This window comes from Aegilops tauschii, chromosome 3, assembly GCF_002575655.3.
Source record: "Aegilops tauschii subsp. strangulata cultivar AL8/78 chromosome 3, Aet v6.0, whole genome shotgun sequence".
In the NCBI taxonomy this organism is placed as follows: domain Eukaryota; kingdom Viridiplantae; phylum Streptophyta; class Magnoliopsida; order Poales; family Poaceae; genus Aegilops; species Aegilops tauschii.
In genome coordinates, this window is record NC_053037.3 from 425,112,568 (window position 1) to 425,184,230 (window position 71,663).

At 45.9% G+C, this 71,663-nt stretch overlaps 3 protein-coding genes across 4 annotated transcripts; 1 reads left to right on the forward strand and 2 right to left on the reverse strand.

Moving 5' to 3' along the window:
• The first annotated feature begins 17,514 nt into the window (after positions 1-17,514).
• Positions 17,515-21,404, forward strand: LOC109753733 (probable indole-3-acetic acid-amido synthetase GH3.2). The gene is made up of 3 exons (XM_020312656.4): positions 17,515-18,091; positions 18,263-18,364; positions 19,665-21,404. The coding sequence occupies exons 1-3, from the start codon at positions 17,742-17,744 to the stop codon at positions 21,046-21,048; spliced, it is 1,836 nt and encodes a 611-aa protein (XP_020168245.1). The 5' UTR covers positions 17,515-17,741; the 3' UTR covers positions 21,049-21,404.
• A 701-nt stretch (positions 21,405-22,105) lies between these two features.
• On the reverse strand, positions 22,106-29,282 carry LOC109753725 (uncharacterized). Of its 2 annotated transcripts, XM_073510737.1 has the most exons (9): positions 27,791-29,282; positions 27,535-27,582; positions 26,161-26,359; positions 25,814-26,051; positions 25,554-25,744; positions 24,320-24,555; positions 23,449-23,692; positions 23,249-23,356; positions 22,106-22,408 (listed from the first exon to the last, which is right to left on the reverse strand). In XM_073510737.1, exons 1-9 carry the CDS (start codon positions 29,245-29,247, stop codon positions 22,343-22,345), a joined length of 2,787 nt encoding a protein of 928 aa, XP_073366838.1. In that variant the 5' UTR covers positions 29,248-29,282; the 3' UTR covers positions 22,106-22,342. The 2 variants fall into 2 exon arrangements, with proteins under 2 accessions (XP_073366838.1, XP_045090864.1); XM_045234929.2 differs by lacking the exons at positions 27,535-27,582; positions 27,791-29,282 and adding an exon at positions 26,587-26,663 and having other exon boundaries at positions 26,161-26,465.
• A 19,539-nt stretch (positions 29,283-48,821) lies between these two features.
• LOC109753741 (uncharacterized) lies at positions 48,822-52,372 on the reverse strand. Its single transcript, XM_020312664.3, has 9 exons — positions 52,046-52,372; positions 51,852-51,927; positions 51,058-51,097; positions 50,834-50,892; positions 50,590-50,627; positions 49,940-50,003; positions 49,809-49,862; positions 49,222-49,323; positions 48,822-49,146 (listed from the first exon to the last, which is right to left on the reverse strand). The coding sequence occupies exons 1-9, from the start codon at positions 52,258-52,260 to the stop codon at positions 49,084-49,086; spliced, it is 711 nt and encodes a 236-aa protein (XP_020168253.1). The 5' UTR covers positions 52,261-52,372; the 3' UTR covers positions 48,822-49,083.
• Between the last annotated feature and the right edge of the window lie 19,291 nt (positions 52,373-71,663).

The window sequence follows — 71,663 nt, forward strand, 5'->3', positions numbered from 1 at the left end:
ACCCCTAGCCGCCGGTACCCACCGCTCCTCCCCTCCTCCCCTCGTCGCCAGAGTAAGTTGTTGGGCTAAGCCCGGGTGGCCGACGGTGGTTACGAGGGATCACCTCCCTCTTGTGGTGGTTGGGTGGCATGGTCCCCTATCTGACCCACTACGGCTGCTCCCGTAGGAGGCATATTACGGTAGCTTGGAGCTGATGGGTGTGTGCGGCGACGCTGATGTGGAGCCATTGAGGGTTGGGTGGTGATGTGCGGAACCTCTGTGTGTGAGTCGTTCTCCGGCCAGATCCGATTGGATGTGGTGCTATCACTAGTAGGAAAAGGGTCTTTTACCCCGGTTCATAAGGGCCTTTAGTCCTGGTTCAGGAACCGGGACTAAAGGGTCGTTACTAATGCCCTAGCCCTTTAGTCCCGGTTCTTACACGAACCGGGACTAAAGGCCGTCCACGTGGCCGGTGCGGGGAGCCCAGGCAGGAGGGCCTTTGGTCCTGGTTGGTGCCACCAACCGGGACCAATAGGCATCCACGCGTCAGCACCTGGCAGGAGCTGAGGTTTTTGTTTTTTTGAAAGGGGGTGGTTTTGGCGTTTTGGGGGGTTAATTTAGGTGTTTCATATATTGTATTAGCTAGCTAATTAATAGAGAGAAATGTCCTCTCTTATCTCCGTGCTTGGTCGACGCTACGTACTATATACGTATGGAGAGGAGTAGACACGCTAGCTAGTAATCAAATGAAGGAAACAGAAGATCGTCATGAACATATGCATACAGAGAGAAGTGATATCGACCACCTCTCCTTCTCCGAGATATTGGTCGAACAACAAGTTCTCGTATATCTATCCGACACTACCGGCTACATATATACAATAATTATCTCTTACAATACAATCTCCTAATTATATTGTAGGAACACAGGGTCCACATAGTATTCTCCGTTTTCAGCGATCACGTGGTCAAGGAAGAATGCCGCCAATTCCTCTTGAATTCCTAGCATACGATCTTCTGCTAGGAGTTGATCCCGCTTCCGAAAAATCTAATTTGAAGAAGGGGGTCAATACATATATATATATATGAATAAATGAAACTCAACACAAATGATGGTAATAAAATAAAATTGTGAATATTATTGCTTATGCACTTCATATTGTTCTTCAGTGGAGCCCCGCTCACAGGTATGGTAGCGGATGGACTCGCAAACGTAGTATCCACAGTAATTATTCCCGGGTTGCTGCCACAACGACTTTACAAGAAATAGAGGTCAATCAAACTGATAAGCAAGCATGCTAAATGGTATTGATCAAACTAGCGCTTGAATCACTAGGAGATGCGCGGAACATGCTACTATAGTACTTACTTTCGGGTGTCTAAATTGCAGCTGGTTCGGCAGTCCCGGGGCTTTTGAGGTGAATTTTCTCCAAACCCTGCCAGACAAAGAAAACAATTACTTGATATCAGGAAATGAACAAAGTTGCTGATATGGTGGATAATGATCGATTTAACTTACTTCTGGAGCATTTGAGTCATGTTCGCATAGTCCTGGGGATCTTTTCGTCTCGAGTCTAAGACGGTTACTACTCCCGGCTCAAGCTTAATCTCTAGGAGAATATAGTGGAAGCTGCGCCTGCATGCATAAGTCATCAATTACATTACCATAACCTGGACTAATAAGGGAAACCGAATATGCAGAAGACAGTAACACTCACTTGAAGTTGTAAGGAAAGAGTATTATATCTTTGTTTTGATTTAATACCAACGATTGTAGCAAGTTGGCCTCGGCTTCTTTGGGATGTTTTTCAACCGTATATGCATCTATGAGATTTGTGTTGATGAACCCAATATCACCGATTTGTCTTTTCTTCAATTCGGCGATCTTCAATCTGCATAATATAGTGAGGATAAGTATAAATGCATGCAATGAAAGAGCTGACCTATATAGAGAGACTTAATGACAGAAGTAGTACTACTTACAGACAGTAGCAAGTGATCGTTGTTTTATCGAGGGACTTTAGATTGTAAAACTGGAAGAAATCCTCAAATGGAACATTCAGCAGTTCAATTCCAACGAGGTCATGCTCCGGTTTAACTCTCAGCGTCAAAGTACTCATCCCATCAGACTCTCTGCAGGTTTTCATGTACCAATCATGTAGTCTTCGCATCATCGTGCTTAGAGATCTGACATCTTTGACGAGAGGCTTCCCGTAATGGTATTTGTGGTTGTCCACCTCCATGATTTCATAATGTACATTGTCGGGCAGGTAATCTCCAAGATTGCTATAACCGGGCACCATACCCGGATCATTAGCGACGATGTCTTTTGACACCTTGAGCGGGGGGCACGATTGGTTCGCTTGTTCGCCGAGCTGGGCAATTTTTTCCCAGCTCGTCGTTCTTTCATCCTTTTATCACTGACAGTACTTCCCGACCGCTCCGCTTCGGCATATGCCTTTCCAAGAACGCGCTCATAGTTGCCTCTTGGCGGAGACTTTGGTGGTTTTGTCAGGGCAGCCAGAGTGCGCTTTGCTTTCACCGGATCTACCTTCTCCTCCGGAGGTGGATGTTTCTTTGCTTTGACCCCTTCAAAGAAGTTCTTCACTTCGGCTCGCACGATCTTCGCGTTCTCCTCCTCGGTCCTCTCATACGGTAACTTCTCTGGAGTCTTCAGAGAAGGACCGAATCTGTATTGCCTCCCGCCTCTGGCAGCTGTACTGCTAGACGCCGGCAGAGCAGACGGAGCGGGTGCGGCTGTCTTCTTTCCTTGCTTACGAGGCGGAGGAGAAGGACTACGACGCGCCGGAGCAGCCGCAGCGGCGGCGGGTCTCTTCCGCCCTTGCTGACGAGGCGGAGAAGGAGGAGGCTGGCTGCTCTGGCGCGCCGGCGCTGGCGGAGGAGGAGGCGGAGTGCCACCACGCGCCGGAGAAGGAGGCTGAGTGCCCTGATCACTCGCCGGAGGAGGAGGCAGAGTGCCCTTACTCGTCGGAGCCGTCCAGTTCGGAAGCTTGATGAGCTCCTTCCGCCATAGGCATGGAGTCTTCAGAGCTAAACCCAGCCGAGTCTCCCCTTCACCGGTAGGGTGGTCAAGCTGGAGGTCCTCAAACCCCTCCGTTATTTCATCCACCATCACCCTAGCATATCCTTCTGGAATCGGCCGGCAGTGGTAGGTTGCGCCGGGTTCAGTAGGTAAAACAGAGCCAACAGCCGCCTTGACTTTCAAATTCTGCCATTCCGCCATAAGGTGGCAATGTTGAGACTCCATGATAGCATCCACGGGGTAGCTAGGAGTAGCCGCATGCTCCAGCTGAGGCAGCTCAGTGGAAGCCACGCTGCTTCTACGCTGAGATGGCGGTGTAGCTTCGGGGGCAGTTTCGGCATCTCTATTGTCGTCTCGTTCCTCTAGCACTTGAACCCTTTCGTGCAGACGCTGAATTTGGATCTGCTCTACTTTTTTCCTCCTCTCCTGGGTTTTGTAACCGCCCGCGTCCGGAAAACCAGCCTTCCACGGAACGGAGCCTGGCGTGCCTCGTGTCCGTCCAGGGTGCTCAGGATTCCCGAGGGCCATTGTGAGCTCGTCGTTCTCTCTGTCTGGAACGAACGTCCCTTGCTGCGCTGCATCGATATAGTGCTTAAGCTTCTTGACGGGTATTGCAAGTTGCTCGTCCGTCCAACGACACCTCCCTGATACAGGGTCCAAGGTTCCGCCAGCCCCGAAGAACCAAGTCCGGCAACGGTCTGGCCAGTTCATTGTCTCTGGTTCGATCCCTTTATCAAGCAGATCCCTCTCAGACTTGGCCCACTTAGGCCAGGCTTTGAGGTAGCCACCTGACCCCGTGCGATGGTGAAGCTTCTTCTTCACAGCATTCTGCTTGTTTGTCGCTGACATCTTCTTACTCTTTTCCGATGTCTTGTGGGCCACAAATGCGGGCCAGTGATCTCTGATCTTCTCATACCGGCCGACGAATTCTGGTGTCTCTTCTTTGTCGACAAAAGTTTTCAGCTCATTCTTCCACCTCCTGAATAGGTCTGCCATCTTCTTAAGAGCATGAGACTTGATTAATTGCTCTATAACTGGCTTCTCCGGATCCTCCTCTGGCGGTAGGGTGAAATTTGCCTTCAGCTCAGTCCAAAGATCATCTTTCTGCATATCAATGACATAAGACACCTCAGGGTCTTCCTTCTTAGGCTTATACCATTGGTGGATGCTGATCGGGATCTTGTCCCTAACTAGAACCCCGCACTGAGCAGCAAAAGCATCCTTTGTCCGGAGGGGTTCAATCGGTTGGCCATCGCGCGCGATTGTTGTGATCTCGAGCCTTTCATCCGAGCGCAACTTTCTCTTCGGGCCTCGTCTCTTTACCGCAGTTGTGCTCGATCTGGAGGGCTAGAAAAAAGAAGAAAGACGAGTGTTAATTAATATGTGTACATACCAAAACAATGAATGCATCAATTAGCTAGTCAGCACAGGTTTAACTAATATATTTACCTGGCCGGACTCTGTTCGGTCACCAGAGCCGTCACCATGGGCTCCTTCTTGCACCAGCATTGGGTCACCGGAGACATCATAATCATGTCTTTCCTCCTCCACTCTTCGATCACCGCAGCCTGCTTCTTCACCCTGTTCTTCCAGACCATCATTCTCGTTAAGATACGACAAGATATCACCTCCGGCTAAGATTATGTCCCCCAACACATCTTCTGCTTGCTCATCTCGTCCGTGCTCCATTGTTTCTGCAAATATTACAACATGGCAATTATTACACAAACATGACAGCAGGTGGATATATTAGTGCAAACGTAGACCTAGCTTATTCCGGGTTTGGGTGGCCTAGGTGTTGGGGAACGTAGTAATTTCAAAAAATTCCTACGCACACGCAAGATCATGGTGATGCATAGCAACGAGAGGGGAGAGTGTTGTCCACGTACCCTCGTAGACCGACAGCGGAAGCGTTATCACAACGTGGTTGATGTAGTCGTACGTCTTCACGATCCGACTGATCAAGTACCGAACGTACGGCACCTCCGAGTTCTACACATGTTCAGCTCGATGACGTCCCTCGAACTCCGATCCAGCCGAGTGTTGAGGGAGAGTTTCGTCAGCACGACGGCGTGGTGACGATGATGATGTTCCACCGACGCAGGGCTTCGCCTAAGCTCCGCAACGGTATTATCGAGGTGTAATATGGTGGAGGGGGGCACCGCACACGGCTAAGAGATCTCAAGGATCAATTGTTGTGTCTCTGGGGTGCCCCCCTGCCCCCGTATATAAAGGAGCAAGGGGGAGGCAGCCGGCCAAGGGGAGAGGCGCGCCATAGGGGGGAGTCCTACTCCCACCGGGAGTAGGACTCCTCCTTTCCTTGTGGGAGTAGGAGAAGGGAAGGGGGAAGGAGAAAGAAGGAAGGGTGCGCCCCCCTTCCCTAGTCCAATTCGGACCAGACCATGGGGAGGGGTGCGGCCACCTTTTGAGGCCTTTCTCTCCTTTCCCGTATGGCCAATTAAGGCCCAATACGAATTCCCGTAACTCTCCGGTACTCCGAAAAATACCCGAATCACTCGGAACCTTTCCGAAGTCCGAATATAGTCGTCCAATATATCGATCTTTACGTCTCGACCATTTCGAGACTCCTCGTCATATCCCCGATCTCATCCGGAACTCCGAACTCCTTCGGTACATCAAAACTCAATAAAACTGTCATCGTAACGTTAAGCGTGCGGACCCTACGGGTTCGAGAACCATGTAGACATGACCGAGACACGTCTCCGGTCAATAACCAATAGCGGGACCTGGATGCCCATATTGGCTCCCACATATTGTACGAAGATCTTTATCGGTCAGACCGCATAACAACATACGTTGTTCCCTTTGTCACCGGTATGTTACTTGCCCGAGATTTGATCGTCGGTATCTCGATACCTAGTTCAATCTCGTTACCGGCAAGTCTCTTTACTCGTTCCGTAACACGTCATCCCGCAACTAACTCATTAGTCACAATGCTTGCAAGGCTTATAGTGATGTGCATTACCGAGTGGGCCCAGAGATACCTCTCCGACAATTGGAGTGACAAATCCTAATCTCGAAATACGCCAACCCAACAAGTACCTTTGGAGACACCTGTGGAGCACCTTTATAATCACCCATTTACGTTGTGACGTTTGGTAGCACACAAAGTGTTCCTCCGGTAAACGGGAGTTGCATAATCTCATAGTCATAGGAACACGTATAAGTCATGAAGAAAGCAATAGCAACATACTAAACAATCGAGTGCTAAGCTAACGGAATGGGTCAAGTCAATCACGTCATTCTCCTAATGAGGTGATCTCGTTAATCAAATGACAACTCATGTCTATGGCTAGGAAACATAACCATCTTTGATTAACGAGCTAGTCAAGTAGAGGCATACTAGTGACACTCTGTTTGTCTATGTATTCACACATGTATTATGTTTCCGGTTAATACAATTCTAGCATGAATAATAAACATTTATCATGATATAAGGAAATATATAATACTTTATTATTGACTCTAGGGCATATTTCCTTCACTAGGCAACGCTTCAAGGGTAGGGGCGCGGCGGGAGGGGGTAGGAGACCGACATCGTTTTTTTCTAGGATTTGGGTGTCCTCGAGAGTTTTGGTCGAGCGAGAGGGCCGGGGGGGTGCTCCCGTGGTATAAGTTATCACGGTTGAGAGGGGGTATACATATCGACCGACCATCATGTCGAAGTTATCTGGGAGGGAGTTATATATATCGACAACGACGACATACATACACGGGAAAATAATGTTATCGGGGAGGGGGTATATATCGACCCCCCCCCACGTGTTGAAGTTATCGGGAGGGGGTTTTATATCGACAACGACGACATACATACACGGGAAAATAATGTTATCGAGGAGGGGGTATATCGACCCCCCCTCGTGTTGAAGTTATCGGGAGGGGGTAATATCGACAACGACAACATACATACACGGGAAAATAATGTTATCGGGGAGGGGGTATATCAACCCCCCCCCCCATGTGTTGAAGTTATCAGGAGGGGGTTATATCGACAACGACGATATATATACACGGGAAAATAATGTTATCGGGGAGGGGGTATATCGACCCCTCCCCCTCGTGTTGAAGTTATCGGGAGGGGTATATATCGACGACGACAGACCCGATAAAACATAAGAAAACGAAGAAGAAATAAAAAGAGGAGAGAAGAAGAAAGGAATAGAGGAGAGGATTGAAGAAAAAAAAGAAGAAAAAAAAGAAGAAAAAAAAGAGGAGAAGAAGAAAGGAATAGAGGAGAAGAAGAAAAAATAGAAAATATTCTATTTTTTCTTCTTCTCCTCTATTCCTTTCTTCTTCTCCTCTTCTTTTTCTTCTTTTTTCCTCTTCTTATTTATATCTCCTCTTCTTCCTCTCCTCTTCTTCTTTCTTTCCTCTTCTTATTTTCTTCTTTCCTATCCTTCTTTTTCTTCTTCTTCCCTTCCTAGCTAGATATATAAAACTTTTCTAAAATTGTAACTTTTGCATATATAAAACTTTTCCATGTGGATCATCATTTCTCATATATATCGAATATATATCCATTGTCATATATAAAAACTTTCTATATATGAACAAAAAACTTTCTATGAACAAAAAAACATTTTTGACATATATATTCATACATTTTGAACATCTACATACATACAAATTTTTTTTTGTTCACATATACATTATAGCCACATACACATATACATCACATATGAACAAAAAAATTAAACTAATAAAAATAAAAAAACAGAGCCGGGGCGGCGGCTCTCACACCGGGGGCGGCTAGGACGATGGCGACGGCGGGGGCGGGGCGGCGAGGGCGCCGGCGCGCGGGGCTGGGACGGGGCGGGGGTGGCGAGGGCGCCGGCGAGCACGCGCGGGCCGGGCAGGGGGGCTCGGGGCGCCGAGGCGGCGCGCGCGAGCAGCGGAGCACGAGGCGGGGCGGCGCGTGGGGGCAGGGCGACGGCGACGAGCACCGGGCGGCGACCCGTCGAGGCAAGGGCGCGGGGCGGCGATGAGGAGCGGGCGGCGACGGCGAGCACGGGCAGCCTGGCGGCGTCGGGGGCAACTGGCGAGGTATGTCGAAAATTTCCTAAGTGTGGACTTATATAGCAAAGACTTTAGTCCCGGTTCGTGGCACCAACCGGGACTAAAGGTGGGCATTAGTCCCGGTTGATGCCACCAACCGGGACCAAAGGCCTCTTTTCAGCAGCCGAAAGGGCGGGAAGCGGCGGCCTTTGGTCCCGGTTGGTGGCACCAACCGGGACTAAAGGGGGGGCATTGGTCCCGGTTGGTGCCACCAACCGGGACCAAAGGCCTTGCGCTGCCCGCGGCCAAAAGTTTAGTCCCACCTCGCTAGTTGAGAGGGGCTCGGAGTGGTTTATAAGCCCCACTGCAGCTGCCCTCTCGAGCTCCTTTCAAATGCAGGCTTACGGGCCTAATGTCATACTATGCTGTCTGTTGGCCTATTGGGCCTTTTGCGGGCCTGAATCCTGGCCCAGGTTGGGTTTCTAGTCGTATTCAGGCCGTGGTGGCCCAATAGGTGGCAGTTTTTTAAAAAAATTCCAGTTTTTTGGTTCTGTTTTTTGCATTATTTATTTTCTTTTTTTTTGCTTTATTTTTTAAATCTTTTTGCTTTTAGGTCAGCAAAATTATAAACTGTCTGTTAGTGCCATTAGTTTTAGAAAACATATAAACTTTCTATTAGTGCCATTAGTTCTTTATGAAAATTCTTTTTGCTGTATTTAGTTTTTTTGGTTTTTTTGCTATATTTATTTTGTTTTGTTTCTACTTACAACAAAAAACTTATTTGTTTTATTTTATTTTGTTTCTAATTACTTATTTATTTTACTTTATGATAATTCTTTCTGCTATTAAAGTTTCTATCAAAAAAAGTTCTTTATGAAAATTCTTTTTGCTTTTAATGATTAAAAATAAAAAAGAGGCGCAATGCGCGTTGATTTGCTTCAAGCCTTTCGGAATAGTGTAGACTGCACTGCACATAGCTCGATGCAGTCTACCTTATTCCTCAAGGCTTGAAGCTAAGCAACGTGAGCATTGCGCCTCTTCTTCATCGTCTCTGCACTCAGGGCTTATAAACCGCTCCTAGTGCCTCTCAGCTAGCGAGGTGGGACTAAAAAACTGCTTAGCTAGTAAGAAACTCTAGTACCGGTTCGCGCCACGAACAGGTACTAAAGGTGCTCGTGGGGCCACAGCCTCATTAGTACCGGTTCGTGGCACCAACAGGGACCAAAGGGTGGAATTGGTCCCGGTTCGTGCCACCAACCGGGACCAATGGCCTTGCACAGCGGCGTGGTGGTGAGTTTAGTCCCACCTCGCTAGCTAAGAGAGAGCCGCACCTGTTTATAAGGTGCGGTGCGCCTGAGCTGTCGAGCACCTCTCTAAAGCAGGCTTACGGGCCTAACCTCTCTGCACTCAGGGCTTATAAAGCATTTCAAATGAACTCTGAAAAGGTTGAAAGTTGGCATGGTATCATCATTTCATCCACATAGCATGTGCAAGAAAGTTGAGAGGGTTACGGCAAAAACTAGATGCACTTCTTGTACAACGGACAATGGTATCATACTCGTCTATTACAAAGTTGGCATGGTATCATCATAATAGTTGCGGGAGAAAGTCTTCACTTTTTCTTCGCTTGTGTCATTTGCTTATTGCGCCGTAACCATGGATAATCTTCATCGTTTATCAGGATGCTTGGGTCAGCCTTGACTTTGAAGGGAGGAATTTCATGAAACTTTTCATAATCTTCAGACATGTTTGTCTTGCCCTCCACTCCCACAATGTCCCTTTTTCCTGAAAGAACTATGTGCCGCTTTGGCTCATCGTATGATATATTCACTTCCTTATCTTTTCTTTTCCTCGGTCTGGTAGACATGTCCTTCACATAGATAACCTGTGCCACATCATTGGCTAGGACGAACGGTTCGTTAGTGTACCCAAGATTGTTCAGATCCACTGTTGTCATTCCGTACTGTGGGTCTACCTGTACCCCGCCTCCTGACAGATTGACCCATTTGCACTTAAACAAAGGGACCTTAAAATCATGTCCGTAGTCAAGTTCCCATATGTCCATTATGTAACCATAATATGTGTCCTTTCCCCTCTCGGTTGCTGCATCAAAGCGGACACCGCTGTTTTGGTTGGTGCTCTTTTGATCTTGGGCGATTGTGTAAAATGTATTCCCATTTATCTCGTATCCTTTGTAAGTCAATACAGTCGAAGATGGTCCCCTGGACAACGAGTACAACTCATCACAAACAGTGGTGTCACCTCTGAGACGTGTTTCCAACCAACTGCTGAAAGTCCTGATGTGTTCACATGTAATCCAGTCGTCACACTGCTCCGGGTGTTTGGAGCGCAGACTGTTCTTGTGTTCATCGACATACGGGGTCACCAAGGTAGAGTTCGGTAGAACTGTGTAGTGTGCTTCAGACCAAGAATATCCGTCCCTGCATATTATTGAGTTCCCACCTCCAAGCGTGCCTTTTCCAGTCAGTCTCCCCTCATACCGCGATTTAGGGAGACCTATCTTCTTAAGGCCAGGAATGAAGTCAACACAAAACCCAATGACATCCTCTGTTTGATGGCCCATGGAGATGCTTCCTTCTGGCCTAGCGCGGTTATGGACATATTTCGTTAGGACTCCAATGAACCTCTCAAAGGGGAACATATTGTGTAGAAATACGGGCCCCAGAATGACAATCTCGTCGACTAGATGAACTAGGACGTGCGTCATGATATTGAAGAAGGATGGTGGGAACACCAGCTCGAAACTGACAAGACATTGCGCCACATCACTCCTTAGCCTTGGTATGATTTCTGGATCGATCACCTTCTGAGAGATTGCATTGAGGAATGCACATAGCTTCACAATGGCTAATCGGACGTTTTCCGGTAGAAGCCCCCTCAATGCAACCGGAAGCAGTTGCGTCATAATCACGTGGCAGTCATGAGACTTTAGGTTCTGGAACTTTTTCTCTGGCATATTTATTATTCCCTTTATATTCGACGAGAAGCCAGTCGGGACCTTCATACTGAGCAGGCATTCAAAGAAGATTTCTTTCTCCTCTTTCGTAAGAGCGTAGCTGGCAGGACCTTCATACTGCTTCGGAGGCATGCCGTCTTTTTCGTGCAAACGTTGCAAGTCCTCCCATGCCTCAGGTGTATCTTTTGTCTTCCCATACACGCCCAAGAAGCCTAGCAGGTTCACGCAAAGGTTCTTCGTCACGTGCATCACGTCGATTGAAGAGCGGACCTCTAGCTCTTTCCAGTAGGGTAGGTCCCAAAATATAGATTTCTTCTTCCACATGGGTGCGTGTCCCTCAACGTCATTCGGAACAGCTAGTCCGCCGAGACCCTTTCCAAAGATTACGTGTAAATCATTGACCATAGCAAGTACGTGATCACCGGTACGCATGGCGGGCTTCTTCCGGTGATCTGCCTCGCCTTTGAAAGGCTTGCCTTTCTTTCGACATTGATGGTTGGTCGGAAGAAATCGACGATGGCCCAGGTACACATTCTTCCTGCTTTTGTCCAGGTATATACTTTCAGTGTCATCTAAACAGTGCGTGCATGCGTGGTATCCCTTGTTTGTCTGTCCTGAAAGGTTACTGAGAGCGGGCCAATCGTTGATGGTTACAAACAGCAACGCGTGTAGGTTAAATTCCTCCTGTTTGTGGTCATCCCACGTACGTACACCGTTTCCATTCCACAGATGTAAAAGTTCTTCAACTAATGGCCTTAGGTACACATCAATGTCGTTGCCGGGTTGCTTAGGGCCTTGGATGAGAACTGGCATCATAATGAACTTCCGCTTCATGCACATCCAAGGAGGAAGGTTATACATACATAGAGTCACGGGCCAGGTGCTGTGATTGCTGCTCTGCTCCCCGAAAGGATTAATGCCATCCGCGCTTAAACCAAACCATACGTTCCTTGGGTCAGCTGCAAACTCAGCCCAGTACGTTCTCTCGATTTTTCTCCACTGCGACCCGTCAGCGGGTGCTCTCAACTTCCCGTCTTTCTTACGGTCCTCACTGTGCCATCGCATCAACTTGGCATGCTCTTCATTTCTGAACAGACGTTTCAACCGTGGTATTATAGGAGCATACCACATCACCTTCGCAGGAACCCTCTTCCTGGGGGGCTCGCCATCAACATCACCAGGGTCATCTCGTCTGATCTTATACCGCAATGCACCGCATACCGGGCATGCGTTCAGATCCTTGTACGCACCGCGGTAGAGGATGCAGTCATTAGGGCATGCATGTATCTTCTGCACCTCCAATCCTAGAGGGCATACGACCTTCTTTGCTGCGTATGTACTGTCGGGCAATTCGTTATCCTTTGGAAGCTTCTTCTTCAATATTTTCAATAGCTTCTCAAATCCTTTGTCAGGCACAGCATTCTCTGCCTTCCACTGCAGCAATTCCAGTACGGTACCGAGCTTTGTGTTGCCATCTTCGCAATTGGGGTACAACCCTTTTTTGTGATCCTCTAACATGCGATCGAACTTCAGCTTCTCCTTTTGACTTTCGCATTGCGTCCTTGCATCGACAATGACCCGGCGGAGATCATCATCATCGGGCACTGGTTCCTCTTGATCTTCAGCAGCTTCCCCCCTTGCAGCATCATTGGGCACATCGTCTGGTTCCTCTTGATCTTCAGCAGCTTCCCCCGTTGCAGCATCACCGTATTCAGGGGCACATAGTTGTCATCGTCCTCTTCTTCTTCGCCGTCTTCCATCATAACCCCCATTTCTCCGTGCCTCGTCCAAACATTATAGTGTGGCATGAAACCCTTGTAAAGCAGGTGGGCGTGAAGGATTTTCCGGTCAGAGTAAGACTTCGTATTCCCACATGTAGGGCATGGACAACACATAAAACCATTCTGCTTGTTTGCCTCAGCCACTTCGAGAAAATCATGCACGCCCTTAATGTACTCGGAGGTGTGTCTGTCACCGTACATCCATTGCCGGTTCATCTGCGTGCATTATATATAATTAAGTGTGTCAAAAACCATTACAGAACATCATGAATAGATAATTAAGTGACCAAATTAATAGAAGCTCATCATCACATTAGAACCAAAGTACATACATAGTTCTCATCTAACAACATATATATAGCTCTCCAGAGCATCTAATTAATTAAACCATACATTGAAACTATGTAAAACATTTCAATGCGAAAACAAATGCGATCATAATCGCAACCAAGGTAACAATTGATCCAACGGCATAATGATACCAAGCCTCGGTATGAATGGCATATTTTCTAATCTTTCTAATCTTCAAGCGCATTGCATCCATCTTGATCTTGTGATCATCGACGACATCCGCAACATGCAACTCCAATATCATCTTCTCCTCCTCAATTTTTTTTATTTTTTCCTTCAAGTAATTGTTTTCTTCTTCAACTAAATTTAACCTCTCGACAATAGGGTCGGTTAGAATTTCCGGTTCAACCACCTCCTAGATAAATAAAATCTATGTCACGCTGGTCGGTATATTTGTCATAAACAATAAATGAATCAAATAGTTATAAAAAGATAATATATACCACATCCGAATCATAGACAGGACGAGGGCCGACGGGGGCGGATACCAAAACCATCGCACTATGTAATAAGAAGGAATAAAATAGTAAGAAAATTAGACAAGTATCTATCTAAAGTAAGAATTTTTTTCTTTCAAAAAGAAGATAAGAACAAGAGGCTCACCATGGTGGTGCCGGCGACGAGATCGGCGCGGGTGGTCGACGGCGGTGAAGACGAGAATGGGACGTGACGGGCCGCTAAACCTAGACAAATCTCGAGGAAAATGGAGCTTTGAGGTCGAGCTTCGAGAGGACAAAGCTTAACTAGTGTGGCTCGGTCATTTCATCGAACACCTCATGTGCATAGGAGGTGAGCTAGAGCACCACAAAGCCCTCCCCTCGCCGGCCAGAGAAAAACAGAGCACTGGAGTGCTCTGGTCGCGGGCGAGGGGTATATATAGGCACCTCATTGGTCCCGGTTCGTGGCATGAACCGGTACTAAATCCGGGCCTTCTGTCCCGGTTCATGCCAAGAACCGGGACAAATGGTTGTGGGCCAGGAGCGAGGACCATTAGTCCCGATTCATGGCTCGAACCGGGACAAATGGTTCCATACGAACCGGGACCAATGCCCACGAGGCCCCGGCCGGCCCCCTGGGCTCACGAACCGGGACGAATGCCCCCATGGGTCCCGGTTCGTGACTGAACCGGGGCTAATGTGAAAACTGCCCTGTGACCTATGCCCTGTTTTCTACTAGTGTATGGGCCAGTGTGCATCGGCCTCTCTATTGGATGTGGACCGCGACGTCAGGGCGTTGGCCTTACGCGTGTGTGGTGGCCGGCCGGCGGCGCTACGGTCCTGGACTTAGTGGTGGTGATCCAGATCAGATCGACTGGACGGTGGTGATTGCAAATTGTATTATTGTGAGTTCCTACGGGTCCACGGTGGTGGTGGTTATCGAAAGGTCTTTGGGAGGGTTCATCTCCCTTCATCCAGTGGTTGACTTCGACGATGAGATATGAATTATGGACGATGGCTTGATGTAAAGGGATGGTTGTGCAGTGACGGCGGTCACATTGCATGTAGCTGCTGGGGTCGCGGAAAAGTGGTGGTAACAACACATGAGTGAATTTAATGGTGGTGCTACTCGAGCACCCGATCTCGAGCTCGATCTGGGGTGGAAGTCTAGGTTGGAACCGAGTGGTTATACCTGACAATGGCGATGTTTTTCTTACATTGTTACCTTGTTGAAGGCATTGGTCGGATATGCTCGGACTGATTTTTCAGGGTGAAAACCAAAATCCTGGCCTTATGGTTGGATTCGATGGCGGCGGCGCTTGAGTTTTGCTCCCTTCTAAAGGTGTTGTTGTTGAAGAACCTCATCGTCCATGTGGTGTTAAAAGATGGTTGGTGCGGATAAGGTCATTGTTGGCAGATCTGATCGCTTTGGAGCTATTTTCTATTTTCCAAGCCTATGCATAGCTTTGATCTTATATGACTTTGCTAGTTGTCAGCGTGTATGTGAGTTGGTGTTGACTGTGTGCATGCTAGCAATGCAGAGGCCGGGTGTGTGCCCGTTGTGTTATGTATCTTATTGATGTTTTATTTTGAGCCAATAAAATCCCCCTTTGTCAATAAAAAGGTCATTAATTCTATACATGGATAGAAGTGTGGGATATCTTAAGTTGCCTCAAAACAATTTTGGTGTAAGCCAAATTTGATAGAATATGAAAGGAGAAAGAGGAAGCAGCGTCGAGGCTGAGACGGGGGCGACTCGGGTAATTGTGGTGTGCTCGACGAGACCATGCTTGGTGACGGAGGCGAGAAAATAGGCTAACTCTTATCACTACTCTAGGCTAACTCTTATCACTACTCTGATTATATATCTACCTCGCCAGAGGCGAGGATGATGTGGCGAGCGGAGACGTCACAACGAGACCTACTAGGTAGGCGGCTGGTCGAGATGAAGAGGGGGAGGAGGAGGCCGGAAGAAAGAAGACAACACTCAAGTGTTGATTGAAATCAATGGTTGGAAAATCAAATTTAAAAAATATTAAAGGGGAGTTGGGGATGTTACCTTCTGTGTGGCCCACCCTCTCCCTCAATCCACTTTAATAGTTTATTAAAGACTAGCACAAATGTCTGTGCATTGCAACGGGAGACATTGTTACATGTCTCATATGTCCACTTATTTCCGTCTGTCCACTCCATTGTCCTTCTTCTCTCTCTGGGAGAGCTCCTCTAGGACCCAGACAACGAGGTTCTTCGCATTCATCAATGCAGTCTTTCGTCCACCTCTGTCTAATTACGCACCACTTACTGAATCCAAATATGCACAACGTGCAACCTCCTTTAATTATGCAGCAAGCCGTTTAATTATGCACCACTTAATTAGCCCACATAGGGCGGAATATTCAATTCTTCCTTTAGTGGGACTCATTCTTTTCTTCTCACGTCATTATCCTCATCCCCAGCTTATTGATTCTCAAGCCGACTTATTGAGTCGACCTATAACAAGTAACTCCAAGACGTATGTAAATTGATGGTTTTTGTTCTAAGGGGTGAGGGGATACTATTTTTAGTGCTAACAGGAAGAGCCGACTTATTGAATTGGCATTATGTAATTGCAATCGACCTACTCAGAGCGTAGTTTACAAAGAAGACGCTAATTTATTTATTTTCCTGCATCCCAATTGAAGGAAAAAATATGGAGCGGGCCCCTTGACCCACATCATGTGAGAAAATAATTTTATATGATGAACGGATCAAAAATTCTAAGAAATGCATCTTGTTTTATTAGTAAAAAATAGGCATAGATAGATGTATCCCTAACTAAGGTATAGGTAGATATATAGATATAAATAGGACCATGATAAGTGTCACACGTGTGACACGAACAATGGCACTCCCAACGTTTTTTATGGTAAGTTTAGTGACGTGAGGATGGCAACTTTCTTTTCGGATGGCAAGTTGCAGTTTTTTTTTAGTTTGTTTTTTCTTTACGGATAGCAACTTCAGTTTTAAAAAACGTCAGGGCCGGATTGCTTCGTGCACTTGTATGGCACTTATCATTTGAGTATAAATATAGATAACCGAAAATAAAAAGATGTGCTCTAATTATTGCACATCTAAGTGACTCAATCAAACTATAAAGAAAAAATAATGAAAATGCTTGCATGAATCTTCATGTAAAATCAATGGCATAGGATTTAGATGTGTAATACTTGGGGCACACCTAGATGTGCTTTAGAAAAATTGATATAGGTATAGTAGACATAGAGGTATATATATCTCCAAGGTACGGAGTCAATCTAAGAAGTGTGGCGCCACGTCCTCATCAAGACTGAAAAGTCTAGGAACAGATTTCCTCTCTTCTCTAGCAAAGAAAGAAAAGACAGAAAATATGCGAAACGCAAGAGATAGATTGAGATGCTGGAAATTCTATTAAAAAAGATTAAGATGCTGGAAAACGTCACTCGTAAAGACCGTCCGTTGCATCCCCAAATGGCTCGATCGGTCCACCCAAAGACAAGAAAGCGCCCGTCTCTCCTTTGCGGTCTCTGCCCACCCGCTCTTAGCTCAACTCGTTCTCATCGGACCGATCCATGGCGCGTCGACACCTATGCCCGGGCAGCAAAACCCCTGCCGCATTTTTCTATCCTATCGCCGCGTTAGTTTAATCGGAACGGTCGGGTAAATGAGCGATCCAGGCAGTAATCCAAAGGTAACCCAAAGGCAGCGAGACCAGGGCGACAAGCGGAACCATCCAAACAGAGTTGAGCCAGGCTTTGGTGTCTTCCAGCGCCGGGTCGTCAGTGGCAATGGCCCCTGCCGGTCTCGCCGGCCGCGAGTCGCGTCGGGGGGCCCGCCGCCGTCCGACGTGGCCGACCGCGCGGCCCCACGTGCCCCCGCCGGGCTCGGCCAGGGACCTCCGCGTGGGCCACGCCTGCCCCCCGCGACGTCTGCATGGCTTCATCCCCTTCTCCGGCGCGCCGGCTCCCCTATATAAACCCCTCCAGCCTCCCGTAACCAACCGCCTCCTCACACACACTCCGCGAACCAAGCCTTCCAGCCAGAGCAACAAGCCGGCAAGAAACACCCACCGATATCCGCCCAGCAGCAGCAACAGAGCTCGGGCGACTCCCTTCCTTCCTTGCTCGCTAGCTCTGCGCGCCATGGCTCCGGCGACGGCGGACGCGGCGGGGGCGGCGGTGGGGGGTCGGGTGAAGACGGCGCTGGGGGTGGCGGCGTGCGAGCGGGACGCGGAGAAGCTGGAGCTGATCGAGCAGCTGACCAAGGGGTTCGACGACGAGCAGCAGAGGGTGCTGGCGGCGATCCTGGCGCGCAACAACGGCGCCGAGTACCTCCGCCGGCACGGCATGGAGGGCTGCACCGACCGGGACGCCTTCAAGGCCCGCGTCCCCGTGGTGACCTACGAGGACCTCCGGCCGGAGATCGAGCGCATCGCCAACGGCGACCGCTCCAACATCATCTCCTCCCACCCCATCTCCGAGTTCTTGACCAGGCCGGTACCACGCACCTCTCCCCCTCCTCCCTGCCCTTTGCGTGCTCTAGCCAGCCAGCCAGCACCGAGTACTCATTTAATTTCTCCTTGCTGGGTGAATGAATGAGTGGGCTAGCTAGCTGTTTCATATCATAGTGGGCGGTAAATTGACGTTTTACTTAATTAATGCAGCTCGGGGACGTCAGCCGGGGAGAGGAAGCTAATGCCGACGATCGAGGATGAGCTGGACAGGAGGCAGATGCTCTACAGCCTCCTCATGCCCGTCATGAACCTGTGCGTGCTAGCTCTCTTCTTCTTACTGTCATCCAGTTACTTAATTATTTTTGCTTTTGTTTTCTTCCTCGCCTTAATTTGGTTGATTGCACCGACGACTGGATTTAATGCTCGTTCGATCGACTGCTCGATCGATCTGCATCCAAATTAAGACTTATTAGAGATGCTAACCAAATCCTACTATATTATCTTAGTTATCACATCACCTAATAAGTTTGTATATATTGCTGGGATGGGGTTCAGTTAAGCTACATACGTATGTCTCTTGCTAGTTGCTAGGCTTGGCAATCAATCATGAAATGGTCTGTTACACATGCTAAAAATAACGGAACAGAACAAACATGATGGAGCTAGCCAGCAGTCATGCGTTTGTGGCCTCCTTCCCTCCTGACCTCAGCCGGGCTTGGCTAGGAAATGCGGCAACTGCTGCCTGCTGGGTCGAGGTCGCTCGCTAACTAATCATTCATCCACACGGGGCCTAAAATAATGTGTTTGTATCTTAGACGCCAGTGATGCCTTGGGCGATCCTTCTACTTTTTAGGCGCCAAGATTCCTCCCCCTAGCCTCTATTTGTAAACCTCCAACGGCCGGGCCGGCTAGCTTCCTAGAATAACATTGTGGCGTTTCAAAGTCTATCGCATGATGCCTACGTGCGCACGCACGTAACCGGCCGGGACGTTGGAGTGACAAGGCGACAAGTGCCATATCTTCCATGTCCCGCCAGAATAAGCCACTGCAGCACATTCGGAGAGCGGACAGGACCCAACCAACTTGCAAATATATACATGTAATGTAAACACACACACACACACACACACACACACAGAGAGAGAGAGAGAGAGAGAGAGAGAGAGAGAGAGAGAGATTGTGAGATATGCGCGCGCAGACTGCATGGGCAAAAAACAAATCCGTTTGCTTCCGTCTGCAGCGCTCCAACATTGTTGTATATTTATGCACGGCGAAAAGAACGGTGCAACAACTGCGCACTGTGTGTATTGATCAGTTGGTCAAATGCTCCATTTCTTCATATATATATACGGGTCGTGTTAACATCAACCGATCGATCGATCGTCACGCCGATGTATATATGAATATGAGGGTCCTTTCCGGATCAATGATTAGCACTAGCCAGCTAGCTAGCTAGCTAGCTAGGCGTGCACCAAATTCAAACTGGGGTACAAAACACTTTCTAGCTTGATCAAAAAATTTGGGGTAAAATTAATGCAAAAAAAAGGAACATGATGGAGGAAGCATGGCATGCATGAGTGACTGATTGGACGAGAACGTGGCATGCATGCAGGTTCGTCCCGGGGCTGGACAAGGGCAAGGGGCTCTACTTCCTCTTCATCAAGTCGGAGACCAAGACGCCCGGCGGGCTGCCGGCGAGGCCGGTGCTGACCAGCTACTACAAGAGCGACCACTTCAAGTACCGCCCGTTCGACGCGTACCAGGTGTACACCAGCCCCACGGCGGCCATCCTCTGCACCGACTCCTTCCAGTCCATGTACTCGCAGATGCTGTGCGGCCTGCTGGTGCGCACCGAGGTGCTCCGCGTGGGCGCCGTCTTCGCGTCCGGCCTGCTCCGCGCCATCCGCTTCCTGCAGCTCCACTGGAAGGAGCTGGCCCGCGACATCGAGACCGGCACGCTGAGCGCCAAGGTGGCGGAGCCGTCCATCCGCGCCGCCGTGGCCGAGGTCCTGGAGCCCAACCCGGAGCTGGCGGCGTTCGTGGCGGCGGAGTGCGGCAAGGACAACTGGGAGGGGATCATCACCAGGATGTGGCCCAACACCAGGTACCTGGACGTGATCGTGACGGGGGCCATGGCGCAGTACATCCCCACGCTCAAGTTCTACAGCGGGGGGCTCCCCATGGCGTGCACCATGTACGCCTCCTCCGAGTGCTACTTCGGGCTCAACCTCCGCCCCATGTGCGACCCGTCGGAGGTCTCCTACACCATCATGCCCAACATGGGCTACTTCGAGCTGATGCCGCACGACCCGGAGACGCCGGCGGCGGCGGTGTCCAGGGACGACCCGCCGCCGCGGCTCGTGGACCTGGCCGACGCGGAGGTGGGGAAGGAGTACGAGCTGGTGATCACGACGTACGCGGGGCTGTGCCGGTACCGCGTGGGGGACATCCTGCAGGTCACCGCGTTCCACAACGCGGCGCCGCAGTTCAGGTTCGTGCGGCGCAAGAACGTGCTGCTCAGCATCGACTCGGACAAGACGGACGAGGCGGAGCTGCAGGCGGCGGTGGAGCGGGCGGCCAGGCTGCTGGCGCCCTACGGGGCGAGCATCGTGGAGTACACGAGCGAGGCGGACGCGACGACCATCCCGGGGCACTACGTGGTGTACTGGGAGCTGATGCTCAAGGGCTGCCGCGAGGCGCTGTGGCCGGAGGCGGCGGTGTTCGAGCGGTGCTGCCTGGAGATGGAGGAGGCGCTCAACTCGGTGTACCGGCAGGGGCGGAACGGCGACGCCATCGGGCCGCTGGAGATCAGGGTGGTGCGGGGCGGCACCTTCGAGGAGGTGATGGACTACGCCATCTCCCGGGGCGCCTCCATCAACCAGTACAAGGCGCCCCGCTGCGTCTCCTTCGGACCCATCATCGAGCTGCTCAACTCCAGGGTGCTCTCCAAGCACTTCAGCCCCGCCTGCCCCAAGTACGGACCGCCAAAGAAGTGACCACCAACCGTTTGATCCATCGGTCGACGGATTATGGCGTCGATCGGTCCGTCCATGCCATGATTCAGCTAGCATACATACACTACTGCTGCTGCTACTAGTCGATGTGTCTACTAAAATAATGCTATGTACTACCTGTTTGTTTGTTGTGTCCTGTGTGACAATTCCTAGCTACTTTTAATTGCTGTTGGCTGGCTCGTCGTCCGGTACTTATTAGATTGTGCTAGTAGTTACATGATGCAACTATCTGTAGTGTCATTTCTTATGTGGAGTCAAGTCAAGTGGCGTGTGTTTGTAATGCTAAGTTGGAAACGTCATTCTTGGCCTAATGCATAATAGACCGGCCTTGTCGGGTATCCATCCATCTCACCTTTCTTTGTTGACGTACGTATTCATTACATACTCCATATGTTTTCTTCTCTCTGGTTTTGTTAGAGGGAGCGACGGTGTTCATCTCCAGTGGAGCATCGTCAGACTACATACATACCCCTCAACAATATTCAGTTACTCCTCTTCTTTCAGGCATCCACAGTGATTACATTACATGCATGTCTGTCTGTTGTTGACTATGCATGTCTATGTTAATGTAACCCATTCCGGTATGGTAGACTTAATTGGATACTATGCTAATGTTACATCACTCCTAGTATATTTTTACAATATGATTCCTTTGGTTAAAGAAATAAGCATAGGGTCACTAATCTAGTACTGAGTGGCCCTACATACTAGTACGTCCCACTCCCAACTTCAGACAGAACTTCTAACTCCTTGTGGTTGCTCTCAATTATGAAATAATAGAACTCTAAACTTGTCTCAACCTACTATAAGTTGCATACAGAAGACAAGTAAGAGAGTGGGACACCGTGATTGTAATGTAACTTCTCACATATTGACCGAGATTTTTTCCTCCCCATGTACACTTGACATTTTGCACATCTGAAGTTGAGAACGCATTTCCCAAGGGCTAGAAGAGCAGCAATTTATTGGGAGAGTGGCATAATTTCAATTTCAGTAGTAATAACAAGCAAAAATGTCTCCATGACCTACATAACAAAACTTTGCAGCAATATAGAAAATATGCATATAGGTGTCTTCATATACGTCGATTGTTCTGACATATAAATTATCAAGTATCGAGAAACAAGAAACCCCATATTACAATTACGGGTCCACATTCCGTCTTGCACGTACATAGATGGTTGTGGAAATCCTAAAGATGATTATTTAGATTTATTGTTAGATATTCCAAACATGATATTTGGTCTTGTGTTCCAGGAAGGTGTCCACTGCACCTTCATCTCAGAACATCCGGAAGTCTTCTCAATTTTGGTCCATGCCCCAGGCGTTTTGGCTTTATATCCTATGTTAAATAATTGAAATGTCATGCACTGGAGTTCAAAATTAAAATACTCATAATATTCAAAATGCCTAAGAATGAAGGGGATACTCTCATGAGTCACAATCTGCCCATTGTAACTAGAAGCCCCTTTAAAAATAAACTGAATAAGGGTGGACCTATAGAAGGGTTAGCTACAATTTACCAAGAAAATAACCAGAAACTGGCCAAGATTAATCACAAGTAGACAAATTCGATATGTCCACAATGAAATTCAATTTGTCTGTGTGCATTACTTTGCCCTTACTTCTCTGAGTTCTTCATGCAAACCTCTGGAAGTAGTATTTGCATACAGATATAATGGTCTACTTCTGCTTGACCTTAACTGTGACTGTCTGATCTAATCCAGATTGGTTTATAAGAAATAACTTTATGATGCAAACCACCAAACAAGTGCAATCAAGCTAAATCAGACAATTTAAGTAAGTGGAGAAAGAAACATGGATAGTCTATATACCTATATACTACCACTACATCTGCCTATTACTGATAAGACTCGCATTTTCAGCGAGTAACTGGGCACATATTTACAATGCTTTTGGTTTAAACCTAGCAGTATCGATATTGATCTGATGTAATACATAAAACGTACACACATATCTCTGCTAGTAGTTGTCAATGGGAACCACTTTTTGGTTTCTCCAAGCAAATGTCTTAAGCTAGATACAAGATCAACACCAAAGGCATCAATCACAACCTTGTCCGTCTGTTCTTATTAAGAACATGAAAAAATGCACAGCAATAAATAAAATGCACATCCTTTAAAATGTCCAGAAAACAGTTTGTTGGGCTATTGCAGGATACCTGGTCGAATATTGCTGTAGGGATCGCAAGTGTCGCCACTGCATTAGGGGCGTCTACTATTCCAGATATCCTACCCTCACATGGACAGCATGACAGTAAAAGATAGACCTGCATATAACCCAAAGTTAATACTGTAACTTCTTAAGATAAATGTTCCTCTAACACGATACTTGCAGGATGACAGTAAACCTACTGCCTACCTGCTCCTTGGAGTACCCAAATCTGGAAAGATACTCAATGGCATTGAGAACTGCACGCTTGTATGCGACTGATGCATCAAGGAAATGTTGTTTCCCTGACTCATCTACACTGATGCCCTCAAAGACTAACCATTCTGAGAAACGTGGCTCCACCGGACCTATCTCAAAGATAGGATTCACATGAAGCGCTGTTGGACCAACAGGAGTCAAGTATTCCTTCATCCCACCTCTTATGATCTCACACCTGCATAAAATGTGATGGTGAAATTAGTGGAATTTCAGAAGCACGGCACTAGAAGTAAATCACATGGACAGATTTTGTTATCTAACCAGCAAATTCAGCAACTCCTGCAAAATTGTTGAACTGAGAGTTGCAATTTATTAGGTACGATATGAGTTGCCAGTGTGGTTAGAAATAAGCTATGCACTAGCTGAGGAGTCTGATCCCACGAGTAATGCACTATACCACAGAAGCATCAGCCTAAAACCATGAAGACGCGACACATTAAACCAGTGTGGTGAGCTATTGTAGGCCTTGTGGCGTAGCGTAATACAGCTTGACCCAATGAATACATCTTCTATGCTCCTATCTCCATCTGTTTCTCTCTGCCCATCTGAATCTGACAAGTTTCAAGCAACCAGCTATGGAGATGCTTCCTCCTAATGTGTCAGCCTAGTTTCTTGATAAAGAATGGTGAAACCTAATGATGGGAAGTTCTCTCACATAATGGATCTGGGCTGTTGTGACTGATTCTTTTGGTCGACTCTTGGAGTAAGAGGTCCAGAAAACAACCATGAGATACCAGATGCGTTTAGAAGCTAATAAATGTAACAAGTATTGAAAAGTGTAGACAAGGACAAAGGCAATTACTTTAGCTCAAGGAATCCACTCATTTCTATTGCTCCGCAAAATGAGACTTCACCATCACCTTGGGAAAAGTGCATATCGCCAGTACTCAGATTTGCTCCTTCAACAAATACTGGTAGATAAACTTTGGAACCTCTGCTTAGATTCTTTATGTCACAATTCCCCCCATTCTCTCTTCCAGGAATAGTTCTTGCTGCTTCATTTGCAATTTTTTGCCATTCAGCAGTCCCTTCTTGAATCTGCAAACATTGCATGCAATGTCAACATATCTATTTAACCATATACATTTAAACAAAGTATCGATGAACATAGGACTTGAGATTTCAGATTGCTAGTTTCACGAACCTGACCAGTGAATCTGATATTTTTTTCCTGGCTGGCAATTTATATTTTGGGAGTATAATATGTTCAGTCTACCTATGTGGTGGTGATATTCTTGGCGAGATCATTCCTATATACACTCCTGCTGTATGGAAGCTTACAGTACCTACATGAATCAACATTTCCTTCTGGCTCATGGCTAACGGCATGCGTCAGGTCAATGACATCAATTATGAACTTTTTCTGACTTGTTCTTTGACTGTGTGGTTGTTAGCCAGACCTGGCCTGCCACCTATTTAATGTTTATTAGAGATTGTCTCATGTAACTTGGCTGTATTATGGAGTTTATGGAAGCTAATGAATGATATGTGTTTCCAGGGGTGCTGAGGAGCATGATGCATGGACAAACTCGATGCAGTGATGGAAACTGCTATGCAACGATACGCAATCTCAGCTGATAGATCGCTGAATTTTGCTGGTGAAGAAGTGAGGTGAACAAATGAGGATCGCCTGGAGGGATCGAATGGCATGCTAATGATGATTCAGATTCCAGGTAATAAAGTTGACTGTTTTTGAGCTATGTGCTGTGGTCATCTCTGTTCACCGTCCGACAACAATGTTTACGAGTATAAAACATTATGTAATTTTCCAAGTGGTGTCTGTACACCTTAAACTTCAATGAAGCGCAGATAAATCTGTCTGTCCCTGAGGTCCTTCACATTGTAAAATTAATGCTGATTTCATTAATGCAAGGAAGGAGGGAGCCCCTGTTTTTTAACACAAATAGCTTATATCTCCTAGATAAATATCTGCATGTAAAACAGTTGTACTGGAATTCTGAGACACATAAGAAAATCAACTACTAATTATAGGTACTGCAGTTAAAGTGAAGCATTCATGAGGCAGTACATCGTACCTTTCCAAGTAAGCAGTTGTCAGAGGTTGGTAAATTAGCAAGGGGTCTCTGATGTAGAACTTCGCACAGTTTCAGAGACTCGTGACCTGTCTCGATCAATTTTCTTTCCCTTTCGTTCCATATATTAAGAAGCTCAACTGATGGTGCAGTTCCCACTATACCAGGATGAGTTAATCCCGGAAACCGAACACCTGGTATGCAGAAATGGAACTACTGAACGATCTAAAGCTGAAACGCTTCATTCACACAAGAACTTTTACCTGGTATCTGAGGGGAGTATGCATAAATTCCTTCAAAATACCAAATGGCTTTTCTTGCACTTGGAAAGTGGTCAGTTAAGAACCCGCCTCCATTCTCCCTTTCGAATATTCCAGTATAACCCCACTCGTCACCAGGGAGCGGACCGAGGTTGCAGATCTCTACCGCAAGAAGATCACCAGGTGAAGCTGGAACCCCTTCAGCATCAACTATTCTAAGGGGCCCACTGAGATAATGAGTCTGTAGAAAACCCATATTCAGTTTGGCACAAGACTTCCTTTTGATGAGAAATACTACAATGAAGCGCACATCAAACAACATCTCTTCCATAAAAAAATTGCATACTTACAATTGTGAGGTCCAGAAATTTGATATCATCTGCAGAGTCATCATCTCTAACCCGTCCTCCAGTCCAATCGACCATCTCAACACGGAATAATTCCCCTTCAGTTACATCAGCAACAGGAGGGATATCCGGATGCCAGCGGTTATGGAGACGAACCTTCTGCTCCCATGGCTTCTTCTTCACATCTATGGGCACCACAAGTCTGGGAGTCAGCGGAGCCATATTTTGTTATGTACCTTCAGAGCTTCATCCTTCTGTAAGCTCTGTGCAGCTTTATACTGGCAACATATCTACTTTTATGAGTCACACTGGAGCAAAACGAGCAAAGACAGAAAAATCCAGGGAAGACAACATTTTAGATATGCATCCACTTTGAAAGCACACTGAAACATGGATGGTGGTGTTTCCAAGGATTAGACACATCTTTACCTAGCAATAATAGAGTATGCTCAGAAGTGATTGGTAACCCATAACTGGGTCACCATCAAGTAACAGTTTTCCTGCTGGTCCCTCAAATTTCTATAGGCCACTCAGAGCTAAGAAAATGAGATATTTTCTTGTCCAAAGCAGTACCAACCAACTTGTGTTGTCGTATTCATTTGTATTTTTCACAGGCTGCGTCATGGATGACTTATGCTACTGAGGATGCACATAGTTAGCTTTTATGGCAGTATTAAAATATTAACTCAAGATGCATCCGTCACAACTTGCAGAAGCCCTTAATTAAGTATATATTAATCGTGTCTCCTTCTGCACCAAATCTAGTTTACTAGTACTCCCTTCAGTTCAGAATAAGTGACATTTCGGGAATCCATATGGTCTTCAAGTTGTAACTTTGACCACTAATTTCCACAATATGTATAAAACCAAGAAAATAATAACAATTTGGAAACCTTTTTTAAGACAAATGTGTAGATACGATTTTTCAGGTTTTCAATCTAAACATTTAAAATGGTATTGCCAGTCAAAGTGTTATTAGTTTGACTGAAGAAATAGTCAATTAGAAATGCATTTGTTCAAAGAAGCAAAACTCTATAACTAATAATGGCAGTAAGTTACAACAATGCTCATTTTTGTTAGAGTGACAAACAGCCTTGTAAACCTCAATATTACAAGAGCCAAGGATGCAAATGTATTGTTTTTACAAATGAGCAACAGAAGTCCATTGCACAATTCAGATTGACAGTTCAAAGTTCGTACTGCTTCTTTTTTCATGTAAGGACCATAACCTGCAGCCTGCAGGAGGTGTGTTTCCGAGAAAACTCAGAACTAAAGGGTTTGTGAAATAAGAGTTAAAGGCTTATCTTCTTTCCCAGAATATTAACATTTCTTTATTATGGATGACTATATGCACACTATCAGCAGTAACTAACAAACCTTTTCACATCAAACCAAGCATGTGTGCCCCAAGCAATGCCAGTCTCACTGGCACCAATTCAACAATGATTTAGGAATCCCAGCCGCATGTTTCTCAAATTCCTGCTCCCAAATCGATGTCCATGGTCTCAAGTTCTCATCCTCATGGAGTGATAAGCAAGTTCTTGCTTCTCTAAATGAGCATCAATCCACCCTCCAATGTTCCTCATGAAACACATATAATTCATCAGTAATACGTTTCTTTGGCCTGTGTTACCGCACAAAAGATCCTTGGATCGGAAACACTGGCTTCGTGCTGCCAGATTTCGGTGCCAACAGCCTGTCTCCTAACATCCTTAGGCTCCAGCCTGCATCCTTCCTCAATCCTTTCTTCTTCATCCACTGCAAGATCTCCTCAGCCTCCTGCCACCTCCCTGTCTCAGCATATAAATTTGCTAACAGCACATAATGTGAAGCATTATCAGGCTCTAACTCCACCAACCTTGTCATCACATGCTCACTCAATCGTGAGTCACCATGAGCCTTGCAACCCCGCAACAGTAAGCCCCAGATGACTGCATTTGGCTGTGACATTGTCTCAACAACACTAACAGCATCATCCAGGTGTCCAGAGCGACTAAGAAGATCAACCAAGCACCCGAAGTGCTTGATTCCAGGTTGAAACCCGTACTTTCCTTGTATGATCAGGTTAAATATTTTCCTCCCAATGTCAACAAACCCGGCATGGGCACATGCACAAAGAACAGAAATGAGCGTCACTGCATCTGGCCGGACACCATCAGCCTCCATCCTATAGAACCACTGAAGTGCCATTGTGCCATCCTGTGCAAGAGCAAGCGCTCCAATGATAGAGTTCCAGGTATAGACATTCCTCTCGGCCATTTCCGAGAATACACGAACCCCGTCGACGACATGTCCACACTTCCCATACATATCAACAAGTGCAGTGCCTAATATAACGTCCAGCTCCCATTCCTGCTTCTGCACGTACTCATGGATCCAAGTTCCAGTTTCGATGGCACCATGGGCCGCACATGCACCAAGCGCGGCGACCATGGTGACGCGGTTGGGGGCAACAGAAGCAGACAGCATCCGCCGGAATGTGGCCAGGGCGTTGAAGCTGCGGCCGCGGTTCTTGTATGAGGTGATCATGGTGGTCCACGCGACAACGTCCGGGTGGGCCATTTCGTCGAACAGCTGCTCGGCGTGGGCCAGGCATGGGTCGCATGCGGCGTAACGCGCGAGGAGGGCGTTGCGGACGTGGAGGTCGCGCGAGAAGCCGGACTTGGCCACCTGAGAATGCACGGCCCTCAGGTCGCGGAGGGAGGAAAGGGAGGTGAGGAGAAGCGGGAAGGTGTAGCGGTTGGGGCGGCCGCCGAGGCAGAGGAAGCGGCGGAAGAGCGGGAGCGGGGAGCAGCCGGGCGCAGGGCGGAGGGAGCGGAGGATGGAGTTGAACAGGAAGACGTGGGGGCGGGAGAGGGAGGCGAAGAGGGAGAGCGCGGGGGCGAGGTGGCGGAGGCGGCCGCAGGCGAGGAAGAAGGCGGAGACGACGGTGGTGGAGCGCAGGAGGGCGGGTTCGCGGAGGATGGCGCCGCGGAGGGGCGCGAGCGCGGTGGAGGAGGTGCAGGTGTTGATCGCGTGTAGCGTGCGCGTGACGGCGGGAGCCGGCGGCGCGGAGGACGGGCGGAGCGGCGGCGGCAGGCGGGCGGGCATAACGGCGGGGTGCGTGGTGGTTTTTCCGCCTCGCACGTCCGAACTGAAGTCCCGGCCCTTGGGGTCAAACCTGGTCAGACAGGGGACCTCCTATACCGCGACCTGCGCGCTGGGAAAGAGGGCAGCGCGCACACCCTCGCTCCCCACCCGCGATCTTGGCCCGGCCCAGTGCGGGGCGGGGCTCCCTGTTTTTTATTTTTCGTTTCGTTTATTGTTTTTGTATTTTTTTGCTTCTTTATAAAAGTTCAGGTTTTCGAAAAAGTTTAAAATTTCAAAAATGTTCACGAATTCAGAAAAATATTTTTTGAAAATGCATATTTTAAAATTTTATGAACATTTTTTTGTATTTTGATAAACAAAATTTATTTTTTAAGAACATTTTTTGTATTTGATGAACAAAATTTAAATTCAACGGATATTTTCTAGAATTTAATAGACAAATTTTGAATTCAAAAACTTTTTTGAATTCGATGAACATTTTCAAATAAGATGAACATTTTCTTAAAATTCATGAAAAAAAATTGAACTCAATGAACACATTTTCATTTTCAAAAAATGTTTGCCAATTTGGAAAATGTCCGCTGAATAAAAGTGTTCCCAGATTTCAAAAAATGTTCACCGGTTTGAAAAATGTTCCCACATTTCAGAAAATTCTCTTGAATTTGGAAAGAAAAACAAAGAAAATGAAAAAAATAGGTAAAGAAAAAACGAAAACTAAAAGAGAGAAAATAAAAGAAAAGGAGAAAAAAGAAAAAACAAGGATAGAAAAAAAGAAAACCGGACGAAAATGAGTGGTTTGGCCAGCCTAGATGTGCATAGCGGGAAGCGGGGGGATGCGTGGTCGCTATCGGGCGACCTACGCGCCAAATAGGATCCCACATAACGCTGCCCGGTGATACGTCCGTTTTGCATCATGCTTTTATATCGATATTTATTGCATTATGGGCTGTTATTACACATTATGTCACAATACTTATGCCTATTCTCTCTTATTTTACAAGGTTTACATAAGGAGGGAGAATGCCGGCAGCTGAAATTCTGGGCTGGAAAAGGAGCAAATATTAGAGACCTATTCTGCACAACCCCAAAAGTCCTGAAACTCCAGAAAGTTATTTTTGAAAATAATAAAAAATACTGGAAGAAGAATCCACGTCAGGGGGGCCTCCACCTATCCACGAGGGTGGGGGCGCGCCCTACCCCCCTGGGCGCGCCCCCCTGCCTCGTGGGCCCCCTGTTGGCCCTCTGGTGCCTATCTTCTGCTATATGAAGTCTTTCGTCCGAAGAAAAATCATAAGCAAGCTTTCGGGACGAGACTCCGCCGCCACGAGGCGGAACCTTGGCGGAATCAATCTAGGGCTCCGGCAGAGCTGTTCTGCCGGGGACACTTCCCTCCGGGAGGGGGAAATCATCGCCATCGTCATCACCAACGCTCCTCTCATCGGGAGAGGGCAATCTCCATCAACATCTTCACCAGCACCGTCTCCTCTCAAACCCTAGTTCATCTCTTGTATCCAATTCTTGTCTCATAGTCTGGGATTGGTACCTGTAGGTTGCTAGTAGTGTTGATTACTCCTTGTAGTTGATGCTAGTTGGTTTATTTGATGGAAGATCATATGTTCAGATCCTATATGCATATTAATACTCCTCTGATTATGAATATGAATATGCTTTGTGAGTAGTTACGTTTGTTCCTGAGGACATGGGAGAAGTCTTGCTATTAGTAGTCATGTGAATTTGGTATTCGTTCGATATTTTGATGAGATGTATGTTTTGTCTCTCCTCTAGTGGTGTTATGTGAACGTCGACTACATGACACTTCACCATTATTTGGGCCTAGAGGAAGGCATTGGGAAGCAATAAGTAGATGATGGGTTGCTAGAGTGACAGAAGCTTAAACCCTAGTATATGTGTTGCTTCGTAAGGGGCTGATTTGGATCCACATGTTTCATGTTATGGTTAGTGAAAGGATCGATACGGTCGACTAGAGGGGGGGTGAATAGGAGACTACAAATTTTACTCTTTCTTGTCAATTTTAAGGCTTAGCGGATAAAAAGGGTTCACTGGATAGGCAACTAGGTGAACACAACCTATATGACAAGCAAGCTCTAAGCTAAATATGCTAGGCAACAAACTAATTAGCAAGCCAACAAGCATACAAGGCTAAGTAAAGTGCGGGAAAGGATTAACCACAAGTGAGACGAGGACGCGGATTTTATCCCGAAGTTCACTCTTTCTTGGGGAAGAGCTACTCTCTGTTTGGAGCGGTGCTGGAGCCAAAGCTTGCGGAACGCCACCGAAGGCTCACCGTAATGTGACGCCCGGGTAATTAAGCTACAGTGAACCTCCGCTAATGATGCCACGTCACCTCTGTTACTGTTGATAAACCCGCGTAGTTCGAAACCCAGTTCAAAATTCAAATTTAAAATAAAGGCAAACAATAAAAGTTTTCAAATATTAAAACTAAATGTTCGGGTGGATTCAAATAAATCATGGATAATTATGATGGAGAAAACCACACTTATATAAATCTTTAAATACTCTAAAATGAATAAAACAGTAGTTAAAACAATTATTGAAATGCCTTTTATAATTAATAAAATGTTAAACTATTCTATTTAGGTGTTAAACTTTTTATCGCAGTGGGTTTAGTGGTAGTACTAAGTTAGGGATCATTCTTGTACTTTAACAGACTAAAATAAAATGAGGAACAAGATAAAACAGAAAAGATTTAAGATAAATAAAAAGGAAAAATAAAAACAGAAAACTAATAAAAGGAAAAGAGCCCGCCCGGGCCAAACGGCCCAGCTGGCCGACCAGGCCGCCCACCAGGCCGGCCCACGCGGCCCCTTCACCCCTTGGCCTATAGGCCACCCCACCCCGACCGAAACCCTAACCTGCCCACTCCCCACTCTCCCCCCGATCTCTCCCCCTCTCGCTCCCTTGTCTCCTCCCCCGCTCCATTCTGGATCGGGCACGACAACGCCGCCCCTCGCCCGACCCTCCCTCCTCACCGGCCGTCCTCGACCTCCTCCTCGCCGACCACCTCTCCCCCGCCCCAACTCTGATCGATCCCGTTTGGATCGAGGGGAGGCAGCACCGACGTCCCCGCCACCCGATGTCGGCGCCCCGACGCCCGCCGTCGCCAACCGCGCCTCCCCGACGACGACGCCCGGCGCCACCCCCGTCGCCTCCCCGTCCTCCTTTTCGAGCCGCTGCCACTCCCCTACACCGTACGGTGAGGCCCCCGGCCTCTCCCTCTCTCCCCGTCCCCATCGTCGCGGTCGCCGCTCTCCGCTTGCGCACGCGCTCATGGCCGCGACCTCCTCCCCGCGCCGCGCCTGGACCGTCGCCTCGCTCGCGCCCCCTGCCGTCCCGGCCAACCATTGCGCTCGCCGTCGCCACTCCTAACCCACTCGCGCGCCTCGGCCTCACTGGCCGCGCGCCACGCCAGTCCTTGCCCGCGCTCCGCCTCACCCCGCAGCTCTCTGTTCGTGCTCGCCGGCTCGCATCGCCGCACCCGCGCGCCTCACGGCCCCATGCTCGCCGTTGCGCTGTTGCGCGCCCCCGACCGCCCGCACCTAGGCGTGCGCCCGCACCGGCGCCACCCCTTGCCTCCGCCCGCCGTGGCCCCTAGCCGCGCCGGCGAGCCCCGCCATCGGTGCCCTGGCGTACTCGTCCCGCCCTACGGGCGAGCGCTCGCTCGGGTGCGCCCGCACCCGCTGGACCAAACCCGCTATGGCCCCTCTGGGCCACAGACATGTGGGGCCCAGCCCCAGAACGTCAATTAAAAAAAAAGAGAATAAAAAAATGTATTAATAAAATTAATTATTAATTAATTAATTAAGTTAATTAATCATGTTTAATTAATCTAATTAACTAGTTAGTTTAATTAAACAGTAATTAGTTTAGCTAATTCCTAATTAATCTAAACATAGAATGACAGGTGGGTCCCACTGGACCCACATGTCAGTTTGACTTAGTCAACCCCTGTTGACTACTGATGTCAGCATGACATCATGCTGATGTCATAAATCCAATTTCGAATTAAATTAAATGATTAATTAAATTCCAGAAATTAGTAAATCTTTAGAAAATCATATCTTTTAAACCGTAGCTCAGATGAAAATACTTTCTACATGAAAGTTGCTCAGAACGACGAGCCGAATCCGAATACGTAGTCCGTTCGTCCGCCAGACGTCCCTAGCATAGCAAAATTGCAACTTTCCCCCTCTGTTTCATCTGTCTGAAAAATGCAAACTTCGGGAATACTTTCCCGGATGTTTCCCCCCTTTGCCGATATCACCTACTACCGCGTTAGGGCACACCTAGCACCGCGTATTGTCATGTTACGCTTTGTGTTCCTTTGATTGCTCTGTTATTTATTGTGTTCCCCCTCCGTTACTTCTTTCCGGTAGACCCCGAGACTACCGGCGACCCCCAGTTCGACTACGGAGTTGACGACCCCTACTTGCCAGAGCAACTAGGCAAGCCCCCCCCCCTTGATCACCAGATATCGCCTATTCTTCTCTATACTGCTTGCATTAGAGTAGTGTAGCATGTTACTGCTTTCGGTTAATCCTATTCTGATGCATAGCCTGTCATTGTTGCTACAGTTGTTACCCTTACCTGCTAGCCTACTGCTTAGTATAGGATGCTAGTGTTCCATCAGTGGCCCTACATTCTTGTCCGTCTGCTGTGCTATACTATCGGGCCATGATCACTTGGGCGGTGATCACGGGTATATACTTATAAACTCTATACATGACACATGTGGTGATTAAAGTCGGGTCGGCTCGTTGAGTACCCGCAAGTGATTCTGGTGAGGGGGCTGAAAGGACAGGTGGCTCCATCCGGTAGAGGTGGGCCTGGGTTCCTGACGGCCCCCGACTGTTACTTTGTGGCGGAGCGACAGGGCAGGTTGAGACCACCTAGGAGAGAGGTGGGCCTGGCCCTGGTCGGCGTTCAGGGATACTTAACACGCTTAACGAGATCTTGGTATTTGATCTGAGTCTGGCCATTTGGTCTATACGCACTAACCAACTACGCGGGAACAGTTATGGGCACTCGACGTCGTGGTATCAGCCGAAGCTCTTCTTGACGTCAGCGACGGAGCGGCGCGCGCCGGATTGGACTGGAACGCCTGCTAGGCTAGGTCTGCTTCCGGCCGCCCTCGCAACGTGCAGGTGTGCAATGGGCGATGGGCCCAGACCCCTGCGCGCATAGGATTTAGACCGGCGTGTTGACCTCTCTGTTGAGCCTAGGTGGGGCTGCGACGTGTTGATCTTCCGCGGCCGGGCATGACCCAGAAAAGTGTGTCCGGCCAAATGGGATCGAGCGTGTTGGGTTATGTGGTGCACCCCTGCAGGGAAGTTTATCTATTCGAATAGTCGTGTCCCTCGGTAAAAGGACGACCCGGAGTTGTGCCTTGACCTTATGACAACTAGAACCGGATACTTAATAAAACACACCCTTCCAAGTGCCAGATACAACCCGGTGATCGCTCTCTAACAGGGCGACGAGGAGGGGATCGCCGGGTAGGATTATGCTATACGATGCTACTTGGTGAACTTACCATCTACTCTCTTCTACATGCTGCAAGATGGAGGTGGCCTGAAGCGTAGTCTTCGACAGGATTAGCTATCCCCCTCTTATTCGGGCATTCTGCAGTTCAGTCCACCGATATGGTCCTTTACACATATACCCATGCATATGTAGTGTAGCTCCTTGCTTGCGAGTACTTTGGATGAGTACTCACGGTTGCTTTTCTCCCTCTTTTCCCCCTTTCCATTCTACCTGGTTGTCGCAACCAGATGCTGGAGTCCAGGAGCTAGAGATCCCGAGGATGATTCTACATGGAGTTCGGCTTCGAGGAGTAGTTAGGAGGTCCCAGGCAGGAGGCCTTGCCTTTTCGATCGTTGCTACTTTTGTGCTAGCCTTCTTAAGGCAAACTTGTTTAACTTATGTCTGTACTCAGATATTGTTGCTTCCGCCGACTCGTCTATGATCGAGCACTTGTATTCGAGCCCTCGAGGCCCCTGGCTTGTATTATGATGCTTGTATGACTTATTTATGTTGTAGAGTTGTGTTGTGATATCTTCCCGTGAGTCCCTGATCTTGATCGTACACATTTGCGTGCATGATTAGTGTACGGTCAAATCGGGGGCGTCACACGTAATCTCCTTCGAGTCACCCCCAACGGATGAGCCTCGAATCACTCGGGGTTGGTCTTGAAGGCGACCACCACACCTTTACAAACTTCTCCGGAGCACACCACAAGCAAGGATGCTTCCGGAGGAACCTCTAACTGCCTAGGAGCCCAAGCTCCAAGAGTAACAAGTCATGGTGGATGAATGTTGCGGGGAACGCGATTTGGTTTGGTCAAAGTGTAGATCGGGTCTTGCTCTCCCAATCCCCAAAGTTTCAACAAGATTGGGTGGAGGGATTGAGAGTAGTGAGCAAAATGGGGTGTAGCAATGGAGGAGCTCAACAAGACATTAGGGTTAGGGGATGGAGGAGGAAGAAGGGGGCTTATATAGTGTTCTTGGTCGGGAGGGGATTTCTGCCCGTTGGACCCCGTGCGCACGGGCCAAGTCAGCCCCGTGTGCACGGGGTGTCTAGTGAGTTTCGAGGTACCCCGTGTGCACGGGGGTCAGAGACCCCGTGCACACGGGGTGTCCAGAAGATTTCTGATGAAACATCACAGGACACCACGGCAAAGCACACAATAAGTGGAATATCTGAGGAGGTGTAGGAGGGCTGGTGTATTTGTCTTGGAGGCATTCCCACACGACACTAACTCCACGAAGACCCCTCTTGATAGTGCGGTTTTACCTACGACTCAAATCGAACCAAAACGAAAAACCTTCGAGTCGCCGGTAACCACGCCTTTGATCTTTTTGGACTGGGGGGTCGCACACCTCCATCAATGGACACCTTGGAACCAAAGTCCTGAGATAAACTTTAGCAACCAACATTAGTTCCACTAACCACATTGTCATCACACCAAAATATAATCTAAGTGATACTTGCACTTTCAGTTAGGTTTACCTTAATACTTCTTTTGTAGTTGCGGATGCTTGCAATAGGGGTTAATCATAAGTGGGATGCTTGTCCAAGTAAGGACAGCACCCAAGCACCGGTCCACCCACATATCAAATTATAAAAGTACCGAACACGAATCATATGAACGTGATGAAAACTAGCTTGACGATAATTCCCATGTGTCCTCGGGAGCGCTTTTCTCTATATAATAGTTTGTCCGGGCTTGTCCTTTGCTACAAAAAGGATTAGGCCACCTTGCTGCACTTCATTTACTTTTGTTACTTGTTGCTCCTTACAAATTATCTTATCACAAAACTATCGGTTACCTATTATTTCAGTGCTTGCAGAGAATACCTTGCTGAAAACCGCTTATCATTTCCTTCTGCTCCTCGTTGGGTTCGACACTCTTACTTATCGAAAGGACTACGATAGATCCCCTATATGGGTCATTAAGACTCTTTTCTGGCGCCGGTGCCGGGGAGTGAAGCGCCTTTGGTAGGTGGAATTTGGTAAGGAAAAATTTATATAGTGTGCTGAAATTTACTATCACTTGTTACTATGGAAAGTAATCCTTTGAGGGGCTTGTTCGGGGTATCTTCACCCCGACCAGTAGAGAAAAGAGTTGCTCCTCAACCTACTGAACCTACTGAAAATGAAAATGTCTACTTTGAGATTCCTTCGGGTATGATAGAAAAACTGCTAGCTAATCCTTTTGCAGGAGACGGAACAGTGCATCCTAATGAGCACCTAATATATGTGGATGAAGTTTGTGGATTATTTAAGCTTGCAGGTGTGCCCGATGATGTTATTAAGAAGAAGGTCTTCCCTTTATCTTTGAAGGGAGATGCATTGACATGGTATAGGCTATGTGATGATATGGGATCATAGAACTACAAACGATTGAAATTGGAATTTCATCAGAAGTTTTATCCTATGCATCTTGTTCATCGTGATTGCAATTATATATATAATTTTTGGCCTCGCAAAGGATAAAGCATCGCTCAAGCTTGGGGGAGGCTTAAATCAATGTTATATTCATGCCCCAATCATGAGCTCCCAAGAGAAATAATTATTCAAAAAATTTATGCTCGGCTTTCTGATAACAATCGCACTATGCTCGATACTTCTTGTGCTGGCTCTTTTATGATGAAGACTATTGAATTCAAATGGGATTTATTGGAAAGAATTAAACACAACTCTGAAGATTGGGACCTCAACGAAGGTAAGGAGTCAGGTATGACACCTAAGTTTGATTGTGTTAAATCTTTCATGGATACCGATGTTTTCCGTAAGTTTAGCACTAAATATGGACTTGACTCTGAGATAGTAGCTTCCTTTTGTGAATCTTTTGCTACTCATGTTGATCTCCCTAAAGAGAAGTGGTTTAAATATCATCCTCCCATAGAAGTAAAAGTAGCTGCACCTATTAAAGTTGAAGAAAAGACTATCACTTATAATGATCCTATTGTTCCTACTGCTTATGTTGAGAAACCACCTTTTCCTGTTAGGATAAAGGATCATGCTAAAGCTTCAACTGTGGTTCGTAAAAGCAATATTAGAACTTATACACCTCCTGAGCAAGTTAAAGTTGAACCTAATATTGCTATTGTTAAAGATCTCTTGTCTGGTAATATTGATGGGCATGTTATTCATTTCCATGATGAAACTGCTAGAATTGCCGAACCTTGTGCTAAAGATAAACATAGACCTGTGGTAGGCATGCCTGTTATTTCTGTTAAGATAGGAGATCATTGTTATCATGGCTTATGTGATATGGGTGCCAGTGCTAGTGCAATACCTATTGACTTATACAAAGAAATTATGCATGATATTGCACCTACTGAGTTGAAAGATATTGATGTCACAATTAAACTTGCCAATAGAGATACTATTTCACCAATGGGAATTGTTAGAGATGTTGAAGTCTTGTGTGGGAAAACTAAATATCCTGCTAATTTTCTTGTTCTTGGTTCCCCACAAAATAGCTTTTGTCCCATTATTTTTGGTAGACCCTTCTTGAACACAGTTAATGCTAAGATAGACCGCGAAAATGATGTTGTTACTATTGGTTTGGGTGATATGTCTCATGAGTTTAATTTCTCTAAATTTCGTAGACAACACCGTGAAGAGGAATTTCCTAGTAAGGATGAAATTATTGGTCTTGCTTCTATTGTCGTACCTCCTAATGATCCTTTGGAACAATATTTGCTAGACCATGAAAATGATATGTTTATGAATGAAAGAAAGGAAATAGATGAAGTATTCTTTAAACAGGAACCCATCTTGAAACACAATTTGCCTGTTGAAATCCTAGGGGATCCTCCTCCACCCAAGGGTGATCCCGTGTTTGAGCTTAAACCGTTACCCGATACTCTTAAATATGCTTATCTTGATGAGAAAAAGATATATCCTGTTATTATTAGTGTTAACCTTTCAGAGCATAAAGAAGAGAGATTATTGAAAACTCTGAAGAAGCATCACGCTGCTATTGGATATACTCTTGATGATCTTAAGGGCATTAGTCCCACTCTATGTCAACATAAAATAAATTTGGAGAAAGATGCCAAACCAGTTCGTGATCATCAACGACGGCTGAATCCTAAGATGAAAGAAGTGGTAAGAAAGGAAATACGAAAGCTCCTTGAGGCAGGTATAATTTATCCCGTTGCTGATAGTCAGTGGGTAAGTCCTGTCCATTGTGTCCCTAAGAAGGGAGGTATTACTGTCGTTCCTAATGATAAAGATGAATTGATCCCGCAAAGAATTATTACAGGTTATAGGATGGTAATTGATTTCCGCAAACTAAATAAAGCTACTAAAAAGGATCATTACCCCTTACCTTTTATCGATCAAATGCTAGAAAGATTATCCAAACATACACATTTTTGCTTTCTAGATGGTTATTCTGGTTTCTCTCAAATACCTGTGTCAGCCGATGATCAATCAAAGACCACTTTTACTTGCCCTTTCGGTACTTTTTCTTATAGACGTATGCCTTTTGGTTTATGTAATGCACCTGCTACCTTTCAAAGATGCATGATGGCTATATTCTCTGACTTCTGTGAAAAGATTTGTGAGGTTTTCATGGATGATTTCTCCGTTTACAGAACTTCTTTTGATGATTGCTTGAGAAACCTTGATCGAGTTTTGCAGAGATGTGAAGAAACTAATCTTGTCTTGAATTGGGAGAAGTGCCACTTTATGGTTAATGAAGGTATTGTCTTGGGGCATAAAGTTTCTGAAAGAGGTATTGAGGTTGATAAAGCCAAGGTTGATGCTATTGAAAAGATGCCATGTCCCAAAGACATCAAAGGTATAAGAAGTTTCCTTGGTCATGCCGGGTTTTATAGGAGGTTCATTAAGGACTTCTCAAAAATCTCTCGGCCTCTGACCAATTTATTACAAAAAGATATACCATTTGTCTTTGATGATGATTGTGTAGAAGCATTGATTTCTGCACCTATTGTTCAGCCACCTGATTGGAATTTACCTTTTGAAATCATGTGTGATGCTAGTGATTATGTTGTAGGTGCTGTTCTAGGGCAAAGAGTTGATAAGAAATTAAATGTTATTCAATATGCTAGTAAAACTCTAGACAATGCTCAGAGAAATTATGCTACTACTGAAAAAGAATTCTTAGCAGTTGTATTTGCTTGTGATAAGTTCAGACCTTATATTGTTGATTCTAAAGTAACTATTCACACTGATCATGCTGCTATTAAATATCTTATGGAAAAGAAAGATGCTAAACCTAGACTTATTAGATGGGTCCTCCTGCTACAAGAATTTGATTTGCATATTATTGATAGAAAGGGAGCTGAGAACCCCGTCGCAGACAAATTGTCTAGGTTAGAAATTGTTCTTGATGACCCACTGATGATAGTTTTCTTGATGAGCAATTAAATGTCATAAATGCTTCTCATACTGCTCCATGGTATGCTGATTATGCTAATTACATCGTTGCTAAATTTATACCACCTAGTTTCACATACCAGCAAAAGAAAAAGTTTTTCTATGATTTGAGACATTACTTTTGGGATGGCCCACATCTTTATAAAGAAGGAGTAGATGGTGTTATTAGACGTTGTGTACCTGAGCATGAACAGGAACAGATCCTACGCAAGTGTCACTCCGAAGCTTATGGAGGACACCACGCTGGAGACAGAACTGCGCATAAGGTATTGCAATCCGGTTTTTATTGGCCTACTCTCTTCAAGGATGCCCGTAAGTTTGTCTTATCTTGTGATGAATGGCAAAGAATTGGTAATATTAGTAGACGTCAAGAAATGCCTATGAACTATTCACTTGTTATTGAACCATTTGATGTTTGGGCTTTGATTATGTGGGACCTTTTCCTGCCTCTAATGGATATACATATATTTTAGTTGCTGTTGATTACGTTACTAAGTGGGTAGAAGCTATTCCAACTAGTAGTGTTGATCATAACACTTCTATTAAAATGCTTAAAGAAGTTATTTTTCCGAGGTTTGGAGTCCCTAGATATTTAATGACTGACGGTGGTTCACATTTTATTCATGGTGCTTTCCGTAAAATGCTTGCTAAGTATGATGTTAATCATAGAATTGCATCTCCTTATCACCCACAGTCTAGTGGTCAAGTAGAATTGAGTAATAGAGAACTCAAATTAATTTTGCAAAAGACTGTTAATAGATCTAGGAAGAATTGGCCCAAGAAACTTGATGATGCATTATGGGCCTATAGAACTGCATATAAAAATCCTATGGGTATGTCTCTGTATAAAATGGTTTATGGAAAAGCATGTCACTTACCTCTCGAACTAGAACATAAGGCATATTGGGCCATTAAAGAGCTCAACTATGATTTCAAACTTGCCGGTGAGAAGAGGTTATTTGACATAGCTCACTTGATGAATGGAGAACCCAAGCCTATGAGAATGCCAAATTATTTAAAGAAAAAGTTAAAAGATGGCATGACAAAAGAATACAAAAGCGTGAGTTTAATGTAGGTGATTATGTATTGCTATACAACTCTCGTTTAAGATTTTTTGCAGGAAAATTTCTCTCTAAATGGGAAGGCCCTTACGTTATCGAGGAGGTCTATCGTTCCGGTGCCATAAAAATCAACAACTTCGAAGGCACAAACCCGAAGGTGGTGAACGGTCAAAGAATCAAACATTATATCTCAGGTAATCCTATAAATGTTGAAACCAATGTTATTGAAACCGTAACCCCGGAGGAATACATAAGGGACACTTTCCGGGACGCTTCAGACTCCGAAAAGGAATAGGTATGTGGTACGGTAAGTAAACCGACTCCAAAACAGTTCTAAAGGCAATTTTTCTCCGTTTTGGAATATTTAGAAAAATAGAAAAATAAGAAGCAGTCCGGGAAGGACACGAGGGCTCCATGAGGGTGGAGGGCGCGCCCCCTGCCTCGTGGGCACCTCGTGCGCTCTCCGGACTCCGTTTTCTTGCATGATACGTATTTTGGTCGGTAAAAATTCATTATATAATCTCCCAAAGGTTTTGACTCATGTATCACGCAATTGTCCTCTGTTCTTGTTTCGAGCTGTTTCGCTGACAGATCTAGATCATCATGACGTCTCCAAGCGCCCCCAAGGACAAGTTCTTCGAGAAGGTCATCAACCCCTACCTCGCGGAGGTGCTGCAACACCCTCAAACCATTGAGATGCGTGAGGGGTTGCTGCATATCCGCGATGTTGAGGGACCACGGAGGACCGGAAGCGTGGAGACCAGGCTTGAAGCAATGGAGCAACAAGTTTTCAAGTGCCAGGAGATGGTGGAGCGTGGACTTGACTCCAATCACATAATGATCACGGAGTTCACCAACAACCACAAGCTAGATGCCAAGGATATTGGGGAGGCCATCTTCAAGCTCCATGAGAAAATTGAGCACCTCCAAGCCCAAATCTATGACCTGCAAAACCAAAACTGTGAGTATGAATATAGATTCAAGAGGATGAGTTTGGCTGCAGATTTAAGGATCCCAGAGACTCGATCATCCTTCTACGATGGTGAGCCTATGCCTTGGAAGATGGATGACAAGCCTACATCATCAACAATCCCTTCACCAGCAAAGGAGACATAATCACATGGGTATGGGCACTCCCCTTGGAAACTGCCAAGCTTGGGGGAGGTGCCCCGGTATCGTATCACCATCACACTCCTATCTTTACCGTTTTTCTTAGTTCGATCCTTTAGTAGTATCTTGATCTAGTAGAATAAAGTTTTGGTATGATCTAGTTTTGAGTTTTGCTTTATGATCTCTCTATGTAATCGAGTCCTTGAGCTATATAGTAAAGATTAGTGTTGAGTCAAGGCTTGATTATTTTGCCATGATCTTGAGTGAATAAAAGAAAAGAGAAAAGAATAAAAAGAAATAAAAGAGATCATATTGATTTTATGGAGAGTAATGACTTCACATAGAAAGAGTATGATGATTAAAATTTGTTGGGAGTTGGCAAACATAGCTTTGGTCATCATTGCAATTAATAGGAAGTAATAAAGGAAGAGAGGTTTCACATATAAATATACTATCTTGGACATCTTTTATGATTGTGAGCACTCATTAAAATATGACATGCTAAAGAGTTGATGTTGGACAAGAAAGACAACGTAATGGGTTATGTTTTCTTATATCTGAAATAAAGTATATTGTCATGGATCATCCAACATGTTGAGCTTGCCTTTCCCCCTCATGCTAGCCAAATTCTTTGCACCAAGTAGAGATACTACTTGTGCTTCCAAATACCCTTAAACCAGTTTTGCCATGAGAGTCCACCATATCTACCTATGGATTGAGTAAGATCCTTCAAGTAAGTTGTCATCGGTGCAAGCAATAAAATTGCTCTCTAAATATGTATGATTGATTGGTGCAGAGGAAATAAGCTTTATACGATCTTGTGATGTGGAAGAAATAAAAGCGACGGACTGCATAATAAAGGTTCATATCACAAGTGGCAATATAAAGTGACGTTCTTTCGCATTAAGATCTTGTGCATCCAACCCTAAAAGCGCATGGCAACCTCTGCTTCCCTCTGCGAAGGGTCTATCTTTTATTATTATCTTCTACCTTATGCAAGAGTCATGGTGATCTTCACCTTTCCTTTTTACATTTTATCCTTTGGCAAGCACATGATGTTGGAAAGATCCTGATATATATATCTAATTGGATGTGGGTTAGCATGAATTATTATTGTTGACATTACCCTTGAGGTAAAAGGTTGGGAGGCGAAACTATAAGCCCCTATCTTTCTCTGTGTCCGATTAAAACTCTGTAACTGCAAGTATTGCGTGAGTGTTAGCAATTGTGAAAGACTAAATGATAGTTGAGTATGTGGACTTGCTAAAAAGCTCTGACATAGACTCTTTCTGATATTATGATAAATTTCAATTGCTTCAATGATTGAGATTATAGTTTGTTAGTTCTCAATAAAGTTTCTGATTCATACTTGACATTGTGAATAGATTATTACTTGAGAATAAGAAATCATATGACAATATCCATATATGTTGCTGTTATGAGAATAATCATGATGCCCTCATGTCCGTATTTTGTTTTATCGACACCTCTACCTCTAAACATGTGGACATATTTATCGTTATCGGCTTCTGCTTGAGGACAAGCGAGGTCTAAGCTTGGGGGAGTTGATACGTCCATTTTGCATCATGCTTTTATATCGATATTTATTGCATTATGGGCTGTTATTACACATTATGTCACAATACTTATGCCTATTCTCTCTTATTTTACAAGGTTTACATAAGGAGGGAGAATGCCGGCAGCTGGAATTCTGGGCTGGAAAAGGAGCAAATATTATAGACCTATTCTGCACAACTCCAAAAGTCCTGAAACTCCACAGAAGTTATTTTTGGAAATAATAAAAAATACTGGAAGAAGAATCCACGTCAGGGGGGCCTCCACCTGTCCACGAGGGTGGGGGCGCTCCCCCCTGCCTCGTGGGCCCCCTGTTGGCTATATGAAGTCTTTCGTCCGAAGAAAAATCATAAGCAAGCTTTCGGGACGAGACTCCGCCGCCACGAGGCGGAACCTTGGCGGAACCAATCTAGGGCTCCGGCAGAGCTGCTCTGCCGGGGACACTTCCCTCCGGTAGGGGGAAATCATCGCCATCGTCATCACCAACGCTCCTCTCATCGGGAGAGGGCAATCTCCATCAACATCTTCACCAGCACCATCTCCTCTCAAACCCTAGTTCATCTCTTGTATCCAATTCTTGTCTCATAGTCTGGGATTGGTACCTGTAGGTTGCTAGTAGTGTTGATTACTCCTTGTAGTTGATGCTAGTTGGTTTATTTGGTGGAAGATCATATGTTCAGATCCTATATGCATATTAATACTCCTCTGATTATGAACATGAATATGCTTTGTGAGTAGTTACGTTTGTTCCTGAGGACATGAGAGAAGTCTTGCTATTAGTAGTCATGTGAATTTGGTATTCGTTCGATATTTTGATGAGATGTATGTTGTCTCTCCTCTAGTGGTGTTATGTGAACATCGACTACATGACACTTCACCATTATTTGGGCCTAGAGGAAGGCATTGGGAAGTAATAAGTAGATGATGGGTTGCTAGAGTGACAGAAGTTTAAACCCTAGTTTATGCGTTGCTTCGTAAGGGGCTGATTTGGATCCACATGTTTCATGCTATGGTTAGGTTTACCTTAATACTTCTTTTGTAGTTGCGGATGCTTGCAATAGGGGTTAATCATAAGTGGGATGCTTGTCCAAGTAAGGACAGCACCCAAGCACCGGTCCACCCACATATCAAATTATCAAAGTACCGAACGCGAATCATATGAACGTGATGAAAACTAGCTTGACGATAATTCCCATGTGTCCTCGGGAGCGCTTTTCTCTATATAAGAGTTTGTCCAGGCTTGTCATTTGCTACAAAAAGGATTGAGCCACCTTGCTGCACTTAATTACTTTTGTACTTGTTGCTCATTACAAATTATCTTATCAGAAAACTATCCGTTACCTGTTATTTCAGTGCTTGCAGAGAATACCTTGCTGAAAACCGCTTATCATTTCCTTCTGCTCCACGTTGGGTTCGACACTCTTACTTATCGAAAGGACTACGATAGATCCCCTATACTTGTGGGTCATCACCCGGCACGGCTCTACCTGGGCTAAACGTGCCATGCACAACACCGTGCATGTCCGCGTGACAAGCCCACACACAGCTCCTATAGTAAATGGGACAGGCCACATATTATTCATCCAATTGGGTTGTTTTGGAGTGAGGCATTTTGGCTCCCAGGATCATCTGCACCTGCGCTGAATAAAAAATACTAGAAAAGATTTAAAAATCCTTTTTTTTTTGGCATGGTAGATAATTTGGTGTGTGATATCCGCTTCAAATTTTAAATCATTTGGACATCTGAGTAGCTCTCGGCAAAAAAGACAAATTTAGGGTCTGTTAAATAGTGTACTGTTCTGGCCCAATTTGTCTTTTTTGCTGAGAGCTACTCAAATGTCCAAATGCTCTGAAATTCGGAGCGCACCTTACGCACCAAATTATCTACCTTGCACAAAAAATTTGGAATTTTTTGAATTTTTATGAATTGTTTCTTTAGTGGGGGCAGATGAGCCCGGGCTTAAAATTGGATATTCGGTTGTTTTGGGCCTATATTCAGCCGAGCTTTGCTACACCTACGAAAAATAGTTACGAAAATTAATGTAAGGTAAGGAATTAATTGGCAGCTTTTGATTAGAGGGGAGGAGGGCCCACCCTGAAACTCCAGGGGGAGATTGATGAGAGCAAGACACGTATGTACGTAAGTCAATTTTCGTAGGCGTAGGATTTTCAATATTCAGACTATTAGGATATGCGAACCAACATGTGGCTGGGATGGTAGGTGGACAGTGGTATCTCCAGCACACCACGGTTCAAGTCCTGATACTCGCATTTATCCTAAATTTATTTCAGGATTTCCGGCGATACACTTTCAGTAGGGTAGGGTCTGCGTGTGTGCGTTCATAGTGGTATAGTGGTGAGTATATGCGCGTTTATATGAGCGTTTGCGTCTATACTGTGTTCAAAAAAGACTATTAGGATATACAAAAATAATAACGGGTCGTGTTGTGCCAGCATGCGGGCCTGGCCTGCAACCCAGGCACGGCTCAAGGCGTACCGCGTGTCGGCATAGCCCACAACCATGATAGACCAAGCCCGTGACGGGTCAAGCACACGGCCCAAGACACAGCTGGACTGCTTTGCTTTGGGTACGACGGAATAGTGCTACCATCTACGTGAGTTGCAATGCTATCAGTGCAATATTTGAACTATCAATTCACAACATTTTAGTACATTCAAATTCAAAGGTGGCTAGTATTAGCTAATTCAAAAACTAGTACTATTCACAGCACAATTTGTCTTTTGTCTTCAATTGTGGACTGAACTTTGTTTTTTGTGATAGATAAATGTTGTCTCTCAAGAACCTCCAAGAGATCTTTTATTTGGTGTAGAGTATGAGAGGGAACCTTTCTCAAATCTAGGATGGTGTTTTATGTGTTGATGAAGGGGTATTTATAGCTAGAGGGAAATTAGTAGTTTTAGTGCAGAAAATTGACAGTTGGACAGTCCGGCAGAAAACTGCTCAGACAATCTGGTCAGACTAAGGCATAGCCTAGTAGTGGAAAGGGGCTGATGCCTTCCCCACTCACCCATGTTGAAGGCATGATACTTGCAATTTGGGTTTGTTGCACCAATTATACTGTAGAGGCCAAAAAAAATCTAGACGTTGACAGTTCGGCTAACTAAGGACTCATTTAAATATGGGACTTGGTTAGGCTTTTTAGCATTGGACCTTAGGTAGGAATGAAATGTTGTGATGATTCTAAGAAATTTACATCTCCCCACTTGAACCTTCTATGTAATGTTGTACAACTAACACCCAAAGACCTAGAAAGAGCTCGAAGTGTTTTCCTTCCGTTGTAGGGGATTGTGGATATCCTGGACACATCAACATCTTTTCTCTTGTGACCTACTCTACCTTTTTTTTGTTATAGACATCAACCCTCTTGACCTTGTGCAATCTGCTCATGTGCTTGTTTTCGTATTCTTTCAACAGTTCTAAGACTTCTATGCAAAAGGTTAGCAACAAACACTTTGTCCTTTTTCTCAATTTCTTTATCCTTGGTCAGTGCTTTCAAAGCAATATAAGCAGCAAATATGTCCTCATTTGGCAGGTTTCTTCTTGTTTAATGCTCAGCACCCGCAAAGTTGCAAAAAGAAGCAAAAGGAATATGTTTCTCTACTGTAAATTTTTTACTCCAACAATATTGTTGCAATAATGAAAATAATGCAAAAGTGCAAATAATTGAAAATTGTTGGAGTAAATGCAATTTTCATGTTCTAAATATTGAAAATTTGTTTGTTTCCTGAATTTTACTGAATTTACAGTTTACAGTTTGTTTACACTGTCAAGTTTCAGTTTCGGTAGGAGTACAGTGTCAAGTTTCAGTTTTTCAGAATAAGGAGTACAACATTTATGTTCAGTTTCAGTTTGTTTCCAGTCAAGTTTAAAATTTACACTGTCAAGTTTAAGCATGTAAACTGAAAGTTTGTTTAACATTGTTTAAACACTAACTAAATTTATCATGATTCATACATTGACTAAATTTGTTTCAGCAAGTTTCACATGATTCATACTTGCAGGTTTCAGTATACAGCAAGCTTCACAACCTGAATTTTAAGTTCAGCAAGGTTCAAAACTACTCCAAGTATACAGTAGTTTGTCTCAATTTAAAGTTTCAATTATACAGCAAGTTTGTCTCAATATTGTTTCGGTTTCAAGTACTCCAAGTATACAGCAATATTGTTGTATACTCCAAGTATACAGCAAGTTAAAAACCTGGAGTAACACATGATCCAAGTATACAGCAAGTTTCAGTTTCAATTTTAAAACTGAATTTGGTCTCAATATTGTTTCTGTTTCAGTTTGCTGTGGAGTAAAGTTACATTGGACATTGTACCTGCTGCTTCCTCTTGTGGATCATCCTCCTCTACTCGATCATTCACTTCCTCTTGTGGATTATCCTCCTCTACTGGATCTTCAGGTACATCATCCTCCTCTTGTGGAGGACTAAAGTTCAAATCGGGCACCATCCTCCTCCTCTTGCCGGCGAACTGAATGTACAACAATCTGACTTGTGGTGGAGGTGCAGGTGCAGGACGCAAAAACTGTAGGCGCTGCCCAATCGCTGGAAGTGCAGGTGCCCACTGATCTGGAGAAGGAGCGCGGCCTGGGCCTGGAGGGCGAGCACTCAGGCGCTGGATCACGAGCACAGCCTCAGGCGCCTGGAGCACAAGCACGGGCTGAGGAGAAGATGGAGCGCGCTGGAGGAGGAGCTGCAACGAAGATGGAGCGCTCTGGAGGTGGAGCTGCGGGTGTCACTGCAAAACTGACTTTGTGTACAAAAGTGTCTCCTCACGTCACTTATTTCATTACGGGGGGAGTATCACACAGATACAGATAAGATGACTTATCACGATTTACTACAGCAAGAATCGACCGTAGCGAGAGTTAAATCATGGTGCAGCCACAGTTTACAGAAGAATGGTTCATGATGCTGAGCACATACAAATTTCGCAACAGGATGCAACTAGTTACAGGTGCTTTTCTCGATCTAGTAATTCGACTGATTACAATATACAACAGCTAGGCCCCCCGGGGGAGTATATAACCCAGCATGACAGCCTTTGAATGACTGACATAATTGCTAAGGCATTGGTGCACATTTGCATTACCTAAGGGCGCACAGTTCATTCATTAGACCCTTGGATCCTGAAAGTTGATTGGTATTTGTGCCATTTGTGGCTGATGCTTCCTGACCTGTGAGAGATGATGCATAAGAATGTAGCCCATGCCAAAACAGTGCTTATATGAGGAATGATCATATGTCAGTACCTTCACACCAGCCATTGATAATAAGTTGTGAGAAGCAACATAAACATGATCTGAGTTGTCAATCCTTTTCTCTACAAAATAGAGGACTTCAGATACACCTGACTGCAACAAAGACCAGCACAATGGTTAGAACTGAATAGATTATCTTCCTTTTATGCGAGCACAGGTAGAAGTTACTTCCACATAAAAATAGTGTGAGTAGTTGTTAACATGAGAACTGCTGACTGAAACGTCACACCAGTAAATCATTGTCAAATGTAGAGTCTTTGCACGAATTAGAGTTATAGATTTTAAATGGCAACGTTTGTAGTGAACCAGAATGGTTCGATTAAAAAGGGCAGCCCAGTGCACGTAGCCCCCGCTTGCGCAGGGTCCGACCACTTACGGCCCGACCAGAATGGTTAGATTAAACGTGAAAAATATTATGTAGTACAAACTTAGGTGCACATTTATAGAATGCGTGTTTAGAAATATAGATAAACTTGTAACAAAGAAAATGTGAGGTTTGAATGCATTTCATCAACGTTTGGGTGAAATTCTAACTCCAAAATGAACAAAATCCATGTTCATTTACATTAGGTACTAACCTGGATGATAATCTTAGCACACTCATTACAGGGGAACATAGTGACGTATAACTTCTGCAGTAGAAGGGGAACAATAAGGCATTTGTTGATGACTAATTAAAGAATGGAGAGGGAGAACGGAAATAGCAAACCTGTCCAGCCGCTGAAGCATGGTTTGTATTTAAAATAGCATTAACTTCAGCATGAACAACATAACTGCCAACAAGTAAAAGAGGGTTAGATTTGAACATCTAGCTGCTATAAGAAACTATTTTGTGGAGGACAATGCATCATACCATAGCATTTAGCAAATGCATAGAGATCATAATTTCATAACAATGTTAGAATTGCTACAATATCTCACAGAAATATTAGACAACAGAACTCTTTTCTGTTTATAACAATGTAAATCAGGCAATAAAACTTACATTCTCCAAAAAAAACTGGATGACAACATAGTGAAGTGGCAAGATATGAAGGGTTGACAGTTTTGCAAGTGGCGAGCTAGACAATTGCTAACTAGCAGTGCAGCTATATTGCTTGTAAGATCAATTATTACTTACACAAAACTAAGGTAATAAGAGTTTCTTTCAATATATAGCACAAAACAGAAAAGGTTATCTGGCGGGTTTTCTGAAAAAACACCCACTTTATCAGTAAATTCGAATTTTATTAAGTTTCAATTCATTTCTGCTAATTAGATGTGATTACATGCACTTTTTTTTGCGACGAATGTGCTTATATGCGTTATGTCCCAAAACAGAAAGCAACAACCATTTTACTGAAGAAAATCGTAACTTACGGATATTTTGTCTCCAATGGATCCCCTCTTGCAGATTTCTGCAGTAGAAAAGTAATAGAGAGAAATTAATATGTGAAATAATCGAATTCCAGCAAACGTGTCAAAAAGTATTTAATTGAATAAAATGAACACCACATGAGAAACTCAATTTTACACTAGCATCAATAGAGCTAATTCACTAGTTCTTATTAGTGAATGGCCCTCAACTTACAACCCTTCTAATTAAAGCTTCAGAGATAATTACCTTTGCCCAAGGAAGCTTATCATCTGAACAGCCTCTTGGGAATCCATTGTAACCTATACCTGTTGGTGAAAACAGTTGAATTATATTATCGAAAGATGACAAGCTATGGCACTTGGCCTATCACAACTATCATTATACTTTGTGTATCACTACTGCAGCCATCAGTTAAAGAATTTGGACAAATCAAGTTACATATCACAAAGCAGCATAGGCTCCATCCTCACCTAGGATAATGCCCTCTTGGCTAACCAAGCATGCGCCAACCTGCATAAAATGGATTTTAGGTACAAAAATCAGAATGTTTGACTAACAAAAGTGACAAATGAAAAATGCTACATGAGTTGCTATTTGCTGCCTTATGTTAAGATTTATATTTATGTCACATTCACTGAATAAATGATGTCACAACAAACTTCTTTCAATACAGTCAACAGAACTGCCACAGATCCCTAATGTTTGCTGCTTTGTATGAAAAGCTAAAGCGCTATTATAGTTTTAATTTTGAAAGGTTGATCAACTCTTCATAGTCCACCTAGAATGCAGTCGGCCCAAGTTGCACAGCCGCCGTTGCAGTCTTGATCAAGCCTTCCCTCCCCCCACCCCTAACACACACACACACACACCAACACATGTGCCCTTGCAAGCACACAACCTAAGCAGATCCCAGTTCTAACCCCTAACTCCCGAGGCGGCGCCACCTCACGACCCTAACCACTCCGGTTATGTCTCCTCTTTCAGCTCCACTACCACATCACCGTCGCTTCCAGCTTGCAGTTCACCAGCATGAGTTTGGCGTCAATTGTGTTTTGGAAGGAAAAACATAAGCCACTTGCCTAATGGCAGTTGAATTATTCACTGCAATGGCTAAAGACAGCTGGTCAGCCACATTCGGACATGGCTTTACCATTATCTCACGCAGCAGCAGACTACCAGTTTCACTGAGGAATTTCAACGAACAGATTGAGCGCAAACACAAATTTAGGATACTTTGACGGGCATAAACAGACATGCACTTCACCTGCCGGTTAGGATCCTTTGAACGCTCGGCTGAAAGGAACGCAATCGCCATGAAGTAGTCGTCCCATGAGATGAACCTGCAACAAGAACCCAAAAAAGGGGGGGCACAAATCCTCCCAAGCTTAGCAAGAGCGGCAACCAAGATACGCGAGGCGGCGAGGGGCGGTGAAAGAGGGTCCGGCAAAGGGGACTAACCCTTCCCTCTTGGTGGTTTTGAAGGGGTCCTGCGCTGGCGGATGCCTGGCGGCGCAGCCGTTGACGGGGAGTGGCTCGGTGCACGGCGGGGGCGGGGGCGGGCTCTGGGGCTTGGAATTGGTTGCCGAGTAGGAGTACAGGAGCGCGGCCGCGGCGGCTACGGCGCCTGCGGCGACCGAGATGGACGCTATGGCGAGATCCCTCGTCGAGGCCATCGCTCGACGGCCAGATCCGGGGCGGAGCTCGCTACCTACGGAACGCGGGAATTTTTTTGGGGGCGCGCTTCCCTTCCTTCCCTCTTCTGTTGACTTTTCGCGCGTCGATATTTGGAATCGCCTGCCAGTCATTTTTTATGGGCTAATATTTGGTCTTGTCGGCCTGGAATTGATGATAGTTCTGTATCCAAGATGGTGGGCCCTAGGGGCATCGCGACAAATTTCCGGGCCGGCCCATTAGTGTTTCAAGTCCTGATTCCTGATTTTGGGAAGGTTCTTTTTCCGGTTTTAGGAAGGTTCTAGAAGGTCTTCTAAAAAAAGGAAGGTTCTAGAAGTTTTTTTACTTTCTTATCAGTTTTTTTATTTTTGGTTTTTATTTTCTAAATTTATTTCCTGTTCGTTTTTAAATTTTTTATATTTCCTTTCTTCTTTTCTTTCAAAAATCATGTTTTAAAAAAATGTTCATTTTTTATAAAAAAACGTAAACTTGTACATAATATAAATTGTTCACATTTAAAAATGGTCATAATATTTTTAAGATTTTTCGCCTTTTTAAAAAATGTTTGGGGTTCTAAATTTTGTTTATCAGTGTTCTTTTAATATGTTCAAACAACTGCAAACCAAAAGAACCCGCATAGAAAATCAGGAACACTCCCTGTTGAGCGAGACACTGAGATGGGTCGCCCCACTAAGCGTTGCATGTGGGATTGGTTTGCCTTTTGTTGATATAAACTACACATAGGAGGGTTATCTCCAAGGGGCAGTCTAAATCGCTCCAATTGTCTGTTTGTGCAAGCTCTCGTCTGTATTTGGGCGCAAAATCATCTCTATCGACTTTCTTTAGGGCCATTTTTGGGGGACTTGTGGGTGCCTTGCAAAATAATTTGCCCCTACCCGGCTTATTCTCGCACCGCTGTCTAAAATTTTATTTTAGAAGCCTATTAATTAAAAAAAGTCTCCTAAAGAAAGACATGCCTATAGTTGGTTTTTACCATAATGAGTCTTAGTGCTTGTGTTACTTGCTAAGTGAATAGCTATAAGAACATGTAAGACCATGGTATGATAGCATGTTCATTTAGGCTCCTTCCTATACACCACACTTATTGAGGGATTCTCGGGATAAGAATATCGACCATGAATATACAACTTTGGCCAATTACCAAAAACACTTCCTCCGATTGGATCCTGCTATGTTCATCATAACCACTACACTCAAGTTATCTTTTTTGTTCTTGCAAATCTTTCAGTTGCATCCCCTGAAATTTAATGTTTGTCTTTTATGAGTACTTTAGTTATCTCCCTGATACTTTTTTTTACAAAGTACCTTAGTTTCTACATCTCAAATATTTTTTATTTTAGCTCTAGAGAGGCTAGGGAAAGTACACAATGAAGTGCAAGGATAGTTGTGTAAGTGGCATACGAAACTTAGGCGAATGGAGGATCGACACTCATAATTCTGCTATATTCACATTGGAAAATGCTACAATAACTCCCTATAGTTGGGGATTATCAGTCGCCAATTAAAAAAAATAGGATTTTTTGCCATGTCAGACCGGCAATCTAAGCCTCCATGATGCTTTAATGTTTGTTTTTTTAGAAGTTCACAACCCCTTTATAAGCATTTCATATGCATGGCCGGAGAAGAATTATTGGCTAGTTATTGTATTATATGTTGTTAAGTAGTACCCAAACCCCGTTTATTTTACAGGAACTACACTTAGCATTTTTTTTCACTTTATCCTCGTGACACAATAAGTTGATAAAGATATATTGGATTCTTGAGTCAGCCGCCACTATTGCTGAAGAGTCATTTTGTTGTGAACGAGTGCGTGCTAGAGGCAACTTGTTCTTGCTTAGTAGTGGTACATATGTTGCCCATAGTCTCCCTAAAAATATCTTGGGCACACTTGAGTTTTGTTTTCTTGGAGGCCATAGTTGCAACATATGTTTGTGCAGTATTCTCTGTCAAATAATGAATTGAGGTATGAACAGTTTCTTATATTTTATTGCTAAGTGAGAGTTTGTTCTTTCGGTTGATGACCCTCGTGGATGGTGGCTTTGTTCGGGTTTGTCTTCATCGATACAACCTTTGACGACTCTACATATATTACTCGGAGTTATAACAACCAAGAAGTTGCAGCGGTTCTTGTGCCATTTTCATATTGAAAACTTCACCAGTATGTGTTGCAGAGAATAATTTTTCATTGTGTTATCTTGCGCTTGCAATAGTAGTTGGCATATTTATGTTGTAGTATCTTTCACAATGTAGTTATAAAAATGGATTTCAATACTAACTTCATTACATCAATCCACATTCAACCAAGTACTAGGGGATTATGGATGAGCGTTGCTTCACGTGAGACAAAAAGATGTCTGAATTTTATAGGTGAAGGATACACGCCTTTGATTACACTCTTGTGCAACATCGCAGTCATCCGTCAGTTACACTTTCGTGCAACATCGCAGTCATCCATCGGCTCATTGTATCCAATTTCTTCATGCGCATTGGTCAGGGATGGGAGATAACGTCATAAAATTCCTTTCAAACCCAGAAGTTATCCAAGAGTGGAAAATATCTCTACTCCTAAAGGGGGACTTGGTAGTTTGGCCTCACTCCCACCAACCCCTCGGCAAACCCTATATTACGCCCGCGAGCCTCACACAGACGACCTTTCGCTGAAGCGCGGCCAAGTTGGGCTGACCCATTTGACGCGTCCATTAACTCAATCTAATCGGCACTTTCCTAAAACAATTTCATGCATTAACTTATTCAAATCAAATCTTAACAAAATCTCAACTAAATCTAAAATTGTCTTGATTTCCACTACTCTTGCCAAGTTGGTCGATCCATATGACCCATGCGTGCGTTTTTATTTTTTGTTTTTTTGATTTCCTTTTTTCTGATATAATTGTTCTATGACCAAATAAAATGAAAAATAAAAATGATTTCCCCCTCCACCTTCCACATTTGATTTTTCCTCCTTCGGTATATTTTTTCAACTAAATCGTTCAACTTTAGACTCTATCCTCTCATCCACTCAAATGGAGCAAATCTCTCGTGATGGAAAGAATCCAGAAGCAATCCTCTCTTTACTAAAATCTGATGCAATATTATTAAATTGATTGGCTCTTTATGAGTGTCATGAGCAAATGCAGTAAATCTCTCCAGAGAGAAGGAATCCGGCCGCAATCCCCTCTTTCCAAAAATCGAGACGCGATCTGATTAGATTGATTGACTCTCAGTGCCGCATGGAGACATATTCTGAGCCATAAGTTCCTAATAAACCAGCTGTGAAATAAAGTCCTGAAATCATCTCCACGCAATGTAAGAGGGCTTGCCATCTCCTTCATGTTCACATCCCCTCTTTCCAATCGTTGGGGACTGTACTGATGGCACGCCCAATGCTCCCCCACCATTTTTTCTCTTTTCCCTTGTCAGCTGCACCCATCAAGATTTTTCGTTATGAACTGAGGTGGCGACGGGCTAGGAGCCTAGGCCAGCCCACAAAACAGGTGGTATTAGTTTATCCACACCCAACTCCTTCTCTCCCTCTTTCTCTCCTCAAAGAACGGACGCATGCACGACCCCGACCCCCGCGGCGCCCTAGGGTTAGCCCGCCGCCCACCCTCTGTGATTGTTACCATAGCAGCGGCTGCGGGAGAGATTGCTCCCGCGACATTGTGGCGTCCCCTCATTGTCTCCCGCTGGACCGCGCCAATACAGATTCTCTGTGAGACCACACTGCATCACCGACTACCCATTTTTTATGCATGGCGGCGGCCTGCCTGCGTAACACAACCTCTCACCGACGCCCTCGACGGCCTACCATGCGTCCCATGGGTCCTTCTCCCGCCACACAACCTCCCATTTTCTTCCATTGGAAGACAGATGGCTCGGTGCAGCTGGAGTCATACAAGTTTGTGTGACGCCCCCGATTCAATCGTACACTAATCATGCACGCAAATGTGTACGATCAAGATCAGGGACTCACGGGAAGATATCACAACACAACTCTACAACATAAATAAGTCATACAAGCATCATAATACAAGCCGGGGGCCTCGAGGGCTCGAATACAAGTGCTCGATCATAGACGAGTCAGCGGAAGCAACAATATCTGAGTACAGACATAAGTTAAACAAGTTTGCCTTAAGAAGGCTAGCACAAAAGTAGCAACGATCGAAAAGGCAAGGCCTCCTGCCTGGGACCTCCTAACTACTCCTCGAAGCCGAACTCCATGTAGAATCATCCTCGGGATCTCTAGCTCCTGGACTCCAGCATCTGGTTGCGACAACCAGGTATAGAAAGGGGAAAAGAGGGAGAAAAGCAACTGTGAGTACTCATCCAAAGTACTCGCAAGCAAGGAGCTACACTACATATGCATGGGTATATGTGTAAAGGACCATATCGGTGGACTGAACTGCAGAATGCCAGAATAAGGGGGGATAGCTAGTCCTGTCGAAGACTACGCTTCTGGCCACCTCCATCTTGCAGCATGTAGAAGAGAGTAGATGGTAAGTTCACCAGGTAGCATCGCATAGCATAATCCTACCCGGCGATCCCCTCCTCGTTGCCCTGTTAGAGAGCGATCACCGGGTTGTATCTGGCACTTGGAAGGGTGTGTTTTATTAAGTATCCAGTTCTAGTTGTCATAAGATCAAGGTACAACTCCGGGTCGTCCTTTTACCGAGGGACACAGCTATTCGAATAGATAAACTTCCCTGCAGGGGTGCACCACATAACCCAACACGCTCGATCCCATTTGGCCGGACACACTTTTCTGGGTCATGCCCGGCCTCGGAAGATCAACACGTCGCAGCCCCACCTAAGCACAACAGAGAGGTCAGCACGCCGGTCTAAATCCTATGCGCGCAGGGGTCTGGGCCCATCGCCCATTGCACACCTGCACGTTGCGTACGCGGCCGGAAGCAGACCTAGCCTAGTGGCGTTCCAGTCCAATCCGGCGCGCGCCACTCAGTCGCTGATGTCACGAAGGCTTTGGCTGATACCACGACGCCGGGATACCCATAACTACTCCCGCGTAGATGGTTAGTGCGTATAGACCAAATGGCCAGACTCAGATCAAATACCAAGAACTCGTTAAGCGTGTTATGTCGAAGTAACCGCGGACGCCGTCCAGGGCCAGGCCCACCTCTCACCTAGGCGGTCTCAACCTGCCCTGTCGCTCCGCCACAAAGATCCACTTGCGGGTACTCCTACGAGCTGACCCGACTTTAGTCACCACCTGTGTCATGTATAGAGTATATAAGTATATACCCGTGATCACCACCCAGGTGATCACGGCCCGATAGTATAGCACAGCAGACGGACAAGAATGTAGGGCCACTGATGGAAAACTAGCACCCTATACTAAGCATGTAGGATTGCAGGTAAAGGTAACAACAGTAGAAGCAAGGGCAGGCTATGCATCAGTATAGGATTAACGGAAAGCAGTAACATGCTACACTACTCTAATGCAAGCAGTATAGAGAAGAATAGGCGATATCTGGTGATCAAGGGGGGGCTTGCCTGGTTGCTCAGACAAGAAGAAGGGGTCGTCGTCGACGTAGTCGATCACAGCGGCATCGGCAGCGATCTCGGGGTCTACCGGAGAGAAGAGGGGGAAGAAACAGTAAATACATAGCAAGCAAGTGCATAACAAGACATAACATGGCAAAGCGCAGCGCTAGGGCTGTTCTAACGCAGTGCTACACGATGCTGGCGAAGGGGGATAACATCCGGAAAGTTTTCCCGGAGTTAGCCATTTTCGGACAGATGAACCGGAGGGGGAAAGTTGCATGTTCGCTATGCTAGGGATGTGTGGTGGACGAACGGAGGGCATAACCGGATTCGTCTCGTCGTTCTAAGCAGCTTTCATGTAGAAAGTATTTTCATCTGAGCTACGGTTTATTTTATATGATTTTCTAAAGTTTTAAATCATTTTCAGGATTTATTTAATTATTTTAATTCAACATTATCCAGAACAGTGCTTGTTGACGTCATCATGACGTCAGCATGATGTCAGCAGTCAATAGAGGTTGACTGGTCAACCTGACACGTGGGTCCCACATGTCATACTCTGTTTATTCTAATTTAGGATTTAACTAATCTAATTACAATTTAATTAGTTAAACCATAGTTAATTAGGTTAACTAATCAGGATTAATTAAGTTAATTAATTTAGTTAGTTAATTAATTAATTAATATTTTTATTATTTATATATTTTTTTCGTTCAGGGGCTAGGCCCACTTGTCATAGGCCCATGGGGCCAACAGGGTTAACGGGCGCGGGGTGTGGGCGTGGGCGCCCGTGCACCCGAACGGGGCAACAGGGGGCCGGCGGTGGCCGTAGCCCGGCGCGGCGGGGCGAGGCCGTGGCCTCGGCGAGGCTCGTGGGCCGGTGCGGGAGGAGCGGTGCGGGGCGGCGGTGAGCGCTGCCGCGCGTCGGGCTGCGACGTCAGCGGCGGGCGATGCCGCGGAAAGCAGCGGCGGCAGTGCAGCAGCGGGGCGCGTGCGGGGAAGGGCGCGTATGGCGAGGGCGAGGGTAGCGGGGCAGGGGCACGATCATGCGCGCGCGGGGGGGGGGCATGCCCAGGGAGCGACAGGCGCGAGCCAGCCAAGCCCAGTGCGCGGTCGGCGCACCGTGGCCATGCGCGGGCATCGGGACGGCCGCGGTGAGCGCGAGGACGCGGGCCGGATCCGGTGACAGGGAAAAGGGGAAAAAAGGGAGGCGCTCATGAGGGGAACGTAGAGCACAGGGCAGTGGGCTCGGGGAAGTTCAGGGTGGCCAGCGATGGAGAGGCGGGGAGGCGAGGCGACGCGGAGCGGCTCCGGTGAGCGGCGTCCGACGACGAGGTCGGGGCGGGGATGAGGACGCGGTCCGGCGGCGTCGTGGCTCCGGCGAGGAGGGCTCCGAGCGGCGATGGCGTCGGAGCCGAGCCCGAGTTCCAGATCGGGGCAGAGGGGACGAGGCAGCGCGGACGGGCGTCGGGGTCGGCTCGGGGGCGAGGTGAGGCAGCGGCGGCGAGGTCCGACAACGGCGACAAGGTGGTGGGGCGCGAGGGAGGAGCTGCAAGGCATCCGGCGAGGGGAGGGTCTCCGGACGGCGGATGGCGGGTCGGGCGCGGGGGCGCCCAGATCGAGCGGGGGAGGAGGGGGACGTGCGAGAGAGAGGGGATCCAGAGAGAGGAGTGGGGCGCGTGGGGGAGTGGTGGTTGCTGTGGGTTAGGGTTTCGTGGATGGGGATAAGGGGAGTGGGGTGGCCGGTGGGCCTGGTGGCCTGCTGGGCCGTGGCCCAGTGGGCCAGGGTTTTTTTTTTACTTCGTCTTATTTCCTTTCTTTTTATTTATTCTGTCCTATTTTATTTTAGTTACATTATATTTTAGTTTTAGTAAAATTATCACTAGCACCTAAATTTGTATTTGTAAATATACTACTGCCACATTAACTTTGGCACCTAAATAAAATAGTTTTGTAATTATTTATTACTTAAAAGTATTTATTAAATAACAGTTTTGCCGCTGTTTTAATTACTATGGTGCATTTAAATACTTTAGAGGAGTGTGGTTTCTACACCAATTTTTAGTATAGATTATTTGGCTCACCCCGAACATTTTAGTTTTAATATTTGAAAACTTTTATTGTTTGCTTGATTTTGAATTTGAATTTGAATCAGTTTCGAACTAACGTGAGATTAGCAATAGTAATCGAGGTGACGTGGCATCATTAGTAGAAAGTTACTGTAGCTTAATTATCCGGGCGTCACAATTCTCCTCCACTACAAGAAATCTCGTCCCGAGATTTAAGAGGTAGAGTAAGGGGAAAAGTTCTGGTTACGGAATTCTAACGAATCTTCTCGGTCTTGGTTGCTCTTCTCGAAGAAGTTGATCCGTTACATTGATGTCTTCATTTTTCCTGCTTGATGAAGCTGGCATCCTTTCTTCGGGAACTCCATCGTACTTACGAAGGACAAGGGGTAACTTCGGAATAACAGACCTCTGAACGGTTGACTATCTGGTTGATAACATCGGGGAAGGTGGCGGAAAGTAACTCTCGAATGGAAATTTAAGACAATATCGAGAGCAAAGTAAGGAGGTATCGTGGGGAAGTTTCGAGCGGGCAGGCAATCGTTCGATGCCTGAAGGGTTCAGAGCAACGGGAATAAGTATTGTGCCTGATACCAAAATTGATGATCTCACGAAAGGTGGCACGTGAATTACATACGAAGCCAAGCGTAAGGAATAACCTTGGGAACAGGGGGTGTACAAGAGAGTCAGGTTTCGATCCTGTGGAACTGTGGGTTATGGGCCCACCCTGTGGATTAAAAGTAGGAGGAATGGTAACATCTTGCACGGTCATGGTAGCAAGGCATGTCAGAGGGTAGCCTGTCAGTTTTGTTGGCAACAACGTTGGTACCAAGGGCGAGGGACGAAGAGAACCATTTTCCTGCTCGTTGGAACGAGGCGGACCAATAGGCAAGGTTCTCGTCCATCGGTGATTACCGGAATGTCATCAACAATTGTAACAGGGCCTTACTGACAGAGTGGTGCAACAAGGTGCTTCCCTAAGCAGGGAATTATCACTGCTCAGCTAAGTCAGATTACAAGAAACGTTAATCCAAACAATGGAAAGGAAAATGTGATTATCAGATTAAACAGAACAATGGAAAGGAAAATGTGTTAAAACACATATTTCAGGGGTATATCCTTCCCAAAGGCAAGCAGAGCATGATATCCATGAGAGGATATAATGTAGAAAACCCTTTAGGAAAGGGGAGAGAAATTTCATGACATTACCCGTACAACGGTGTTTGGATAATTGAGCAAGAAACATTTAGCATTGGGCTTCAAATGTTCTTGTTGAAAATCGAAGTACCATAGACATGCTTCGAGATAGCATTGACATGGTCATTAGGTAAGATCAGGCTATGGATACACAAAGGATCCATCAGGAACAACTTTATAGAGTAAGTCTTACAATTTCCTCATGGAAGAATAGGTCCTCCAGCCAGGTGTGCGAGCCATGACATCATCTTACCGGGTCATAAATAGACCAATGTTATAACTCTTGGAAATATGTTCCAACCATCATATCTGACCGAGATTCAGATCTGATTGGTGTTAGGATAACTCAGACTTAGGATGTCTGAGAAGAAAGGTGCAACACAAATTGATGGGATGACAATGTAAGATTCTCGGGAAATGAACTATGAAAGAAAGTTTCGAAACAAGATTTCATCATTAAACCAAGGAGAGGTGAGGAGGTGACTGATTGACTCAGCGACAATCCATTGAGACTTCCAAAAGATGGATTTCCACAACTATGTGAACAAGGAGATAACATTAGCTAGATCGAATGACTTAATGATGTATGCTCGAGGAAAACATACACAGTTAAACATTGGTTGAAATGTGCACCCGAAATATGGGCTAGGTAGCACGATCAATGTTCGAATGATGATTCATTAAGCCATAGACGTAGAATGAAACTATAGACCAATAACTTCAAAGCAATAGGGTTGCTAGAAGTTTAGAATCTACACATCACAGACCATTTGTCGGTATTTCGTTTAGAAACTACACGGGGACCAAGAAAGAATGGTGATGGTGAGAAGTATCACTGTACCAAGAATTCTTAAGAGGTGGAGTAATGTTCACGACATTCTTGACATCAAAGATGGTAATACTCCACGGTAGAACATAACATTGAAGGAAATATGCCCTAGAGGCAATAATAAAGTATTATATATTTCCTTATATCATGATAAATGTTTATTATTCATGCTAGAATTGTATTAACCGGAAACATAATACATGTGTGAATACATAGACAAACAGAGTGTCACTAGTATGCCTCTACTTGACTAGCTCGTTAATCAAAGATGGTTATGTTTCCTAGCCATAGACATGAGTTGTCATTTGATTAACGGGATCACCTCATTAGGAGAATGACATGATTGACATGACCCATTCAGTTAGCTTAGCACCCGATCGTTTAGTATGTTGCTATTGCTTTCTTCATGACTTATACATGTTCCTATGACTATGAGATTATGCAACTCCCGTTTACCGGAGGAACACTTTGTGTGCTACCAAACATCACAACGTAAATGGGTGATTATAAAGGTGCTCTACAGGTGTCTCCAAAGGTACTTGTTGGGTTGGCGTATTTCGAGATTAGGATTTGTCACTCCGATTGTCGGAGAGGTATCTCTGGGCCCACTCGGTAATGCACATCACTATAAGACTTGCAAGCATTGTGACTAATGAGATAGTTGCGGAATGATGTATTACGGAACAAGTAAAGAGACTTGCCGGTAACGAGATTGAACTAGGTATCGAGATACCGACGATCGAATCTCGGGCAAGTAACATACCGATGACAAAGGGAACAACGTATGTTGTTATGCGGTTTGACCGATAAAGATCTTCGTAGAATATGTGGGAACCAATATGAGCATCCAGGTTCCGCTATTGGTTATTGACCGGAGAGGTGTCTCGGTCATGTCTACATAGTTCTCGAACCCGAAGGGTCCGCACGCTTAACGTTACGATGACAGATATATTATGAGTTTATATGTTTTGATGTACCGAAGGTTGTTCGGAGTCCCGGATATGATCACGAACATGACGAGGAGTCTCGAAATGGTCGAGACATAAAGATTGATATATTGGACGACTATATTCAGACACCGGAAGTGTTCCGGAGAAGTTTCGGATTAAACCGGAGTGCCGGAGGGTTACCGGAACCCCCCGGGGAAGTATTGGGCCTTAGTGGGCCTTGAGGGGAGAGAGAGGGCAGCAGCCAGGAGGTGGTGCGCCCCCTCCCAGGAGGAATCCTAGTTGGACTAGGAGAGGGGGGCGCAGCCCCCTTTCCCTCTCCCTCTCTTTCCTTCCCCCCTTCTTTTCCTAGTTGGACTAGGAAAGGGGAGTCCTACTCCTACTAGGAGGAGGACTCCCCCCTCTCCTTGGCGCGCCTAGGGCAGCCGGCCTCCCCCTTGCTCCTTTATATACGGGGGCAGGGGGGCACCTCTACACACACTTCATATACGATATTTTGGCCGTGTGCGGTGCCCCCCTCCACCATGTTACACCTCGATAATACTGTTGCGGAGCTTAGGCGAAGCCCTGCGTCGGTGGAACATCATCATCGTCACCACGCCGTCATGCTGACGAAACTCTCCCTCAACACTCGGCTGGATCGGAGTTCGAGGGACGTCATCGAGCTGAACGTGTGTAGAACTCGGAGGTGCCGTGCGTTCGGTACTTGATCGGTCAGATCGTGAAGACGTACGGCTACATCAACCGCGTTATGATAACGCTTCCGCTGTCGGTCTACGAGGGTACGTGGACAACACTCTCCCCTCTCGTTGCTATGCATCACCATGATCTTGCGTGTGTGTAGGAATTTTTTTGAAATTACTACGTTACCCAACAAACATAAGTTGGATAGCAGGGGAAATCAAGATACAACACAAAATATGAACAAGTTTGTGTTGGGGGGAGGTAAGAATGTTGTCGATGATAACACAATTCATCGAGGGGCAAGGATGGTATTTCTCATCCTGAATTTCGACACACAACTTGGAAGAAGTCAAATTGTTGACAATGATCACGACAAATTTGTCGAGAGGTTTTCAAGAAGATGTAATTGATCGACAATGACATCAAGTCAAAGGAATGATGAAAGCGAAAGGTTATTGGAACCACGGGTAGGACACAAACTCGAAATCAAGTTTGCAGTTCAAGGCGAGGAGGGCTCCGAGCGGCGATGGCGTCGGAGCCGAGCCCGAGTTCCAGATCGGGGCAGAGGGGACGAGGCAGCGCGGACGGGCGTCGGGGTCGGCTCGGGGGCGAGGTGAGGCAGCGGCGGCGAGGTCCGACAACGGCGACAAGGTGGCGGGGCGCGAGGGAGGAGCTGCGAGGCATCCGGCGAGGGGAGGGTCTCCGGACGGCGGATGGCGGGTCGGGCGCGGGGGCGCCCAGATCGAGCAGGGGAGGAGAGGGACGTGCGAGAGAGAGAGGGGATCCAGAGAGAGGAGTGGGGCGCGTGGGGGGGAGTGGTGGTTGCTGTGGGTTAGGGTTTCGTGGATGGGGATAAGGGGAGTAGGGTGGCCGGTGGGCCTGGTGGCCTGCTGGGCCGTGGCCCAGTGGGCCAGGGTTTTTTTTTACTTCGTCTTATTTCCTTTCTTTTTATTTATTCTTTCCTATTTTATTTTAGTTACATTATATTTTAGTTTTAGTAAAAATTATCACTAGCACCTAAATTTGTATTTGTAAATATACTACTGCCACATTAACTTTGGCACCTAAATAAAATAGTTTTGTAATTATTTATTACTTAAAAGTATTTATTAAATAACAGTTTTGCCGCTGTTTTAATTACTATGGTGCATTTAAATACTTTAGAGGAGTGTGGTTTCTACACCAATTTTTAGTATAGATTATTTGGCTCCCCCGAACATTTTAGTTTTAATATTTGAAAACTTTTATTGTTTGCTTGATTTTGAATTTGAATTTGAATCAGTTTCGAACTAACGTGAGATTAGCAACAATAATCGAGGTGATGTGGCATCATTAGTAGAAAGTTACTGTAGCTTAATTATCCGGGCGTCACAGTTTGTTTCATTCTAGACACCGTAAAGATGAAGAAGCCGTGATACCAAGGTATCTCAATACTCTCCTTTTGCTCGATTTGCTAGCCTGTTACTCATAGTTTGATGTTTTTTTATTGCGGTCCTGGAAAATCCATGACTAGGTGATACACTACATAACTTAGCCCCCACTCTTTTGGAAGATCTACGAGTGATGTGTTTTTGTGAGTTCGTGTGTTGATAATGTACATAGGTATGCATGTACATGGTATATTTTTGTTCAGAGTGAGGGGATATTGAAGAACATATGTGCTAATAAATATTTATAAAAATTCGGGTAAGAACAAGGTCGACCCTTTGAGTCGTTGCTATTCCGAGAAACTCTGGAGTTCTTCTTGTTGGTGATCGTAGCAGAAATTTAAAATTTTCTACGCATCACCAAGATCAATCTATGGAGTTTACTAGCAATGAGAGGGAAGGAGTGCATCTACATACCCTTGTAGATCGCGAGCGGAAGCGTTCAAGTGAACAGGGTTGATGGAGTCGTACTCGTCGTGATCCAAATCACCGATGACCGAGCGCCGAACGGACGGCACCTCCGCGTTCAACACACGTACGGAGCAGCGACGTCTCCTCCTTCTTGATCCAGCAAGGGGGAAGGAGAGGTTGATGGAGATCCAGCAGCACGACGGCGTGGTGGTGGAAGTAGCGGGGATCCCGGCAGGGCTTCGCCAAGCGCAAGCGGGAGGGAGAGGTGTCACGGGAGGGAGAGGGAGGCTCCAGGGGCTAGGGTACTGCTGCCCTCCCTCCCCCCACTATATATAGGGTCCCTGGGGGGGCGCCGGCCCTGGGAGATGCAATCTCTAGGGGGGGCGGCGGCCAAGGGGGTGGCTTGCCCCCCAAGCCAAGTGGGGCGCCCGCCCACCCCCAGGGTTTCCAACCCTAGGCGCAGGGGAGGCCCAAGGGGGGCGCACCAGCCCACCAGTGGCTGGTTCCCCTCTCCACTTCAGCCCATGGGGCCCTCCGGGATAGGTGGCCCCACCCGGTGGACCCCCGGGACCCTTCCGGTGGTCCCGGTACAATACCGATAACCCCCGAAACTTTCCCGGTGGCTGAAACTGGACTTCCTATATATAATTCTTCACCCCCGGACCATTCCGGAACTCCTCGTGATGTCCGGGATCTCATCCGGGACTCCGAACAACTTTCGGGTTTCCGCATACTAATATCTCTACAACCCTAGCGTCACCGAACCTTAAGTGTGTAGACCCTACGGGTTCGGGAGACACGCAGACATGACCGAGACGACTCTCCGGTCAATAACCAACATCGGGATATGGATACCCATGTTGCCTCCCACATGTTCCACGATGATCTCATCGGATGAACCACGATGTCGAGGATTCAATCAATCCCGTATACAATTCCCTTTGTCAATCGGTACGTTACTTGCCCGAGATTCGATCGTCGGTATCCCAATACCTCGTTCAATCTCGTTACCGCCAAGTCACTTTACTCGTACCGTAATGCATGATCCCGTGACCAACCACTTGGTCACTTTGAGCTCATTATGATGATGCATTACCGAGTGGGCCCAGAGATACCTCTCCGTCATACGGAGTGACAAATCCCAGTCTCGATTCGTGTCAACCCAACAGACACTTTCAGAGATACCTGTAGTGTACCTTTATAGTCACCCAGTTACGTTGTGACGTTTGGTACACCCAGAGCACTTCTACGGCATCCGGGAGTTACACGATCTCATGGTCTAAGGAAAAGATACTTGACATTGGAAAAGCTCTAGCAAACGAACTACACGATCTTTGCGCTATGCTTAGGATTGGGTCTTGTCCATCACATCATTCTCCTAATGATGTGATCCCGTTATCAATGACATCCAATGTCCATAGTCAAGAAACCATGACTATCTGTTGATCAACGAGCTAGTCAACTAGAGGCTTACTAGGGACACGTTGTGGTCTATGTATTCACACATGTATTACGATTTCCGGATAACACAATTATAGCATGAACAATAGACAATTACCATGAACAAGGAAATATAATAATAACCATTTTATTATTGCCTCTAGGGCATATTTCCAACAGTCTCCCACTTGCACTAGAGTCAATAATCTAGTTACATTGTGATGAATCGAACACCCATAGAGTTCTGGTGTTGATCATGTTTTGCTCTAGGGAGAGGTTTAGTCAACGGATCTGCTACATTCAGGTCCGTATGTACTTTACAAATATCTATGTCTCCATTTTGAACACTTTCACGAATGGAATTGAAGCGACGCTTGATATGCCTGGTCTTCCTGTGAAACCTGGGCTCCTTGGCAAGGGCAATAGCTCTAGTGTTGTCACAGAAGAGATTCATTGGGCCCGACGCATTGGGAATCACCCCTAGGTTGGTAATGAGCTCCTTTATCCAGATTGCTTCTTGTGCTGCCTCTGAGGTCGCCATGTACTCCGCTTCACATGTAGATCCCGCCACGACGCTTTGCTTGCAACTGCACCAGCTTACTGCCCCTCCATTCAAAATATACACGTATCCGGTTTGTGACTTAGAGTCATCCAGATATGTGTCGAAGCCAGCATCGACGTAACCCTTTACGATGAGCTCTTCGTCACCTCCATAAACGAGAAACATATCCTTAGTCCTCTCCAGGTACTTCAGGATATTCTTGACCGCTGTCCAGTGTTCCATGCCAGGATTACTTTGGTACCTTCCTACCAAACTTACGGCAAGGTTTACATCAGGTCTGGTACACAGCATGGCATACATAATAGACCCTATGGCCGAGGCATAGGGGATGACACTCATCTTTTCTCTATCTTCTGCCGTGGTCGGGCATTGAGCCGTGCTCAATTGCACACCTTGCAATACAGGCAAGAACCCCTTCTTGGACTGATCCATATTGAACTTCTTCAATATCTTGTCAAGGTACGTACTCTGTGAAAGACCAATGAGGCGTCTTGATCTATCTCTATAGATCTTGATGCCTAATATATAAGCAGCTTCTCCAAGGTCCTTCATTGAAAAACACTTGTTCAAGTAGGCCTTTATACTTCCCAAGAATTCTATATCATTTCCCATCAATAGTATGTCATCCACATATAATAAGAGAAATGCTACAGAGCTCCCACTCACTTTCTTGTAAACACAGGCTTCTCCATAAGTCTGTGTAAACCCAAACGCTTTTATCATCTCATCAAATCGAATGTTCCAACTCCGAGATGCTTGCACCAGCCCATAGATGGAGCGCTGGAGCTTGCATACCTTGTTAGCATTCTTAGGATCGACAAAACCTTCCGGCTGCATCATATACAATTCTTCCTTAAGAAAGCCGTTAAGGAATGCCGTTTTGACGTCCATTTGCCATATCTCATAATCATAGAATGCGACAATTGCTAACATGATTCGGACGGACTTCAGCTTCGCTACGGGTGAGAAAGTCTCATCGTAGTCAACCCCTTGAACTTGTCGATAACCCTTAGCGACAAGTCGAGCCTTATAGATGGTCACATTACCATCCGCGTCTGTCTTCTTCTTAAAGATCCATTTATTTTCTATGGCTCGCCGATCATCGGGCAAGTCAGTCAAAGTCCATACTTCGTTTTCATACATGGATCCTATCTCGGATTGCATGGCTTCAAGCCATTTGTTGGAATCTGGGCCCACCATTGCTTCTTCATAGTTCGAAGGTTCACCGTTGTCTAACAACATGATTTCCAAGACAGGGTTGCCGTACCACTCTGGTGCGAAACGTGTCCTTGTGGACCTACGAAGTTCAATAGTAACTTGATCCAAAGCTTCATGATCATCATCATTAACTTCCTCCCCAGTCGGTGTAGGCACCACACGAACATCTTCCCGCGCTGCGCTACTTTCCGGTTCGGAAGGGGTGACTATCACCTCATCAAGTTCCACTTTCCTCCCACTTATTTCTTTCGAGAGAAACTCTTTCTCCAGAAAGGACCCGTTCTTGGCAACAAAGATCTTGCCTTCGGATCTGAGGTAGAAGGTACCAATGGTTTCCTTGGGGTATCCTATGAAGACGCATTTCTCCGACTTGGGTTTGAGCTTTTCAGGTTGAAGTTTCTTGACATAAGCATCGCATCCCCAAACTTTTAGAAATGACAGCTTAGGTTTCTTCCCAAACCATAATTCATACGGTGTCGTCTCAACGGATTTCGACGGAGCCCTATTTAAAGTGAATGCGGCAGTCTCTAAAGCATAGCCCCAAAATGAGAGCGGTAGATCGGTAAGAGACATCATAGATCGCACCATATCCAATAGAGTGCGATTACGACGTTCGGACACACATTTCGCTGAGGTGTTCCAGGCGGCGTGAGTTGTGGAATCCTTAAGTGTGTGCCAAATTCGTGACTCAAATATTCTCCTCCACGATCTGATCGTAAGAACTTTATTTTCCTGTCACGTTGATTCTCAACCTCACTCTGAAATTCCTTGAACTTTTCAAAGGTCTCAGACTTATGTTTCATTAGGTAGACATACCCATATCTACTCAAGTCATTAGTGAGAGTGAGAACATAACGATAGCCACCGCGAGCCTCAACACTCATTGGACCGCACACATCGGTATGTATGATTTCCAATAAGTTGGTTGCTCGCTCCATTGTTCCGGAGAACGGAGTCTTGGTCATCTTACCCATGAGGCATGGTTCGCACGTGTCAAATGATTCGTAATCAAGAGACTCCAAAAGTCCATCTGCATGGAGCTTCTTCATGCGCTTGACACCGATGTGACCAAGGCGGCAGTGCCACAAGTATGTGGGACTATCGTTATCAACTTTACATCTTTTGGTATTCACACTATGAATATGTGTAACATCACATTCGAGATTCATTAAGAATAAACCATTGACCAGCGGGGCATGACCATAAAACATATCTCTCATATAAATAGAACAACCATTATTCTCGGATTTAAATGAGTAGCCATCTCGCATTAAACGAGATCCTGATACAATGTTCATGCTCAAAGCTGGCACTAAATAACAATTATTAAGGTTTAAAACTAATCCCGTAGGTAAATGCAGAGGTAGCGTGCCGACGGCGATCACATCGACCTTGGAACCATTCCCGACGCGCATCGTCACCTCGTCCTTCGCCAGTCTCCGCTTATTCCGTAGCTCCTGTTTTGAGTTACAAATATGAGCAACCGCACCGGTATCAAATACCCAGGAGCTACTACGAGTACTGGTAAGGTACACATCAATTACATGTATATTACATATACCTTTGGTGTTGCCGGCCTTCTTGTCCGCTAAGTATTTGGGGCAGTTCCGCTTCCAGTGACCACTTCCCTTGCAATAAAAGCACTCAGTGTCCATTCTTTGGCTTCTTCCCGGCAACTGGCTTACCGGGCGCGGCAACTCCCTTGCCGTCCTTCTTGAAGTTCTTCTTACCCTTGCCCTTCTTGAACTTAGTGGTTTTATTCACCATCAACACTTGATGTTCCTTTCAGATCTCCACCTCCGCTGATTTCAGCATTGAATATACCCCAGGAATGGTCTTTTCCATCCCCTGCATATTGAAGTTCATCACAAAGCTCTTGTAGCTCAATGGAAGCGACTGAAGGATTCTGTCAATGACCGCGTCATCCGGGAGATTAACTCCCAGCTGAGTCAAGCGGTTGTGCAACCCAGACATTTTGAGTATGTGCTCACTGACAGAACTGTTTTCCTCCATCTTACAACTGAAGAACTTGTCGGAGACTTCATATCTCTCGACCCGGGCATGAGCTTGGAAAACCATTTTCAGCTCTTCGAACATCTCATATGCTCCGTGTTGCTCAAAACGCTTTTGGAGCCCCGCTTCTAAGCTGTAAAGCATGCCGCACTGAACGAGGGAGTAATCATCAGCACATGACTGCCAAGAGTTCATAACGTCTTGGTTCTCTGGGATGGGTGCTTCACGTAGCGGTGCTTCTAGGACATAATCTTTCTTGGCAGCTATGATGGTGATCCTCAGGTTCCGGACCCAGTCCGTATAGTTGCTGCCATCATCTTTCAGCTTGGTTTTCTCTAGGAACGCGTTGAAGTTGAGGGCAACGTGGGCCATTTGATCTACAAGACATATTGTAAAGTTTTTAGACTAAGTTCATGATAATTAAGTTCATATAATCAAATTATTCAATGAACTCCCACTCAGATAGACATCCCTCTAGTCATTTAAGTGAAACATGATCCGAATCAACTAGGCCATGTCCGATCATCACGTGAGACGGACTAGTCAATATCGGTGAACATCTTCATGTTGATCGCATCTTCTATACGACTCATGCTCGACCTTTCGGTCTTCCGTGTTCCGAGGCCATGTCTTGTCGGAGTAAATGGCCACGGGTAGCCTAACCGACTGCCCCTGGTTCTTCTGAAAAAATTATCAGGCCTTTGGGCCTCCAAGCACTCCAAGCATTGGGCCGCCTTCCCTGGCGGGCTACCTCTGAAGCCGACTCCCGGAAGGCGACCCAGCCTCAACGACCTCCCCCCAGGACAACCACGGGGTGGCCGACTCCAGGGAGCCGGCCAAGAAGAGCGCCGACTCCAAGCAGTCGGCCGAGACCACAACCACCAAAGCTACACCCACATAACGGTGACAAGACGGGGCGTGGCCGCAGTGCGGCCCACTACCCCCGAGGCCCGAGGCAGGCATGGCCACAGGAGGCCGTACGGGATGACCGTCTCCTGTTCGGCTCGGCACTGTAGCCATGCCAGCCTCAACGTCATCCACGACCGACTCCTGTACGGCCCGCGGGCGGCGGGCCCCTTCCGCCAGAG

What these genes read in the sequence shown, in the direction of transcription:
- LOC109753733 (XM_020312656.4), top strand. Translation starts at nt 17,742, where the DNA reads ATGGCTCCGGCGACGGCGGACGCGGCGGGGGCGGCGGTGGGGGGTCGG. An exon ending in ATCTCCGAGTTCTTGACCAG is followed by an intron (nt 18,092 to 18,262) that starts GCCGGTACCACG and finishes TAATTAATGCAG; the next exon opens with CTCGGGGACGTCAGCCGGGG. An exon ending in CTCATGCCCGTCATGAACCT is followed by an intron (nt 18,365 to 19,664) that starts GTGCGTGCTAGC and finishes GCATGCATGCAG; the next exon opens with GTTCGTCCCGGGGCTGGACA.
- LOC109753725 (XM_073510737.1), bottom strand. Translation starts at nt 29,247, where the DNA reads ATGCCCGCCCGCCTGCCGCCGCCGCTCCGCCCGTCCTCCGCGCCGCCG. An exon ending in ATACTCCCCTCAGATACCAG is followed by an intron (nt 25,745 to 25,813) that starts GTAAAAGTTCTT and finishes TCTGCATACCAG; the next exon opens with GTGTTCGGTTTCCGGGATTA. An exon ending in TTGGGTACTCCAAGGAGCAG is followed by an intron (nt 23,357 to 23,448) that starts GTAGGCAGTAGG and finishes GGTTATATGCAG; the next exon opens with GTCTATCTTTTACTGTCATG.
- LOC109753741 (XM_020312664.3), bottom strand. Translation starts at nt 52,260, where the DNA reads ATGGCCTCGACGAGGGATCTCGCCATAGCGTCCATCTCGGTCGCCGCA. An exon ending in ATAAGCTTCCTTGGGCAAAG is followed by an intron (nt 50,628 to 50,833) that starts GTAATTATCTCT and finishes TTTCTACTGCAG; the next exon opens with AAATCTGCAAGAGGGGATCC. An exon ending in GTGCTAAGATTATCATCCAG is followed by an intron (nt 49,324 to 49,808) that starts GTTAGTACCTAA and finishes TCTTTGTTGCAG; the next exon opens with TCAGGTGTATCTGAAGTCCT.